The sequence below is a fragment of the Haliotis rufescens genome, unplaced genomic scaffold, assembly GCF_023055435.1.
Source record: "Haliotis rufescens isolate VD_foot unplaced genomic scaffold, xgHalRufe1.0.p SCAF_103, whole genome shotgun sequence".
NCBI lineage: Eukaryota > Metazoa > Mollusca > Gastropoda > Lepetellida > Haliotidae > Haliotis > Haliotis rufescens.
Genome location: NW_025963784.1, coordinates 972,402 through 1,025,956, shown reverse-complemented (window position 1 = coordinate 1,025,956; position 53,555 = coordinate 972,402). Strand labels below are relative to the sequence as shown.

The window sequence follows — 53,555 nt, the reverse complement described above, 5'->3', positions numbered from 1 at the left end:
TCCAAAGATTGTAGTCATGTGAACTAAAAATGTTTGTTTTGAGGAAAAAGGTCATTTGAAGCAACTCCAGGTTAAACTATCCAATGATTGAATCTTATTTCTCCTGAATTAAAATAATTCTGCTAAATATTACTGCAGAAAAAAATTCGGCCAGAAATTTCTGTAGAAAAAAAAAAATTCGGCCAGAAATTTCTGTAGAAAAAAAAAATACTGCCAGAAATTTCTGCAGAAAAAAAAAATTCGGCCAGAAATTTCTGCAGTAATGCATTTTCTGAGCCAATTTTTGAGCTTGTGAACATGGGAACACACTGGGACACACATTATTTGGATTCGACTCATTGAGAGCTTTCCAATGATATAAAACATGTTTTTGTAGCTCGCTTCCTTCTGTGTGGTCAAGTTCGGACTCCTGGCCATTCCTAAGTTGTCCCGCCCTGCCTTGTTTGTTGTTCAGTGTGTGGCTTGCGGGGAAAAATAAAGCGAGTCTGCCCAGAGAGCGGAACATAGGTGGTTCGAACCCCGGCCGCGTTTTACCAAACGACGTTAATTGATGATATTTGTTATTACCCTGCATTATTTCTGCAGTACACTGTGTGACCATATTTCAAGATTGAAGATTGTACATGTCCGAGTAACAATCAAAAAAAGCGTCAGTCTTCGTGATCAGGTGAATCCACTTAATATACATACTTTGTTGTGGTCAACTTGTTTTCAAATCAGGTCCTGATCAGAATATAACAAAGTATTACAAATTACAATATTGTTGTCTGGCGAAATGAGTAGGGAAATGTTACTCAGTTAGAAACCTATTGTTTTCAAAGGTTTCTGATATTGTAACAATGACCTCTGTTGATCTTTATTGCCTGGTTCAACCTATGCTCACTGAGAGAATGAGTGAGTGAGTATGGTTTTACTCCGCTTTTAGCAATATTCCAGCAATATCACGGTGGGGGACACCTGAAATGAGATTCACACGTTGTACCCTTGTCAGGAATAGAACCCGGGTCTTCGGCTTGACGAGCGAACGCTTTTACCATTAGGCTACCCGACCGCCCCCTGACAGAATGAACTCCACGTCACCGAGGATTGTTTTTTTTCAATTTTCATAATCACCTGTACCCCAACTTACACAGATAATTATACTTTATAATAATGTCTTCCTCCATTGAAGAATCCCAGCATTGTCTTTGTTCTAATGTTGAAATTTGGTTGATATGAGTTTGCTTACTTGAAAAACATTGTATCAACATTGTTTCAACTCCGTTCGATATAGATATATTCAATAACAATTTCGGCTTAGAAATTGAAATCGGATTTTAGGATTATGGATTTCAAGTGTGATCAGTTCAAATACTGCTCTTCGTTTTCATCGTATACCTATGTCAATGTCATAGACACACTGATATATACATCGCCAGTATTGCTGAAGTAAATTATATATATCTGGCGATGTAGATCCTATCAGCCACATATATGATACATAAACAGCTTTTCAAATGGTGTTTATTGTTCGGATTATCCTGATATTAATATTATCCTAATATCAATAATGTCTTTTGAGTATTTAAGTTTTTACTTAGTTTCTGTTCATAACATTATTTTCATTGGAATAACACATGTATCTTTAATCATTACCTTGAAATAAATGTGATAGAATGGTTTTATATAATATCAGCACAGTTTGGGATGATGGGAAATGAGAACGACAGGCACACCTCATGATCTGATGAAGGCTTACGTGTACATGCTTCTCAAATACATCATGTAGCTAAGCGGATCTATTATTACTGGAGGACGTGAAATTGTACCCATGAAATTTAAAGGAGACAGCTCATGTTTGCTTGTGTGTGTTCAGCATGGTTCCAGGTCACATCGGGATCAGATTTGGGTGTGTCAGGATCGAAAGTTTGGTAATCGAGGAAGGAACAGTTGTGCATCCATGTTCAGAATACATGCAGATTGTACAGGTCTTTACGAAGTTGAGTGAGAAGAGTCTCGTCCTCATCAATGCACTGTGAAGACGTAGTGTACGATTAACCGGGTGGACATCCTCAACATTCTCTAGGGACAACGCATATTGTTGTGTAGCCAAGTATCTACGTAGTTTACTCTTGGGAAACTCTAAAACGTTGAAATAGCGAGTGACGATACTGGATTCAATGAGTTTCCTGGACATAATATGCAGCAGTAGTATCTCAGATGAACCGTAAACAGTATTGCAATCAATTATGTTCTTGTGGATGTTTACTTCTTTTGTCAGCTGTTGTTTGTCATTTTCACCTTCCCACACACAATGACATGCAGCCCTAAACACTCTAAGGATATTTTCGCCCACTGAAATGATATTATGAAATAAATTAAATGCCATGTGCAGTACCTGTTAATCTTGTCAGTTACACCTCCCCGGGAAGGATACTGCATGCACACTGCTGTCACATACATTAACCAAACAACATAGCTGCCGGAAAGGTTCAGCTTAATATTGTCCACATATGACGCCTTTACATTGTGTATGGCTTCGCAGGCCCCGTTTTCCTGAGCGATCTTAGCGCTCCGACTGTCGTAGGTCTATGCTAAAGTGTGTGAGTTACGGTCGCCCTGGTCCTGGTGCTACGATCGCTTTGTATGAATGACAGGTGCTACCGGTAGGACAGGACATGTGCACCCTTTCCTCGAACACCTGGTGTCATCATTGATTTTCAGTGGCACATTCATATATTTATTTATTCTCGTGCATTGACAATTATATATTGTGGAACGGCGTCCTACCTTCGATGTTAACCTCAATCGGTGTCATAGTGTACGAAAACCACTTGCGCGTGACATCATAACTCCAACGAACCTTTTGCCAGTCACTGCTACAATGTATATACGCCGGTATGTGCATCCATGTAGTGACATATATTTATAGCCTTGCAAGGTTGACGTTTGTCGCATTTTCGGACCTAGATCGGTTCAAACACTGTACCGTGGTTGTCAAAGGGGCATGTGCAGTTCGTGATCAGGTGTTACGTATTAGTTTCATTAAGGAACGGCTATAAGCCAAATCCTTAATAGAGCTTTGACTGCTCCAAATTAACTACCGACTGTTTGAGTATGTTTGCATTGAAAAAAAGCACCTTATTTATTCTGTATTAGAATAGTATCGTTATGCGTACGGGTGTGTTTTTCCTCATTATCTTATTTGATACATTTGCATCATAAATTTATTCCTGATTTCAAATACAAACTTTTGAAAAATGTGCCATGGCCTGTAATGTAATCCCCACTTAACTTCCTTTACATGAAGGGCGATAACACAGCAAGACACCATACACTGGGCTCGTATATATCTATTACACAGCGCTAGGCTGGCTAGACATCACCACAAGCTCTGATGACTCTTACATCATTTGAGGCCTACATTCTGTGTATTGGAAAATCGAATTTGACACTATGTTTACACTATTGGTTCGATCGTATTAGTTGTGCGACAGGGACAATCCCTATTTATGGGCCGCTATTTATAGACAGGCGGACGATATCTCTCCTGGCGAAGTCAAGTGTGTAGTGAATGAATATGTCAATACCTGGCACACGTTCTGTCGGATTTTTCGGATGATAAGAAACGTGTGCTGAGAACAACAGGCAAATGTTTTCATGAGTTGATGAAAGCAACACGCTCAAAGTAAACAAATAGATCATTTAATAAAACAGATATATTATTAATGATAGAAATTAAGTGTCAATATCATTACATATCCGGATGCCCCTTTACCTACACGTACACTCTATAACCGCTTGGCTACCCACCGCCCCAGTATCAATGCACACGATGTGCATACTGATGATTCAACTCAAACCAACCAGTCGTTTAATGCACCTGGACTAGAAAGCTGGCCCAGTGAGTGAAACAGGTACTTACACCGTCACTGCTATTTCACCCACACACACCCCCCAAGATTGAAATGGCTTATGAAATCCGAAAATCCGCAGTCCGAGAGCCGGAACAAGATTGTCACATCTGGTCGCTGTCCCTCAGCGCCTACTACAATTCTCGCCTTGCAAGTAGGGGGAATCCCCTTTCCCTATTCATAGGTGTTAAAAGTAGTTGTACACAGTTGTCGCGGCGACTGAGGGATACACATGTGTGTTTCATTTTCTCACTAGACGTCGTAGATATATGCAGCATGGGTAATATTGTTTCATACTGGTCCAGATTCAGATATCAGGTAGGTGAAGATTCCCTTCACGTTATTTCCCTAAAATTAATGAATGTCAGCGTGACACTGTTCATCAGTGTTTATGCGCGTCCTCGTGTGTACACGTGCAATTGCGACTTTATGTTTTTTTATGTATACTTGTGTATGTAACATTACCCTACTTCTTGTGATGCTACAGTTCTCAATCGTGGTTTAAAACAGGCATAAAGTTTACAATATGCGGGATCCAAGCGTCACCAGGAATATGCCTCATTGTGTTTATTTTGATTCCAGAAAATGTCCAAGACAGACGACCACATAACCTGCTATTACAACCATCAGCTTGAACTGAGAGGTACGTTCAGTCGCATTAATCGTTTTACTAAATGTAAGATATGGATTGTGTGTCACGTTATGCTTTATCAGATGCAAGCTTGACATTATTCCCATTGTCTGTGCATCCACCCAAACGTTTTCTTTTACGTTGTGGTACATTAACAATATCTCTTTGGTTTTTGAGTGAATTTAATCTTAAGATTAGTTAAAATAACGTTGAATATTGATAGGGAATTTAAAAATCGACAGTCAATTTACAACACGCACACACACACACGCACACACACACACATGCATTCATGCACTCACACACACACACACACATACATACACAAACACACACACACACATACACACACACAAACACACACACATACATTCATACATACATACATACATACATACATACATACATACATACATACACACAACACAAACACAAACACAAACACACTTACACACACACACACACACACACACACACACACACATGCATTCATGCACACACACATACACATGTGAACAACATGCTTATTGTGAGATGATTCTTGTAGGTACAACACCCTGGAACCAAGCATATGCTGTGAATGAAGAGAGGCTGAAAATCCCTGTATCTGAAAGAGATCTCAGCCTTGTTGCAAGTCACATTGGGATCGGGTTTGAGTGTGTCGGCATCGAACTTAGACTTACTCTCGTGGTTATCGAACAAGTCTCGTTTGCACATCTATGTTCACTGTACATGCAGGTTGTACGCATGCTTACGAAGTGGAAGGAGAAGAATGGAAGATCTGCCACCAGCCTGATCCTCGTCAGAGCATTGTGGAGATGCAACGAGAAATGTACGATTCAGTTGGAAGACTTTCTGAACATTCTTCAGGGACCGTCCACTATGTCAGGTTAATAAAGTGCTGCTCTGAACAACCTTCTCAAGTACAGTTATCACTGATTTATTGATTGGGAGGATATTCTCAACATCCTTTAGGGACTAACATCTATTTCTGCATAGCCATACACCTGCATGTATGAATCACATTTAGAGGAAACAATCACTTTGAAATATCGAGTCGCGATATTAGATTCACTGAGGTTTCTGTGCACAATTTGGGATCATGACTGAATTGAATGATTTTTTTCCTCGTGCAAGTTGCGCACTTAAACACTTCATCATATGTACAGTTATCATTTTATTTCCGTATATAATATATTGTGGTTGTATTTGCATGTTAATAAACGGCTATGATGTCCTTTGTAAGAACTGGTCATTCCGCCTCTTGTGATATTCGCGGAACAGTGACTGAGGGATGAAAAGCTGTGCCCGAAACGTCATCCGAAAAGCCGGAAACACAATTGCCTCTCACATAACAAATGTCCCGGCTGTAAAAAGGTGAACATTCTAAATATTCATGCCTATTTTCTTCTTCGCAAATCTAACAAATAAAAAGAAAAGCGATAACATTATCATGTATTTTTTAATTACTATCACATATTTATGATACCAGGTGTCAGCGAAAAGGTGAGCGTGTCCTGTCCCACTGGTTGTACCGTCTTAAACACATTCAAGCGAAAAGCCAGTGTAAGATGTGACTGTTCTCTCATCTCTACACTACAGAAACACAGTGGGTCCAACAATTCAATTTTATGTGTATAATATTCAACAATAACCCTTCTTACATTTTATAACTTTCATAGGACTAAGTATTTCAAGTAAGGTTGAACTATCAAAGGCCTGTTCAAGTCATTTCAAAGATTTTGTGGAAGACATTCAGAGGATTTTATCAATCATAACACGCTGCTTGTCAACATCATGCGTGAGGCTTTCCCTTGCCATGGCATTACAGGGACGTTTCACTCCTCCTAACTTAATGGCACTCATTTGAATCGTCGTGGCAGGAACATTGCACACTTACTTTAGTAAATTTGTGGGAGTGTCGGGCCTCCCAAGTAGAGCAGGACATGCTCAACATTTTCACGAAAACCTGCTGTCATCATTGTTTTTCAGTGATCCATTCATATTATTACACTGCATCGAGACAATCGCATAATCTTTTATATCGATTTTGAAAATCCGAAAATTCGAAGATCCTTGCTGGAAGCGAACATGAACGATAGAGAAGTAGCAGTTTCAAATTGTGGTGGGGATTCCCCAATTTGCTCACGTGAAGCTGCCAGTTCTCGATTCAGTCAGATAATTTCAGGTTAGCGTGAGATACAGATATCATTCTGTCGTGCACCTCAGGAATTCAATATCAGGTACGTCTAAACAATTTTCTAGTATATATTATAAATGTACAATTTGTAATACTTGAACAGCACTCGACCCTCAGAGTATAGCATTCTAAATGCATCATACTGGGTGTTATTTTACCGTGATTGACCAAAATCTGTTAATATTATCATTGACTATGTCAGTGATAGTCAGCAGCTCAGTGATGTGTTTACACAGTCATCATTTTAATGTCAACATGACTTTGCAGATTATTTATCATTCCGTACGAATGAAATTATCAAGTGGAGCATGGTGAAAGATTAATGTTCTCTTTGACCATGAGGGTGCATGGGTGGCCCAGTTGTCTGAGGCGCCGCGATTCGCTGTGCAGAATTGCGTCCCTTTGGCACGCCAGAAACCTATGATTGTGGGTTCGAATCCCGGGTTCGCCCCGATTATGTTTCTAGGTTTGTTAGCACCATACTCGTCCTCGTGGGTTTCACCGAAGTGGTCAACGTCTTAAACCTCATTCACTTCGGGCTTTCCTCCCACATTAAGCTGACACGCCGTGATATAACTGGAATACTCTTAAAAGCGGCTTTAAACCAAACTTACTCACTCACTCTTTGAAATGAAATTATCAAGTGGAGCATGGTTAAAGTTTCATGTTTTCTTTGACTATGAAGTAAAATGCACTTCGTGTCAAGAAATGATTCAGCGTGTGAGCTTAACACTGTTAGTGTGTACTTTCTATTGCAGAGGCTGACAAACAACGAACTGACCTGTCTTTGTATTCAGCAGATCGTAAAGAAAGGTTTGTTTTACTCATTCCTCATAATATCTGTTTTGAAGATTGTATGAATGCATTTTCTTCTGAAATTTTCTGGTTTTTCTTTTTTTAGCTGTTTAATAATATAGTTCGGTAACTGAGTTAGGTTAATTCAAAACATATGATATATCAATAAAATGAAAATCAGAAGTCAAACCAACTCGTTCAAACTCCCTCAGCTGAGAATCCCTGGGTAACAACATCTCTGTTCTGGCTGAATGCGTTTGTTTGTGAGGCCATCGGGTCTGGAGTTGCCTTTCAAATGATTTGCGAAACGTTGAAACATATATAGATTTCTGCAGGCTTCTTTGGAATTGGTCAGGCTCCATATAGAAATGCTCTATATGTAAAGCTGATTCATGATTGTCCCCTGTGGTTTCCTGTATTTCTCTTTAACTGTTTTACTGTACTATGTTTTAGCTTCCCATGCACATGTTATCATTTCAGTTATTTTTTCTCTTTTCAATGTTTTGTCGGAATAACAGCTCTCGGGAACTAATATTATAATCTTACATCTAATTACAGCCGTTAAATAACATTTTGTGCATCTTGTATTTGTCATATAGGTTCAGCACACTGTGTTAACGGAAAACTCAAGACTCCAGTGACGAGACGAGATCTCGGACTTGTTGCGAGACATATCATGATGGGATTTGAGCATGTCGGGATTGAACTTGGGCTATCCAACAGGGTAGAGTTGCACACCCATGTTCAATGTATATGCAGATCTTGATTATGCTCACTAAATGGAAGCAGTGGAATGGCAGTTCGGCCACCTATCTGGACCTGGTCAAAGCACTATGGACATGTAAAGAGAGATGCACGATCGAATGGGAGGACATTCTCAACATCCTGCAGTGGCGGCCCTCCTTGTCAGTGTAATTGCACCTCGGTCGGAGAAATATTACAAGAAATGAAACTTTGTTTTTATCATTTCGAACATGACTATCGTCATGCCTTTTAACCTTCTTCAGAGATATTGTAATCTCACCTCTACTTTACAGCGATCAGTAAACAGGGGGCATATCATCAGTCATCATGTTTGGGAAATAAATATATTTATCAAAGAGGGATGCACGATCGAATGGGAGGACATTCTCAACATCCTGCAGTCACTGTAATCTCAGAAATAATAAACATTCAATAAAGCATCAACTGATTTTGTGGTGGAATCATGATATTTTGATATTGATATCACCACTCCTGTACAATGATCAGATGTGTCGAGGTAAAAGTGGCTATGTGATTTGCCTTCATGTATGGCAAATATATATAGTTATCACACCTATCGGGGGATTTTTCCGCTCCCTGTCTGGCCTGTGTAATAGTATGAAATACTAAATTCAGAATGCTTTGGATTCCATTTGATCTGTGAAATATTGCTCAGAAATATACAAAGAATAATGAAAGATCGTAGTCTTGTGTTTTATCTTATTTCAGTTAACTTCAATTGGAAGGAACATACACTACATTGATGAGCTCGGTAATGCGAACAACAATGATTTGTCACATATCCGACATTTCCACGGCTCAAGGTGGTGTCTTAGTAGTCTGATGCGTTGCAGATAGCTGTACATAATCAGCGCGACGAAATCCTATGATTGTAAGTTCGAATCCCAGATTTGTGCTGATTATGATTGTTTGTTAGAAACATACCCATGATCGGAGGTTCTGCCAAAGTGTTAAACGTGAATGATCTGCGCTACAGTTTTCCTCCAAGTTAAGTTGACACTGCAAAAAAATAACACATACTTATGGTAAAGTCAGATTCGAAAAATCTGCTTTACGTTTGGCAGATATTTCTAATTATTATCTGTTCTGTTCCATCATATCTCCATTTCAGAATGTTGATATATGTGTTTTACGTGATCTTGATAAAATACTATGCATTCTGCCTGGATGGAACATAAATGTCTCAGCGGGAGAATAATCGCTTATACCCCGCCACGAAGAAGACAGGCATCACGTGATCCCTGATCGGGAGAATGAATCCCTTCAACCTCGCTTCGAAGCAAAAAGCCGCATGCATTTTTCCGAGTCAGAGAAAGTCGCGTGACATAGCACAAGTTATCCTCAGCTCAATCGAACATCTGTTTTCTATCACTTTGATTTTGCTTCAATTCTTTAACAAGTGCAACGTGTCAGTAAGATAAATTCGTTTTAGCAGTACCACGAGGGGTTCATGTGGTTTAATGCGTCCCGCCCTATGTTAAATACCACGAGCCGGAGGCTTATAATACTTCCACCTCACAGTGATAGCAATGATAAAAAAATATTCAAGTGTTTGTAAACAGTACTCAGAACATGTTCGTAACGACATGCATTTCTTTTCAGTAAGCCTTTTCACGACAGTCCGAAAATCCGAAAGTCCTGAAACGTCGTACCGCCCGCTTTACTTTTTACGCACAATTTAACTTTAACAGAGTACCACATACTACAGGTGATGCATAATTCTCACACGAAACAGAATAATAAAAGTAACCACTATTTTGTATGCAGTCGTTATATCAAGGTTTTTAACATTTTAAATATTATGTCCACATACCACAAGTGCATCAAACTTGTCATAAACGTTATTGTAATGTTGAGAATCGAACCCGACGTAGTCGATCGTCAAGCCATTCAAGTAAGCCTGTGTCCGGGTACACGAGAAGGTAAATATATTTTCTTTGTAAATGGAAAATTTCACTTCATTGGTCCAAAAACCTGTCCCATGTGTTTTGTGCACACTTATATGATGAGACATGTGAATGTAGAAAACATGTTATATCATTTCCTCCATACCCCAATCCACATCACTGCTCATATTTCCCCTCATTTCTTCTTCATATTTTCAAGCCCATTTAGCACGTAAAATCGTATACACCCCCTACTGACACTGCCGCGAACTCATAGTATGTCATTTCCTTATCAGCACAGCAACATAACTGTTCCTATGTACTGTGATCAACTGGAGAATGTCATCATATATCCAACCAATCTTCCCGCAAAACACAGACACAATGTACACATTCCGGTATGTACAGCTCCTCTAGCGACATGTTTTTGCATGTATAACATTTTGTCGGATTTTCGGATAATTGATTTTAGTGTGGTACATCGGTTTGATCTAATTGATCATATTACGGCGTAAGCTTCCAACACTATGTATATACATATCATGTTCCTTGGTAATATTGCTTTGAGACACATATATCATATGCAAAAGTTTTTGTTTGAACATCCTTGCCAAAATACATAGACTGAAGACAGAATTATTTATAATCGTAACATCAAAAGAAATGTGATGAAATGGTTTTAATGGTTCTTGTCTCAATCAGTTTCTGCATACCGTGTATTGATGATAAGAAAAATGAGAACACGCGTATCTACAGATGATCTGATGAAAGCCAACATGAACAATTTAACTGAATAAACTTAAAGAAGTGTATTATTTACTGCACCTGAACAAGACAGAGAAGACAAGTATCGATATGACTTGCGTGCAAGTATGATCCAAACACACGTGAAACTCGTATGGATCACAACTTCTCTATTGTTTGTAACAACATTTCAGGGCTACTTCGTCTCCCTTCACCTGCATCGTCACACGATGAACGGGCAAGAAGTTGTCATCCAAACAACTTTATTTTTTTCACATTCTTCCAACTTCTAAATGGCTTTAAAGACACGTCTGAAGCAAGTGTTTATAATACCGGCACAAGTATTTTACCCATGCCTGTCAGCCTGATATGGCGAATGAAATCCTAAAATCCGAACTCTGCGAACTGCGATCCGAAAACAGGTTGTAAGTTGCCTGTGACTGACAATTACCTACAAAAGTAGGGGAATCCCCTTACGCTACTCTCATATATAAAGATTTTCAGAATAGTCGACAATATCAGACTTTGTCAGCTGACTGTGGGATACACATGTGTGAAGAAGAGGCATAAATACTCACAGCATGGGTAATAATGTTTCATGCTGGTCAAGATTCCGATATCAGGTGGGTCAAGATTGTATATATACAGCCACAGGCTTATTTCACGTTCTTTCCCGATTCGAACGTTAACGTATCAATTTTTATAATGCGCGCCGGCGTGTGTACACGTGCATTTGTTATTGCATTGTATTGTTTAGTTTAGTTTATGAAAGATGATCCTTATTGTTTTATTGATATGATAGTGTAGCTATCAATCGTGTTTAAAACTGTGTTTATTCGATTCCAGAGACTGACCACCACAGAGAACTCGATAAATTGCCATTATAAACGCGACCCGGCTGAGAGAGGTACGTTTGAACACATTGTTTAAATTTTTTAGTTTCATTGAATTGAAACGATCTGTTTGTCTTATACTATTTGAGGAAGTATAGCTCTATGAGTACCACAATGATTTTTTTTCACACTACTATATGGATGAGTGGATGAATTGATGGACGGATCGTATTTTTTTGTTTTGTTTAGTGAGGCTAATTTAGAATAATGAAAGCGAAATGAGTGTTGTTACATCTATCAGACAAAATGTACACAAGTAAATAGGTAGTTTATTGTGAGTTTAATGTTGTAGGGCCAAGACACCTGAACCTAGCATATTCTGTAAATGACGAGATGCTGGATACTCCTGTGTCGGGACGAGATCTCAGCCTTGTTGCAAGTCACATCGGGATCGGGTTCGAGTCTGTTGGCATCGAACTTGGACTTACTCTCGTGGTTATCGAACAAGTGACTTTCGCACATCCATGTTCACTATACATGCAAGTTGTATACATGCTTACAAAGTGGAAGGAGAAGAACAGGAGAACTGCAACCAGCCTGGTCCTTGTCAGAGCACTGTGGAGATGCAATGACAGGTGTACCATTGAGTGGGAGGACATTCTCAACGTCCTTCAGGGACCGTCCACTGTGTCTGTGTAATCAAGTCGGAGAGCTGAATGCTCCTGACGCTGTCTTGCTTTACGCTGTGAATACATGAGTGGGTATATAAGAAATGCTTCACTGAGTTTCCCCGACCACATACAGAGAAATCATGCCTACATTTATGTTATCTCATATACTAGCGCTGCACTGAACACTCTTCTCATGTACAGTTATCATTGATTGATTGGGTTCCCGCTTTGAAATATCGAGTCGAGATGCTAGGTTCACTGAGGCTTTTGTATATAAATTGGGATCCTGACTGATCTGATTGATTTTCTGTATCCTCAAGTTGCACACTGAACACTCTTCATTTGAACATTATTTTATTTTCCGTTTGTAATACATTGTGATTCTATGTGTATGTGTTGAGAATAAATGCTTTTGATAAATTGCTGTGATGCCTTTTGTAACAAATTGTCTTTCTGTTTCTTGTGATATTTGAGGAAGAACTAGCAAGGGATGATTACATGTTCCCTAAACGTCATCCGTAATCCGAAAATCCGGAGACATAATTGCGTCTCACATAATGATTTGACTCCGGTCACGATTGAACAGTCAAATTATTTGTGTTATGCTGTTCCAAGTGTACTGTTTATCTGTTGTCTCTTATTTTGAACAATTTCACAAGGGTTTGCCGGTCGTAGAATCTTGCTGATTGATTATGGACGACAATTTGTGTTTTACTTTCTACTGTAGTTGTTTTCTATTTGTAAGAATATTTCCTGGTTGGAAGTTTGCAAATACTGGTCATGGGCTGTAGTGGTTCTCAGGTATGAAACCAAATAGAGATGATACCAGAAGTTCGCGAAAAGGTATCCTGTCCCACTGTTGGCACCCGTCACAGACAAGGAAATGATTATCCTATCCAGTCCTCTACACTTTTACCATAAAACATTTGGACACTTAGTGACTGCACTCATATCTATGTACCATTGCAACAGATTTGAAGGGGTGAAAAATCTAGTTGTTTCGAAAATCCGATTTTATGTATTCAATAATATACTCTCTTACATTCTACAAATAGCTTGATAAAGAATTCGAATGACACAATTACAAGTAATGTTCTCAATTATAGAGAAGCCTGACATACTGTCACTTTCTTTATGCATGGAAAAGATCAAAATAGTGATGAGACGTATATGAATGGATCACTGAAAATCAGTGATGACACCAGGTATTCCACAGAATGATTAGCATGTAATGCTCTACCAGTAGCACCCGCCACTCTCATAAATTTCATATAAAATGTAAGCTGTTTGTTGATGCCAAATGCTGCTCTCAGCAATACTCGAGTCTCGACCAAAGAATCCAGGGATCACTATCATGAACAGTGATCGGGTTACTACGCCACGCTGTCAACCAAGTCACCAAGCATGACCACCCGATCCATTAAGTAAGTGAGTAAGGAGGTGTGAAATCTCCCTGTAAAGGTTATAGTAATTATAAGGGATAGAATTGCAAATCACTTTGACAGGTAGCATGTCATATTAAATAAAATAATTACCTAATTTCCTATTTCTGGGATGACTTGATCAGGCCTGTGATGCCAAACCTTGATTGAATTTAAGCTAAGTTGTAAGAAAAATGTGTCTTTCCAGGAAATTTGATATGTACATGCGTTTAAGTACATAAGCAACAGGAAAATACAGATGACATAAGTTGAAGCTGAAGGCATATTGGTCCACGTGACATTCACCTTGAAACATTACTAGAAGGAGATGTTTGTATAGTTTGTACTATTTCTACACTAATGAACTTCACATAATACTAACATTATATCCAGGAACACTGACGTGGATGTAAAGTGCTTTTTACCCCTTGGGTCAATAACACTGTCAAAAGCGGGAGTTTAAAATTTTACTTCATGTAAAATACCTGCAATATAACTATGAAAACCACGGAAATGAAATACTATTTACGCTTCAGAGTATAAGACAGGCGTAGTCGATCGCCAAGTCATTCAAGAGACGACAAGAACGTTTACTTGTCTTGTGACTTAGCTAGTCCGAAAATCCAAAACAGTCAATCAGAGGTTCTCCGTTCCAACTGGATTTATTCACGTCACAACTCCATTCAAAAATATTAATGCAATTCAAAATAGTTATTCAATTGTCAGTTATTAAAGATCCTTTTGCGAAGGAAACATTCTGCAGAAAAATCTTCATGAAAATTTAATGTTTGAAGTTGTTGTTGGTCATTTGTACGTTCACACACACACACACACACACACACACACACACACACACACACACACACGCACGCACGCACGCACCCCCCCCCCCCCCCCCCAACACACACACACACACGAACACACACACAGAGAAAACAAAACACACACACACACAAAAACAACAACAAAACAACAACACACACACACAGCCTAAAGACGCTTCCGCCAACTAGTTGACATTGTGAAGTGAATGTACAACCAGTCGGATTTTCGGATTTATGATGTATAGCATGCATTACCTCTCAGTCTTCTTAGTTGCTACACCCTGGGAAAGATATTGCATGCATAATACTGTTGTTTTGCCCTGGTCTAATCACTTCGAAACGAGCTAACTATGCCCAAAACAGGAGAATGCGGGATCGCGTGAACGCGAGATTTGGCAAACGCGAGATTGCAACATTGGTCAAGTGTCGCGATCTCGCGTTCTCGCGCTTTTGAAAATAGTGACATATAACTGTATAGGCAATTGACATAAATTCCCGAGAACGTGACATTGTTCAAGTGTATAACATGAGGTCCGTATCCTACCTAGAACTAACTGCTTGTCTCAACCAAAGTGTTATGAACTGATTTTGACAAATAAACGAAACGCCATAGGCCATGTCGGATTGTCGAATTGTCCTGTTCACATCTTGCATGAACTCCCTGCGATATGCCCGAACTGTGTTTCGTTTCGTTTTATTGCGTAGAGCGCAACCCCCGTTTCAGACAAACCATAGTCCTAGTCTGATAGATTATTATCTGCAGTGAGAGTATGCCAGTTGCTTAACAAAATTTGGGTCATATTTTCGAATGAAATTGAAACGCTCATTCACTCCGGAAACGACAGGAGCACATCTGACAATCTAACACTAATATCACCATTATTACTGGAGAAAGTGGGGGAAGTGCAGGAAGCCTGCATACGTGTCAGTTTGCCTGTCAACTTTACCGGTTTCCCATGATAGGGGACAATTAATTGATACACCATAACTTATATTGATTGATATACTGTTCAACATCAACATATTGTGTGTTATCCCACACGAATTTACGCTTTTCGAGTAAAATAAAACCTCATCACATATATATACAAAAGAAACAAATCATATATACGAGTTTTATTGGTAATAATATGGCGTCTCTCGTCTCAATACTATGATCACTTGTGATTAAAACGTACCTCCTTTTTCTACAACTTGATCTTCATCACACGGCTATCAAACACGCTTTTACGGCCTCTGAAGTAGACAGCTTACTCCATGAGGTGTTGACATTGAGAAGATTTGATGAGCAGCCTATAACCACTGAGTAAGAATGAAAACATATCCCCCTTGTTGTGACAACTATGTACATAACTGAATGACATGTCGATTCATAGCCGAAAATCTGAAAATCCGAAAATCCGAATTCCGTGATATCGAGAAATGACAGTAATTTGTTGGTTACATACGTCTGAGATTTACAGTGTGCCGGTAAATTGTACAAGGGAGTCCCCTCCCATCAGTCATGCATGTATAAACTTGGCTGGCTACGTTGCGTTAACTGTGTCACAATATCACACGCTGCGGATTCGTAGATAGGATAATGATCATGGGGAATATTAGGTGATGCTTGTCAGGATTTCGATATCGGGTAGGTCTTCTATATTAACTGCAGTGCATGAAAAAGAGACGGCCATCACTGTGTGACACATATAAGGGTCATACTTCGTGTCATGCATGTTAAGTGTCGTTGGACACACAAGGAACTATCATATATAAAGACAGTAGTGTCTGAAATACAATGTTTGGTGACCTACGTGTAGCATGCTGATAATACAGGCATAAGGTAAGGATGTGCTGGGATCAGAGAGGGACGTCAGGGGTTGCATCATATGTTTCCAGTGCATGAATGTGTTCGAATGTGTGCACATGTACATGTGAATGCACGACTTTCTCATTATTGTTGGTGTTTGTACATATGAAAGACTCGTAAAGATGCGATTACTGTTATATATTAACGGCTATCAAAAATGTTTACAAGTATACAACCTTTGAGTTCCACACACCAAGGAATGTGTTTGAGTCTTTTGCTCTTTCCCGAGAATTGGCAGGAAAGATAACCCATCTTTCATATTAACCACCAGTGACCGGCACAGAGCGGTACAATGATTTCATTTGTGTTCAGCGTTTTCTTTTGCTTTCATTGAAGTTGAACACATTGAGCACATGCTTATGACATGCGTTTAGTCGAGATCTATTCCAATTACAGAAAGGGTTTTATTTAAAGATGACGTAATTGAAGAATTGTATTCCATGAGGTCAAGTACGTGTGTTTCCAAATGTCATTCCTTTACAATGCCAAACACCAACTGATGATAAGCTGTCATATATAGTAACAGGATATATATATCGTTTCTTCATCTCGTGTGTGATATGATATGCGACGTTGACTGTAACCTACATGTAACAAATGTAGTAGAATTATAATTCTGTATAGCTGACGATGGGTGGGTGCTTAGTTTTGGTCTGTGCAACGAAATTTATCTTTTCTGCGCGACTGAATAATAACATCAGCGAATCGAAGATTACATTTTCTGCATACTACGTTTCACACTAATTATATAAGATACCGTCAGCATGCATGATTTACTGTCATCGCTGTAGTGCAGCTCTAGCTGGAGACCACATTATTACAATTATCATCCCAGAGAGACATTAAAGTTGAGCAACTGCTAATTATCCATCCGTCCTTCGAAACAACTAGTCACTCTGCCTCATATGTACACGGGGAAGAGAGAATGAGTGATGGTGTAATGTTTACGCAGCTTTTAGCAATATTTTAGCAATATCACGGCGGTGGGCACCAGAAATGGGCTTCACACATTGAACCCATGTGAGGATTCGGACCCGGGTCTTAGGCGTGACGAGCGAACACTGTAACCACTGGACTACCCTACCGCCCCTCACGGGGAAGAATGGGCAAGTGATAACTAATTGGGTTCTTCTGTCATTAGCCATCTGAAATTCCGGAAACTGAAATTGATGTAACGAACGAACTGTTGATAGAAATGTTGTTGATCATCACATTACCTGCGTTTGAAAGATGTTTTACAAGGCGTAGGAACAAAGAAAGTCAACGATTAGAATGTATGTGAAATTATTGTCAACAAAATTCATGATACGTGGACCTTGCAGTGGATATTTGGAAGAGGTATGATAGTGTGTCCGTCTGTCCGTGTGGACGACTTGACTACAGCTGAAGAAGATCCAATCATGATTATAGTCCAATCATGGACATTTTCGTATTGCTGACACGTCTAACATCAAGTTCTGATCCATTCTATGGTCATGATTTCTAGATACTTATTTAGATTGAGACCTATTATCCTTTTTAAAAGACTATTTTTGTGACAATATTCCCATGTCTATTGTCTTCGTTGCAAGACTAACATATAAGTCATGACACCTTGAAAGGGCTGGCTTGGTTATTGACTGAACAGGCTCTCTTATCTACATGTGTAAGAGGCATACTGAACCGCAGGTTGCGTTTGTGACCACACGTCAATTATCGACACTGCTGTGATGTTATTTCTTTATTATTGTTGGTCATAGTGTGTGACAACAAACTTTAAATGCACGATAAGAGGTATAACCCCCACATAGGTCTATTATAATCTCTTTCACATACACACCATTTTGCCAAACTCCGCCTTTATATCAGTTTTGAAATCCGAAATTCCTAAATCTTTGGTTGAAGCTATTGCGAGAGAGCGTGAGACGTTGTGTCCCCTCTCGTGCCTGGGCGTCCCGCTGTGCTCACATATAGCTTAGAGGTTTTGATTTAGTCATACCAGTTGGAACACACAGAGTGGTGTACGTCAGTGTCATATATGTATAAGCAGCATGGGGAACATTGCCTCGTGCTTCTCTGGACTTCAGTGGCAGGTACGTCTTGATAACGCCCTTTTTGATATGTTCATTAAGGTGCAATAATGGTAGTAATATATGTACACATCATTTAACACTACACGTGTGGCATTCTGTATATATGCTTAATAGTGGATATAAGGTAACGAACATACGGTTAAAAGTCTTTATATACTCACTCCTGTCCCGGCAGACATTGTCTCTGTTTATCATTCCATATTAAGTGTTATAGTGGAGAAGTTTGATCCCACCTGAAGAATAATACTGTATTTGAGTTCAACGCCTTTCAGGAAATACTACAGCATATCATCTCGACACACAACTGATAGTGTGTGTTTTTCGTTCTAGAGAATGCACCAGTCAAGCAAAGAGCTGATCGAGTATAACATCCAACAGATCATAAGCAGAGGTGCGTTTACTATAACTGCCCATTAAATTGATAATTTTGTGCGACATTCTTTATCATAATTTGAAGATTTCATTTCAGAAATTTGGTAATATATGCCATGTGTTCAGCATAACTTTCAACATATTTTAATCGTTATTATGATGACATATATGTATATGGGAGGATATGTGCAACTTCTTTTTCTGTCCATTTGTATTGCCTATTTCGAATATCGATGAGCATTGGAGATGAATAAAGGTTAATTCGATACCACATGTCAATCACACAAAACAGAAAGAAACCTGTTGATGTGAGCCTTTGTAGTAGAATTGGTGTTACATCAAGTAATACAGATTTCTGTGTAGGTTCAACACGCTGTGTGAATGAGAGACTGAAGAATCATGTAACTCCACGAGATCTCGGACTTGTTGCAAGACATATCGGGATGGGATTTGAGCACGTCGGGATTGAACTTGGGCTCAGCGTTGTGGCTATCCAACAGGGCAGAGTTGCACACCCATCTTCAATGTATATGCAGATCTTGATTATGCTCACTAAATGGAAGCAGTGGAATGGCAGTTCGGCCACCTATCTGGACCTGGTCAAAGCACTATGGACATGTAAAGAGAGATGCACGATCGAATGGGAGGACATTCTCAACATCCTGCAGTGGCGGCCCTCCTTGTCAGTGTAATTGCACCTCGGTCGGAGAAATATTACAAGAAATGAAACTTTGTTTTTATCATTTCGAACATGACTATCGTCATGCCTTTTAACCTTCTTCAGAGATATTGTAATCTCACCTCTACTTTACAGCGATCAGTAAACAGGGGGCATATCATCAGTCATCATGTTTGGGAAATAAATATATTTATCAAATCACAGTTTCTTTGTGTTTTCTGCATTTGCAAGTTTACCCTAAGAACACGTGGAGTCAGATTGTACCAATGGCGGCTCCTACACGTGGAGTCAGATTGTACCAATGGCGACTCCTACCGGTTGGGCAGGACATGCGTGCACTTTCACAAGACGTGGTGTCATCAGTGATTATCAGTTATCCATTCCTATAGTTTTCCCCCCTATTTTGCCTTTTACGCCCAATGGAATGTGTTTCGGTAGATAATCAAGACTGGTTATTCTCTGGCGTTGTATATTTATTAAGTTTAGAATGCTACGGATTGGGGCTTACATGGGAAATATCTCCCGGAAATAATGAAAGTTCATAGTGATGCTTTTAATAAAGTCAGAATCGTAAAATGGAGTCGGCTTACAACAGCGATTTCTCGTGATTATGCAAAGAGTTTTGTCGCTCTTATCCATACGAACATCTCTGACGAATTCAAATACCTCCACCTCACAGTGATAATGATAAATTACTCAGAAATTCACAAACTTTCTAAATTGAATTGAATAAAAAACTAATTATTCAAGTCAGTAATCAGAACATATTCGTAATTCGTAATTCGATCCCAGTGCTATACAACCTTCATATTGTACATCGTTTCAAATATTCAAACCGTCCCTCTTTTTATATCACTAGAAATAGCATAAGTAAGCATAAACGTTTTCTCTCCGTTTCACACAACCTGAACCATTGGTTACAGGTACAATGGTTGTGGTGATCAAAAGATCAAAGTTTCATGTACATGAGATAAAGAACAAATTTGCTTCAAGGTATGATTTAAAACAGGAAAATACTATTTCCATTTTGGAAAATGAGTTCAACACAAAACACAACATTTAAAGCCGTTTAAAAATCAGTGCACTTCATTTCATTATACCTTTCGTCATTATTACGTACATTTGCCACATTCAGAAAACAAAGTCATTTTAGCTCAGTACGAACAGCTACAGGTGATGCTTCTATTGACAATACGCCTGTAAGCATTTTACCCACAGCATCCAGGTCTCGTCAGGATCACTTCCGTATACGTACTTTTCAAATGCTAACATAATATCTGATAATAATATAATATAGGGAGTTGCCTCCCTTTGACCAGCTAACGTAAACGTGGTATGCATTATTCAACCTTTTCTATCCCTGACATTGTCTACAACTGACTTTGTTGACTTGATGCAAGACAGGATAATGTTTGTAACGGCGGTGGCGGTGCGGCTTGTGATAATATTTAATTGAAATGAAATCTTGATAATTTGAGATCGGCAAGGGACAATCACCATGTTTCGTCAATGTCGGGTGTGAGTGGGGCTGAATCAAATTTCCTTTCTAATTAATTCTCCAGAGTGTGTGAGTGAGTGAGTTAGGTTCAACGCCGCTTTTAACAGTATTCCAGTTATATCACGGCGTGACAGTTTAATGTGGGAGGAAGCCCGAAGTGATGCAGGTCTCAGACGTTTACCACTTCCGTGAAACCCAAGAGCATGGGTATGGTGCCCAAGGGACGCAACTCTGCACAGCAAACGGCGGCGCCTGAGACGACTGGGCCACTCGTACCCCGAAAATATTCAGACCTGACTTCACAAACAATATTCAGTATACGTTTGCCGAGCATAAATAAGCAGGCATTTTTTTTCTTCCCTTATTTGATTCATTCTCTGTAGAGGTGAGGCAAGGCAAAATGAGCTTTGAGGTTTAACGTTGCGTTCAAGAATATTGCACTTATATGAAATGACGTGCATGCACGCGTGTGTGTATATGTATGTGTGTCTGCTCATGTCGTTTTTACAGAACAAGCCACTGATACACCATACCGACGTTTTAACATGACTACCCCACTCTGACACAGTATACTGACCACAAATTGACCAGTCTTATCCCCTTAATGCTGAGCGCCAGGCGGGGTAACAAGACCACCACAATTAAACGTTACTGGGCAGATACTCTCTCCCTTTACGCAGATGCTTATCGAAGTTCAGGCGTGGTATACATACCCTCAATACACAATTATACAGACACTCCAAGGATAATGATGTTTTAACATCGATGTGTCCTTTCTGCAAATATAACCAAGAAAATGAATACCATGTTTTATTGATATGTCCAGTATATGAGGATATAAGGATCAAATACCTGCCTAACTACGTATCCATCACAAACATCATTTGTACAGTTAATGAACAGCAAAAATAGCCACTTTCTTCTCAGACTTGCAGTTTGTGTTTAAAAGATATTTGAAAGAAGGATAATACATTGAATATTAATAAAACTGTGTACACCATATTTAGCTACGATCTAATCAGTATACAAGTGGTGCTTCACGACGAATTGTTTTACAACAAAAGGTCAGTGTCCTATTGGCCTCATGGCCACACATACGAAATAAGTCTGTCTGCAACTCTACCCATACGACAATGGAGGCGGTCTAGCCCACTTTATTTCAGAGCAAGGTATTTACAAATGCAATGGTGTATGATGACAATGTATGATGATCATCACTCATGTAATGTGCTTGCAAAACATGATGCTTATTTATGCCATGTAACCTGGATAACTTCCTTCAATTGTTAGTTTGTTTTGGTTTGGTTTTGCGTATTCTCTTTATTTGAATATAATTAACAAAGACACTTATTTGTCTTTTTTTACAGGGAAAGTGTATATTTAGATCAGGATAGTGAATATAGTTCGTGGTTGGTTCTGATTATGATACACGCTGCACTGGTATGGCTCAGTCTGTTTGACTTCACTGCGGTTGGATAAGCACCTTTTTCTAACTGTATACATATTCAGATATATACTCATAAAGGAACAATCGGACCAATTGCCTCGAACTCCTGGGGACCAAAGAAATAGTTCGACTTCTCCGAAATATTTAAATTCGACCTGGATCTTGATTAGTTCTACCTTTTAACTTTGGGGACTATAAATTGAACTCAAAACACCCATGTCGAGCATTCAAGTAACAATAATAGAAAACGGTTCAAACTATATTGCTAAATCAGTAAATCAGCACAAAATACAAATGAATAAAAAACAACTTCTATTGTAAAACATAATTGTAGGTCTACAGTCACAAAGGGGTTATACAATGGGTCAACTATTGGCAATACATAACAGGCCATTTAACTAACGCATCACTAACAAGAGTAATATGATAATACAAGTATATTAATTACACCATGAATATTAGTAGAATAGTGCTTCCAACATCATTCGCTCCTTAGATACGTTTTCAGATACACAGTTTGTAATAAAAGCGATATCTTACGGGGATTCGTTCAGTGATCTATCACATACTTTTTTCACATTAGAATATGTCAGATATCATGGAAGAATGTAATACTGGTTGGTTTTCCCAATGGCTATATAGTCTGTATTTGTTCAAGGGACACAGCTCAAAGAATTCTATTTCATCTTAGCATTTTCATGTTTGCCAAGACATTATGGAAATCAATTGGATAAATTGCTTTGAAATAAAACAATCATCATATTCCTGAATATGAGGAACATACTTTAAAGTCTATATGGCATGTTCAACGGGTTACATGGCTTCGGGAGTGAGACTTCACAAGTCTGAATCTGGAAATGGTGCAGAAACAAATCAAAGTGACAATACTGACTATGATAGAAAGACACCCACGTGTTCCTGCAAGTACATATTTTACACAGTGACATGTAGCTGCAAACATTCATTGTGTACGTCAATCTGAACTCACTCCCACTAATTTCAACAAAACACTTTGCTTCAAGAAAGTTCGTAACACACTGAAATCTGCACATGTCCAGTTATAAACATTTGTAAGAAACTGTTATGTAATTTTCTAAACATTAAAGTTAGACATGAACCTAGAATTTGTAACGTACAATGGTTTTTTATGGAATCGAAATGCATACAGAAACGTCAAAACTACATCGACACAAATCACTCCCACTACTTTCAACATAAAACGGGGGTACGGGTGTCCCAGTCGCCTAAGGCGCCGCGATTCGCCGTGCAGAGTTGCGTACCTTGGGCACGCCAGAGACCTATGATTGTGGATTCGAATCCAGGTTCGCCTAGATTATGTTCCTAGGTTTGTCAGCACCATACCCGTGCTCTTTGGTTTCACTGAAGTGGTAAACGCCTGACACCGCCATCACTTCGGGCTTTCCTCCCACATTAAGCTGACACGCCGTGATATTACTGGAATACTGTTAAAAGCAGCGTTAAATCCAACTCACACACTCATCAATTCAACTTAAAACAATACAGGAAAGTTCGGTACACACTGAAATGAGCATATGTCCAGTTAGGAACATTTGAAAGACTCTATTATGTAATCCTCTAAGCAACATAAAGGATTTTTTCGTCATGAAGTTACCTTAGCCCTAGCATTTGTAGAGTAAAATGTTTTTTTTATGGAATTGATATGCTTACCGAAACATCAATGCTACATCGACACAAATGACAAATAACTCGTTATTTTCTGCAAACCAAATTCGGACGACTGACTCCGAATGGAGGTTGTAAAACTGTTTATGTAAACTGTAACACTGGACACCATAATAACAATGATAACTCCTTTCTAGACCACTTTTAGAGCTGCAGCAGCTCTATCTTTTCCCCAGACTCAGTGTAGTGAATGATGGTATTCTCAGAATTACTAGTGTTATCTGAACTAGGCACTGTGTCACCAACTACTAGAGCATGGACATATGTGTGAACATGACTTGAGATTCCATATATGGTTTCTGATCGTTGATTGGGTGAACATATCTCCAAGCGTGCAGGATCTGTAAGGAGGTCGTTAAGATTTCCGTCTATATGATATGGTTGGGATGACTGCAAGGCGATGTATCTCTCTTCCATAACTCTTTGTCTGTCTGTGGAAACTGCCTGTCCCAGGTGGCCCGGAACATACACCCCTGGCAATTCTACTGATGTCTGGTTCACGGGGCACGTTGATGTTAGTGGTGTGGATGTAAGCCAACCGCCATTGTTATAGCTTCCGTGTGGAATTGACGATGATTTCATAAGAAACTGGCCATCGGTTGTCACCCTGAAACAATATCACATGCACTTGACACGGTAATTCAGAGAAAATAGGACTTAATCAAAATAATGATGCTATTGTGACATATAATACAAAATCAAGATGTAAAAGCTCCCAGCGAAATCATTCAATAGTATACACAGTGAAGCCTAATTAAGTTCAAATATTGGTAAACATAATTTCATCGTTTTTGCAAAGTCCCCATTGACATATGTAGCCCATGGAAAATAAGGTTTCACTTGGAACAAATAGCAATAAAGTTCATCTCACCACAATGCATGTCTACAAGGTCCCCAAAACAACATACTTAAAGTCCCAAGCAATCCCAGTTTGGGAAATATGTCTAATTTACATAATCCAATATGGCAACCAACTGTCAATAGTATTTTCCACATTTCAGATGAGGTTCAGTGTTTTCATGAAAAACAGCATGTGTTCTGTTGCAAAATAGTCATATTATGGTTTTAAAATGATATTCACAACTATTGATCGTTTTCGACTATTGACAAATCTATAAAACATCAAGATGGCCGGCAATTTCAAGATGGCCGACACATTTCCTAAATATGAGTTTAGACTGTTGAAGCTTTTATATCTGAAACAGTGTGCTTGGACGTATGTGCATAAAACTTGTCACACTAACTGACTGGCCCAAAATTCCAAGATGACCTCCAAGACATGGACAGACATTCAATATCAATACACTGTTGGTCTCTCATGACATATTTGATTGATTGATTTGGGACTTTTAGTATGTTGTTTGGGGGGCCTTGTAGAAATGCTCTGTCTATATTCTTAGATAAATGATAGATATTTTGTAAATGTCTGATGGTACTGTCCTCTTCGAGGTCTCATATGGTTTCGTGGGGTTTCAAAACTGTTCTGCAAAACAGCGTATACAATATATGTGCTATGGTTGTCAACTAAAGCATCATTTCCACATTGCTCTTACCTATCTATAATTGTACCATGGTTGCTTGTCAGGTCATGTATATTTGTTGCCTCAGTTATAATCCTTGCAATATCATCGTGATGTTGTGCCTCTGCTTTTTGTAAAGCAGTTTCTTCTTTATCGTCTTTCTCATCCACATTTGCCTTGTTCTGTAATAACACCTCCACAACCTCCCTGTGTCCTTGCAAGGTTGCATCATGTAGAGGTGTGCAGCCTTCCTTATCTTTCTCATCCACATTTGCCTTGTTCTGTAATAACACCTCCACAACCTCCCTATGTCCCTGCCAGGCTGCATCATGTAGAGGTGTGCGGCCTTCCTTATCTTTCTCATCCACAATTGCCTTGTTCTGTAATAACACCTCCACAACCTCCCTGTGTCCCTGGGAGGCTGCATGATGTAGAGGTGTGCGGCCTTCCTTATCTTTCTCATCCATATTTGCCTTGTTCTGTAATAACACCTCCACAACCTCCCTATGTCCTTGCCAGGCTGCATCATGTAGAGGTGTGCGGCCTTCCTTATCTTTTTCATCCACATTTGCCTTGTTTTGTAATAACACCTCCACAACCTCCCTATGTCCCTGGTCGGCTGCAAGATGTAGAGGTGTGCTGCCGCCTTGATGTTTCTCATCCACCTTTGCCTTGTTCTGTAATAACATCTCCACAAGCTCCCTATGTCCATGGTAGGCTGCAAGATGTAGAGGTGTGTTGCCATCATTACGTTGTTCATCCACATTTGTCCTGTTCTGTAATAACACCTCCACAACCTCCCTATGACCGTGGTAGGCTGCAAGATGTAGAGATGTGTTGCCATCATTACTTTTTTCATCCACATTTGTCCTGTTCTGTAATAACACCTCCACAACCTCCCTATGTCCCTGCCAGGCTGCAAGATGTAGAGGTGTGTTGCCATCATTACGTTTTTCATCCACATTGGCCTTGTTCTGTAATAACACCTCAACAACCTCCCTCTGTCCATGGTAGGCTGCATCATGTAGAGGTGTGCTGCCATCATTACGTTTCTCATCCTTATTTGCCTTGTTCTGTAATAACACCTCCACAACCTTCCTATGTCCCTGGGAGGCTGCACGATGTAGAGGTGTGCGGCCTTTCTTATCTTTCTCATCCACATTTGTCTTGTTCTGTAATATAACCTCCACAACCTCCCTATGTCCCTGGTAGGCAGCGTCATGTAGAGGTGTGCCGCCATCATTCTGTTTCCCATTAACATTTGCCTTGTTCTGTAATAACACCTCCACAACCTCCCTGTGTCCCTGCCAGGCTGCACGATGTAGAGGTGTGCCGCCATCATTACGTTTCTCATCCACATTTGCCTTGTTCTGTAATAACACCTCCACAACCTCCCTATGTCCCTGGTAGGCTGCATTATGTAGAGGTGTGCCGCCATCATTCTGTTTCTCATTCACATTTGCCTTGTACTGTAATAACACCTCCACAACCTCCCTGTGTCTCTGCCAGGCTGCACGATGTAGAGGTGTGCCGTTATCATCACGTTTCTCATCCACATTTGCCTTGTTCTGTAATAACACCTCAACAACCTCCCTATGTCCCTGGGAGGCTGCATCATGTAGAGGTGTGTTGCCATCATTACGTTTCTCATTCACATTGGCCTTGTTCTGTAATAACACCTCCACAACCTCCCTATGTCCCTGCCAGGATGCAAGATGTAGAGGTGTGCAGCCATCATTATCTTTCAATTGAATTATTCCCTTGTTCTGTAATAACATTGTAACAACTTCTCTATTCCCATATATACATGCCAAATGAAGCCCAGTTTCACCCTTCTTGTTTTGCTTACCAATTTCCACTAGTTCCTTTAACAGATAGCTTACAATGCTAACATTTCCAACTGCACATGCGTAATGTAAAGGTGTTGATCCTTCAGGGCCTGTTATATTGACATTCAGTTTTCCCATTTTCGTAATTGTATCCATGGTATCTTTGCCCTTTAGGCACAAGGATGCAAAATGTACATATGTATTCTTTCTTGACTTGTTTTTCTTCTTGCTCGTCTTCATCAAATGTAACAGTCTGGAAGCCACTGCAGACAACCCACCCATACAGGCAATGTCCAAAAGTGAACATTTACCAAACTTTACTCCCAGATCATCTACAACTGCCAACTGCAGTTTAATGATAAGAGGTCTTGGGAGTTTGGGTAGTGTCATCCACAACTTATCCAACTTCCAGTTTTTATTGGAAAACAGGTAATCGAAGTTGGCTAAACTATTCCCAAAGCAACTTCCAAACAAAGCTTCCTTTCTGTTCTCTGCATTCAATTGAACACTGAACAATGCTCTCCTCAACAAATGTGAGTTGTCTGTGATGCTCGCCCAAAACAGAAAGGAATATCCATGTACAATGTCATTATTTGACAATACTTTCAACAGTACACAACTGTCCTTGTTCATATTATGCAACAATTTCTCCCAAACCATATCAACAAATGTCTCTACCTTGAATAGGGAATGCATGCACACAAAGGCAAACTTTCTGCCGTGTAAAGCTGTAGCAAACCGCTTCGCTACAATATGCAGATCATCATGTTTCAATTCGAGGTTGAAAGACACATTTACTTGTTCCTCTTCAGTTGGATCATCTCTAAATGTCACATAACGAAATATGAACTCGATATCCATCCTTTCAACCAACTGCCTAACATCACGTAGCAGTATTTCTCTTAGCTTTATTGCTACTTTATGATTTCTTATTCGATATGAGCCTGCTTTATGATGGAGACAGCATCCCGTTAATTGGGATAAAATAGGTTTCATCACATTTTCAGTGTATTCTTCTTCATTGATGTCAAAAGCCTTAAGTGCCCAAACAATATATTTTTTGTAGGTTTCTCTTTCCACGCGAGTCCCTGTGTCAGACCCTGCCCATAGCATCCTCTCCTCCAGGTTATTCTCCGCCAAAGCAACCACTAACAAGCACGCCATCTCCTGCTTATGCAACAGGTGCTGATCCAAACATGGATAGTCCTCTGTATCTGTGAAAACAAATAGCGTTTGTTAGAAAGCAGTGTACAACATTGAACATGTAGATCTAAAATATAATACCTTGCGTAACGACTTACAATTACGTAACATAGTAATGATCTCCAGAATGCATACTTTCATCACTGGCCATAGCACAGTCGGGTCCTTCATGTGTTTCATGTCCATCCTCTTCATGAATAGTTGGACCTCCTTGTTCTGTTGTCATTGTACAGCTATTTTCCAGTACATCTCTTGTCTCCAGCGTTACAGTTTGAATTTCGTTTGTGACATTACCCTGTCCATCAACTGCCATCATGTGATTTCCTCCACCTTGCATATCTCCCTTGTCCTTGGCATACTGTAGTATCCTCTGAAGCACATACAGCCTGTTTTTCTCAACGTGACAGTTCCTCATGATGCCTGGAGACCTCTCCGACAAAATTGCATCAGCAGCCTGAGAATATGAAGGTTAGAAATGAAAAGGTATCTTTCATACGTGGTTATTGAGACACATGTTGCCTTTCATATCAAAAACATAGCTTCAAACCAACCTACCATCAGAACGAATATCCCACAGCTGTGTCCATCAGACTGTTCTATCACTGGGTACTGTTTCTTCATCCATGACTTGCTCCCTTCTTTAGACGTAGATTTCAAGTGGTTTACAAAGAGCCTGAGGAATACATGTATATTACTCGATGGCAATAAAGTCTTCAACTCATGTGGACTGGTGTTAAAGTAATGGTAGAACAGAAGGTAAATACAGCAGTGCCTAAAATATCCAGTCCTGGCATTTCTGATGTTCTCTCCTGCTTTGTCCATAATTAGGTTTTATGTTAGCAAATACAGATGTTATGGTTTAAATGAATGAGTGACATAACTGTATTTATGGCGTTTAAATCATTCCCACAGTGTACCCATTTGGGTAACCCTGTGAACAAGTTGTTCTATATCTTCTACCCAAAAGTAAAAGCTACAAATGTGGGTGTATCGAACATTTTTCGATGGATCTTATTTACATTCATGTTTGTTTTTGAGAAATCAACATTTCAACATTTCAAATTGGATAGCTTGGTTTTAACATTTATAATGTGCAGCCACACGTCCTCTTTTCTTTTTTTTATCTACCTCTAGTGTTGTACAAATGGGTGTTCTACACATAAGGCTGGTTTAGAATTGACCACGCCCACTGTTCTGTCCACCTACCTCCAGTGTTGTACAACCTTGTCCTCCACATCTAAGGAGGGTTTAGAATTAACCACGCCCACTGTTCCATCCTTGACATTAGCCACCAGTAGCACCCAATGTTGATTACGTGGCATGTTTACTGGCATTAAGATCCACGTGTAGTTTGTCAAATTTTCCTGAAAGTTCACAACAAATGCCTTTCCGGTGTACGATCAATATATCAAGAAACACGTGCTTCACATAAGATGGATATGATGCAGTAACAGAGATATTAGTGAATTGGTATCATGAACTTGGAACTTAGAACTTCTAAAGACCCCTCTCTGACAACCAGATTTTCACTTCGTAAAATAATATGTAGCAAGACGAATATGTTCATGTGCAATATCTGCTTTTGAAACTGCATATTGAAAACGAATAGCATTATGATCAATGGGGTTACTGGCTTTGACTCAATTGAAACCCATTGCAGCATATGGTCGCTTCGTGCGCACAATTGCAAGTGACAACTTCTAGCATACTGAATACGCAATCATGGCATAGACAAATCATATGTTATCACAAAAAATATACAATTACTGCAAAATATCTTTCGAGTCTTGCCCATGTTCATGGTAGGGTGGACATGCAATGGTACACTCGGAATGAAAGAATTATAAGAAATATAAAAATCTCACGTCACTCACATCTTTCCCCCTTATTCTGTCTGTGTACTGTCCTGCCTCCCACAGTAGGATTGTCTCTGTAGGCAGCACCAGACAGTGGAAGCTGACACGGGAACACCACTCTCCCTCCAGGAGGTGCAGGTATGTGTCCATGATCTGGACAGGAAAGAGTTCATTTATTCGAATGTTTATTATACTGTTTAATCGCCCAATGCGTTTGCTTCAAAAGGAACGCTTGTAATTTCAAATCAAAGCAGGATCCGCTGCACATCACATATTCATCATGAAGAGAATATATCGGCTGATAGCAATGACTGACAATTTGACTGGTGATGTACTAGATTTTGTGAACAATCCCCATTGCAGGTGAGTAGTGCCATCATTGCAGAATCGAGATGCATGGCAATGAGTTGATAATTAGCACCATTATATGAATTGATAGTTAACTAATACTGGTGTAAAAAGAAGAAACCGCCAAAAGTTGCTGTATTAATCTTAAGATGGGGTATCAGTGGTCCAAGGCGCCGCATTTCGATATGCAGATTCACCATGGGAATCAACAAAGTGGTTAACGTCAAAGATGTGCATTACTTTCTTCATAATTTAATCCAACGCACCATGACACTACTGTCAAAAAGAGGCGTTTAACCAAACTCAAGCTCTAGCTCGCCTACCTCAAGGCACTATCAATGAGTATTAGGTGACTGAACCACTCACCACCCTCACGCCCCCAGTTTATATCTAATACTAACATCATTTGATGAAATCGAAAGCCTCCCATGCTCTATGAAATGATTTTCTTGGATGGTTAACTAGGCATGTAGTTTTTTGTGATTGTGTAAATATTGCAGGTGGACTACTTACTTCATCTGTCAGCCACTCGTTGGTTTCCAGGCGAGACAGAACATCTCCTCTGATGGTGTAGCAGCCAACTGTGTATGTACAGCCACGTGACAGGGGGACGTCCTCTTGTACATGCTGCAGGTGTGAAGGAGGATCCTTCAGTGTTTTCACAAAGTCCTGTACTTCAGTCCTGGTATGGCATGCTCCAACAAGTACTGCTGCGATGAGGTTTATGTAAACTGACTGGTCTTGGTTCAAGCTCAGCACGTCAGTATTTACAGAACATTTAACCCAGTTCCTTGCTTTAATTGCATCTAGATTCCAGTTCTTGTCGACCTCTTCAATGAGTGACAAGCACGGATTGCCTTTGTTGGTACAGTCCTTGTTCCAGAACCTAGAAAATGCTAGGACTTGTCGCAGGACCCTTATCACATCCCGATTCCTTTCTACATCTTCTAGAAATGTGTACAGATAAGCATAGTGTGTGTTTGTGACACAGGTTACAATTGTGTTGTCATTTTCAAGTTGAGGCTGCCAACGGGGTTTCTTGACAGGGGAGCCTGACGTTGTACCCAAATATTCAATGTCATCATCACCTCTATGATCACCTGTCCTGCAGCGTTTTTGATTTGTGTCGTGATCATTCTTTGTTTCAGTCTCTGACACCTTTGCTTCATTCAATGTTACACCTAGAATAGTGTTTGATGTACCGTTGTCTTCCAATTCTGTCGGTGATGAATGATCTTCAGGGTCCAGGTTGGAGTTAGTGTTCTCCGTGACACCTGACTGCACAGCTCCACCAGTTGATTCTACTTTCCTACATTTACTGTCACCTGGGGAATGAAGTGTCTGTTGACCACGCTTCTTTCGTTGAGGAGCAGGCTGTGCTTGTGTGTGGTCCCCGATATATTGCACTAGAACGTGTTTCAGAGGCTGGTTGTACAGATACGAAGCTTCTCTGACAAAGGCCCTTGTTGTCGTCTTGTCCTCGGTGTAAGCCTTGTGGTACTGCTTCACTATGACTGGACTTGAGCCAGGCTGCTTCCGGGTTCCATCACTTCGGAAGTGATATTTGTCATCCTTCCAGATATCTGCAAATATAAATTAACATCATAACACTGCAAACAATGTTGTAATCCTGAAGATGAACTATCCCTCAAAAAGCTGTATGTGTTAGTGTGTCACCTGTGATGTTGATTAATTAATAAAACTGTGAACAGTCAATAGTGTAACATAACTCTAAAATCAACCCACCTTAATGCCAAATCAGCTGTTAGGTCATGCATAAACATATTGTATCAGAGGTTGTGATGATAAATACCATGTCCTTTTTTCCTTCCCTGAGATGCAACACGATACTTGATTCTTGTTTAGCCCATATTGATTAATCCAACAATGGATTTTCTACAAGTTGACATCAAACAATGTTCATTATTTAAGTACACAATTGTTGTAAAGGGGATGGAAAGAGTGAAAAGAAAAACATAAATAGAACATGTTGCGAAAGAAGTCGTTTTGATAATGATACAGACACATAAACATAATTATTGTAGTCACTCATTGCACGACAATCACTTGTCAACAATATTAGCGAACATAAAACCGGTTATCACAGGGCTGTACAAGGAAGCTGATACCAGGGCAGGGTGACCCCGACGTCATGCAGACTATTACTAATAACGTACATGTATATGAATGTGGCTTTGAGGACATTGATCATGTGTGCTTAACAACCCCAATGAATTCAAATTGTGTAATAAATAATATCAGCTTTCCATGAAATATTAACATTCTTCATATGTATTAATCCCTGACTCATGGTAATATTAAGCCTGAACACAACTGCCTCACCTTCTCTCATTCCCGAGGTAATCTTATAGAGGTACACCTCCCCTCCCTGGGGTGTGGCGGGGGCAGTCTGGATGGTCTTGCTCTCATCTGGACTCCTCAGAATGTTAACAATTTCCTCCACTTTAAGGGCTGAGGTTCTCCCTGTCAGGTAAGGCTCGGGTGGTTTCGGATTAGGCGCCATTTTGTAAAGTTATTAATAGTCACATGAGTCACACAGGCGTGATAAATAATCGGTTGTTCACTTGAACCTGTAGATGACAAAAGGTTATATGCTGAACTACACCCAAGCATGAATATTCATTATGTACCCTGTATTTGTCTACGTATCAGTGTTGGTCTTGTTATAACGCCTCAGGGCTTCATAAACGTCTCTCCTTGTACCCCAGGGGACTTCCTGTTATTGGTTTGTTTTTCTGTGTGTGGCTTGCGGGGAAAAATAAAGCGAGTCTGCCCAGAGAGCGGAAAATAGGTGGTTCGAACCCCGGCCGCGTTTTACCAAACGACGTTAAATGATGATATTTGTTATTACCCTGCATTATTTCTGCAGTACACTGTGTGACCATATTTCAAGATGAGCATTGTACATGTGCGAGTTACAATCCAAAAAAGCGTCAGTCTTCGTGATCAGGTGAATCCACCTTATATACATACTTTATTGTGGTTTCAAATCAAGTCTTGATCAAAATATAACAAAATATTACAAATTACAATATTGTTGTCTAGCGACATGTGTAAATAAATGTTACTGAGTTAGAAACCTTTATTGCCTGGTTCAACCTATGCTCACTGAGAGAATGAGTGAGAGAGAATGGTTTTACGCCGCTTTTAGACATATTCCAGCAATATCACGGCGGGGGACACCAGAAATGCGCTTCACACATTGTTCCCATGTCAGGAATCGAACCCGGGTCTTCGGCGTGACGAGCGAACGCTTTTACCACTAGGCAACCCGACCGCCCCCTGACAAAATCCACGTCATCGAGGATGTGTTTTTACAATTTTCATAATCACCTGTACCCCAACTTACACAGATATTCATACTTTATAATAATGTCTACCTCCACTGAAGTATCCCAGCATTGTCCTTGTTCTAATGTTAAAATTTGGTTGATCTGAGTTGGCTTACTTGAAAAACATTGTATCAACATTGTTTCAGCTCCGTTCTATATTGAAATTGTTTCAATCTGACTTTCATAAATGAAAAGTAAACACCTGGCCATGGTGTCATCATTGATTTTCAGTGGTACATTCATACATAAAATTATTTATTATTGTGCATTGACAACTATATATTGTGGAACGGAACCCTACCTTTAATCTTAACCTCAATCGGTGTCACTGTCATAGTGTACGAAAACCACTTGAGTGTGACATCATAACTCCAACGAACCTTTTGCCAGTCACTGCTACAATGTATATACGCCGGTATGTGCATCCATCTAGCTACATATATTTGTAGCCCTGCAAGGTTGACGTTTGTCGGATGTTCGGACGTAGATCGATTCAAAGGGACATGTGCAGTTCGTGATCAGGTGTTACGTATTAGTTCATCAAGGAACGGCTGTAAGCCAAATCCTCACCTGCACCGGAGTCATGTGAGATACGAAAACGCTCTCCCAACTTATGATGACTATTAGGTATGCGGAAGCCATCAACTCCTAAATTAATTGTTGGGTTGCAGATACAAACATCTGGAACAGACAGACAGACAATGTCCTTTCCTCTATAGCCTAGGCGGGGCGGTCGGGTAGCCTAGTGGTTAAAGCGTTCGCTCGTCACGCCGAAGACCTGGGTTCGAATCCCGACATGGGTACAATGTGTGAAGCCCATTTCTGGTGTCTACCGCCGTGATATTGCTGGAATATTGCTAAAAGCGGCGTAAAACCATACTCACTCACTCACTCACTCACTATAGCCTAGGCTGTTATATGCCTTTAATAGAGCTTTGACTGCTCCAAATTAACTATCGCTTGTTGAGTATGTTTGCATTGAAAAAAACACCTCATTTATTCTGTATTAGAATGGTATTTTAATGCGTACGGGGGTGTTTTTCCTCGTTATCTTATATGAAACACTTGCATCATCAATTTATTCCTGATTTCAAATACAAACTTTTGACAAAATTTGCCATAGCCTTCATACAATGTAATCCCAACTAAACTCCCTTTACATGTAGGGCGATAACACAGCAAGACACCATACACTGGGCTCGTATATATCTATTACACAGCGCTAGGCTGGCTAGACTGCCAGGTCACATCACCACAATCTCTGATGACTCTTACATCATTTGAGGCCTACATTCTGTGTAGTGGAAACTCGAGTTTGACACTATGTGTACACTATTGGTTCGATCGTATTAGTTGTGCGACAGGGAAAATCCCTATTTATAGACAGGCGGACGATATCTCTCCTGGCGAAGTCAAGTGTGTAGTGAATGAATATGTCAATTCCTGACACACGATTTTTCGGGGGATAAAGAACGTGTGCTGAGAACAACAGGCAAATGTTTTCATGAGTTGATGAAAGCAACACGCTCAAAGTAAACAAATAGATCATTTAATAAAACAGATATATTATTAATTATAGAAATTAAGTGCCAATATCATTACATATCCGGATGCCCCTTTACCTACACGTACACTCTATAACCGCTTGGCTACCCACCGCCCCAGTATCAATGCACACGATGTGCATACTGATGATTCAATTCAAACCAACCAGTCGTTTAATGCACCTGGACTAGAAAGCAGGCCCAGTGAATGAAACACTTATTTACACCGTCATTGCTATTTAACCCCCACACACCCCAAGATTGAAATGGTTTATGAAATCCGAAAACCTGCGGTCCGAGAGCTGGAACAAGATTGTCACCTGTGCCTCACAGGTCCTACAACAATTCCCGTACAGCAAGCAGGGGGAATCCCCTTTCCCTATTCATATGTGTTTAATGTAGTTGTGTTAAGTTGTCATATTGTCGCGGCGACTGAGGGATACACATGTATGTTTCATTTTCTCACTAGACGTCGTAGATACAGGCAGCATGGGTAATATTGTTTCATACTGGTCAAGATTCAGATATCAGGTAATATTCCCTTCACGTATTTTCTTAACAATTAATGAATATGTACACGTGCAATTGCGACTTTATGTTTATTTATGCATACTAGTGAATGTAACATTACCCTACTTCTTGTGACGCTACAGTTCTCAATCGTGGTTTAAAACTGGATTAAAGTTTACAATATGCGGGATCCAAGCGTCACCAGGAATATGCCTCATTGTGTTCATTTTGATTCCAGAAAATGTTCAAGACAGACGACCACATGACCTGCTATTATAACCATCAGCTCGAACTGAGAGGTACGTTCAGTCGCATTTATCCATTTACTAAATGTAAGATATGGATTGTGTGTCACGTTATGCTTTATCAAATGCAAGCTTGACATTATTCCCATTGTCTGTGCATCCACCCAAATGTTTTCTTTACACGTTGTGGTACATTAACAATATGTTTTTCTCTTTGGTTTTTGAGTGAATTTAATCTTAAGATCAGTTAAAATAATGTAGAATATTGATAGGGAATTTAAAAATTGACAATAAATATACAACACACATACACACACACACACACACACACACACACACACACACACACACACACACACACACACACACACACACACACACACAAACACACAAACACACACACAAACACACACACAAACACACATACACACACAAACACACACACAAATACACAAACACACATACACACACACACACACACACACACACACACACACACACACATGCATTCATGCACACACACATACACATGTGGAGAACATGCTTATTGTGAGATGATTCTTGTAGGTACAACACCCTGGAACCAAGCATATGCTGTGAATGAAGAGAGGCTGAATATCCCTGTATCTGAAAGAGATCTCAGCCTTGTTGCAAGTCACATTGGGATAGGGTTTGAGTGTGTCGGCATCGAACTTGGACTTACTCTCGTGGTTATCGAACAAGTCACGTTTGCACATCCATGTTCACTGTACATGCAGGTTGTACACATGCTTACGAAGTGGAAGGAGAAGAATGGAAGATCTGCCACCAGCCTGGTCCTCGTCAGAGCATTGTGGAGATGCAACGAGAAATGTACGATTGAGCGGGAAGACATTCTAAACATTCTTCAGGGATCGTCCACTGTGTCAGGTTAATAAAGTGCTGCTCTGTACACCCTTCTCAAGTACAGTTATCACTGATTTATTGATTGGGAGGATATTCTCAACACCCTTCGGGGACTAACATCTATTTCTGCGTAGCCATGCACCTGCATGTACGAATCACATTTAGAGGAAACATCCGCTTTGAAATATCGAGTCGCAATACTAAATTCACTGAGGTTTCTGTGCACAATTTGGGATCATGACTGAACTGAATGATTTTTGCTTCCTCGTGCAAGTTGCGCACTGAACACTCATCATATGTACAGTTATCATTAATTTGCCGTATATAATACATTGTGATTGTATTTGTATGTTAATAAACTGCTATGATGTCCTTTGTAAGAACTGGTCATTCTGCCTCTTGTGATATTCGCGGAACAGTGACCGAGGGATAACAAGCTGTGCTCTAAACGTCATCCGTGGTCCGAAAATCCGGAAACATAATTGCCTCTCACATAACAAATGTCCCGACTGTATTAAGGATTGAAAATTCTAAATATTTTTAGAATGTAATTTCAAGGGTACTGTCTATCTGTTTATTCTGATTTTGAACATTATTATAAGGTTTGCCGGTTGTAGAATCGTTTTTGAATCATTAAGGACGCCATTTGTTTCTGACTTTATATATTAGCTCTATTCTACTTGTAAGGTCATGAGCTATATTAGTTTTCAGGAATGATGACAGGTTATGACAGGTCACCTTGTACTGCAACTGGGGTGTGATCACATCTATAGAGAGATGCGCATCATCAATGCAGCATGGGCTGAGATATATATAGACATAAACATTTTCCTTAAAACATGCTTCCTATGTATATGAACCAGTACCCCATAGTAATGTCTAAACAACGCCGAAATATAGCCTGGTAAATAACAATATGCAAAATTTTCTATTGATCTTATGGCTTAATAAACAATAAATATTTTTTTAGATATATGAACAATTATTGATTATGCATATGTTTGCTGGTGCTTGTTTAGATTGATAACAAATGACAACTGTTGTCATGTTTTCTTCAGTCGTTATAATGCACAAATCTTATATCACAGAAGCAGGTACTTTTGTTACAAAACATTGCCTCGGACATACAATTTATATTATATTTTGTTATTTCAGTCGAACGGTCATTATTGAACAAATTGTCATGCCTATTTTCTTCTTCGCAAATCTAACAAATAAAAAGAAAAGCGATAACATTATCACTTATTTTGTAATTACTATCACATAGTTATGATACCGAGTGTTAGCGTAAAGATGAACGTGTCCTGTCCCACTGGTTGCACCGTCTTAAACACATGGAAGCGAAAAGCCAGTGTTATTCAGTGCGAACAAACACGGGCTATATAGTCCAAATCGGAAACTGCATCGCACGTCATTTTGCCACTGATGCTTCCAATTTGGAAATGTCCTCTTCACCTACCGTAAAACGTAAAACACTTTTGCTTGTAGACTGAGAAGGATTAACGGAAGAGATTGGCGTCTAGACGAAGTATGTGTTGATACAGTTGTGACTGTTCTCTCATCTCTACACTACAGAAACAGATTTGTATTGGTGATAAAACTAGTGGCTGCAGCAATTCGATTTTATGTGTACAATATTCAACAATATAACCTCTTACATTTTATAACTTTCATAGGACTAAGTATTTCAAGTAAGGTTGAACCATCATAGGCCTGTTCAAGTCATTTCCACCATTTTATGGTAGACATTCAGAGGATTTTATCAAACATAACACGCTGCTTGTCAACATCATGCGCGAGGCTTTCCCTTGCCATGACATTACAGGGACGTTTCAATCCTCCTAATAGGACTCATTTAAATTGATGGGATGGTCACGATTGCTCATGATAATGATCACTGGTCTAGAAACGATTATGTTCAGGCCAACGTCGTGGCAGGAACATTGCACACTTACTTCAGTAAATTTCTGGGAGTAGCGGGCCTCCCAAGTAGATCTAGAGCAGGACATGCTCAACATTTTCACGGAAACCTGCTGAAAGCAGATCGTTAAGAAAGGTTTGTTTTACTCATTCTTCATTATATATCTTTCGCAGATTGTATGAATACATTTTCTTCTGAAATTGTCTGGTAGTTTGTAAGCTGTTTAATAATATAGTTTGGTAACTGAGTTAGGTTAATTCAAAACATATTCTATGTCAATGAAATCAGAAGTCAAACCAACTCCTTCAAACTCCCTCAGCTGAGAATCCCCGGGTAACAACATCTATGTTCTGGCTGAATGCGTTTGTTTGTGAGGCCATCGGGTCTGGAATTGCCTTTCAAATGATTTGCGAAACGTTGAATCATATATAGGTTTCTGCAGGCTTCTTTTGGATTGGTCAGGCTCCATATAGAAATGCTCTATATGTAAAGCTGATACATGCTTGTCCACTGTGGTTTCCTGTATTTCTCTTAAACTGTTTTACTGTGATATGTTTTAGCTTCCCATGCACATGTTATCATTTCAGTTATTTTTTCTCTTAAACTGTTTTGTCGGAATAACAGCTCTCCGGAACTAATATTATATTCTTACATCTAATTACAGCGGTTAAATAACATTTTGTGTCTCTTGTATTTGTCATATAGGTCCAGCACACTGTGATGACGGAAAACTCAAGACTTCAGTGACTAGATCTCGGCCTTGTTGCGAGACATATCGGGATCGGCTTTGAGTATGTCGAGATTGAATTCGGGCTCAGCGTTGTGGCTATTCAACAGGGCAGAGTTGCACACCCGTGTTCAATGTATATGCAGATCTTGATTATGCTCACGAAATGGAAGCAGTGGAATGGCAGTTCGGCCACCTATCTGGTCCTGGTCAAAGCACTCTGGACATGTAAAGAGAGATGCACGATTGAATGGGAAGACATTCTCAACATCCTGCAGTCACTGTAATCTCAGTAATAATACACATTCAATAAATGGTGGAATCATGATATTTTAATATCGATATCACCCCACATGTACAGCGATCAGATGTGTCGAGGTAAAAGTGGCTATGTGATTTGCCTTCATGTATAGCAAATATATATAGTTATCACACCTATCGGGGGATTTTTCCGCTCCCTGTCTGGCCTGTGTAATAATATGAAATACTAAATTCGGAATGCTTTGGATTCCATTTGATCTTTGAAATATCGCTCAGAAATATACAAAGAATATTGAAAGATGGTAGTCTTGTGTTTTATCATATTTCAGTTAACTTGAATCGGAAGGAACATACACTACATTGATGAGCTCGGTAATGCGAACAACAATGATTTGTCACATATCCAACACTTCATTTCCACGACTCAAGGTGGTGTCTTAGTAGCCTGATGCGTTGCAGATAGCTGTACATAATCGGCGTGATGAAATCCTATGATTTTGAGTTCGAATCCCAGATTTGTGCTGATTATGATTGTTGGTTTGTAAGAAACATACCCATGATCGGAGGTTCTGCCATAGTGGTAAACGTGAATGATATGCGCTACAGTTTTCCTCCGAGTTAAGTTGACACTGCATAAAATAACACATACTTATGATAAAGTCAGATTCGAAAAATCTGCTTTACGTTTGGCAGATATTTCTAATTATTCTCTGTTCTGTTCCATCATATCTCCATTTCAGAATGTTGATATATGATTAGTTCACGTGATCTTGATAAAGTACTATGCATTCTGCCTGGGTGGAACATAAATGTCTCAGCGGGAGAATAATCGCTTATACCCCGCCACGAAGAAGACGGGCATCACGTGATCATTGAGCGGGAGAATGAATCCCTTCAACCCCGCTTCGAAGCAAAAAGCCGCACGCTTTTTCCGAGTCAGTGAAAGTCGCGTGACATAGCACAGGTTATCCTCAGCTCAATCGAACATCTGTTTTCTATCAATTTTGATTTGCTTCAATTCTTTAACAAGTGTAACATGTCAGTAAGATAAATTGGTTTCAGCAGTACCACGAGGGGTTCATGTGGTTTAATGCGTCCGGCCCTATGTTAAATACCGGGCGGTCGGGTAGCCTAGTGGTTAAAGCGTTCGCTCGTCACGCCAAAGACCCGGGTTCGATTCCCGACATGGGTACAATGTGTGAAGCCCATTTCTGGTGTCCCCCGCCGTGATATTGCTGGAATATTGCTAAAAGCGGCGTAAAACCGTACTCACTCACTCACTCACTCACTCACTATGTTAAATACCACGAGCCGCAGGCTTATAATACTTCCACCTCACAGTGATAGCAATGACCAAAAATTATTCAAGTGTTTGTAAACAGTAATCAGAACATATTCGTAACGACATGCATTTCTTTTCAATAAGCCTTTTCACGACAGTCCGAAAATCCGAAAGTCCTGAAACGTCGTACCGCCCGCTTTACTATTTACACACAATTTAACTTTAACAGAGTACCACAAACTACAGGTGATGCATAATTCTCACACGAAACAGAATAATAAAAGTAACCACTATTTTGTATGCAGTCGTGATACCAAGGTTTTTAACATTTTAATTTATTATGTCCACATACCACAAGCGCATCAAACTTGTCATAAACGTTATTGTCATGTTGAGAATCGAACCCGACATAGTCGATCGTCAAGCCATTGAAGTAAGCCTGTGTCCGGGTACACGAGAAGGTAAAATATTTTCTTTGTAAATGGAAAATTTCACTTCATTGGTCCAAAAACCTGTCCCATGTATAGTTCAAATGTATAATTTATTCAATCACCAATTACTTAATATCTGACAATTGTTCTGTGTAACGTGGGTACGATATATTAACCATAAAATATTGAGTTTATCTGGGATAATCGTACATTGTTGTATACTATAACCATTCTGCATATTCCTCTTCAGCTGACGAAGATTAGGTTTTAGCAGATATTCCTTTTATAATAATGAACATAATTATAACTACAGATTATCCCTCAGTCTTCGCGGGATATATCGGGAGTAGATGCGAGGTGACTGAACTGCTTCCCATGCACATCGACATCAATCAAACAGTGGAACGTTCCACTAGACAATTAGTTCAAAGGAGGTTCTTCGTTATGCACTCATGTCACAGTGAGACATCATTATATCTGTTCTGGCGGAAGTCAATTTTACACTACGTATTGGTCACTGCCTGGTTATCTTATGCACTATTGACAACTACACAAGTTCAAGTGTTTTGTGCACACTTATATGATGCACACTTATATGATGAGACATGTGAATGTAGACAACATGTTATATCATTTCCTCAATATACCAAACCACATCACTGCTCATATTTCCCCTCATTTCTTCTTCATATTTTCAAGCCCATTCAGCACGTAAAATCGTATACACCCCCTACTGACACTACCCGCGAACTCATATCCTTATCCGCACAGCAACATAACTGTTCCTATGTACACATTCCGGTATGTACAGCTTCTCTAGCGACATGTATTTACATGTATAACATTTTGTCGGATTTTCGGATCGATGATTTTAGTGTGGTACATCGGTTTGATCTAATTGATCATATTACGGCGTAAGCTTCCAACACTTACCGATGTATATACGTATCATGTTCCTTGGTAATATTGCTTTGAGACACATATATCATATGCAAAAGTTTTTGTTTGAACATCCTTGCCAAAATACATAGACTGAAGACAGAATCATTTATAATCGTAACATCAAAAGAAATGTGATGAAATGGTTTTAATGGTTCCTGTCTTGATCAGTTTCTGCATACCGTGTATTGCTGATAAAGAAAATGAGAACACGCGTATCTACAGATGATCTGATGAAAGCCAAAATGAACAATTTAACTGAATAAACTTAAAGAAGTGTATTATTTACTGCACCTGAACAAGACAGATGGCCCAGAGAACACAAGTATCGGTATGACTTGCGCGCAAGTATGATCCAAACACACGTGAAACTCTTATGGATCACAACTTCTCTATTGTTTGTTACGACATTTGAGGGCTACTTCGTCTTTCCTTCACCTGCATCGTCACACGATGAACGGGCAAGAAGTTGTCATCCAAACACGTTTCATTTTTTCACATTCTTCCAACTTCTAAAAGGCTATAAACACACGACTGACGCAAGTGTTTATACTACCAGCACAAGTATTTTACCCATGCCTATCATCCTGATATGGCAAATGAAATCCTAAAATCCGAACTGCGATCCCAAAACCGGTTGTAAGTTGCCTGTGACTGACAATTCCCTACCAAAGGCAGGGGAATCCCCTTACGCTACTACCATATATAAAGATTGTCAGAACCGTCGACAGTATCAGACTGTGTCAGCTGGCTGTGGGATACACGTGTGTGAAGTAGAAGCATAGATACTCACAGCATGGGTAATAATGTTTCATGCTGGTCAAGATTCCGATATCAGGTGGGTATATATACAGCCACAGGCTTATTTCACGTTCTTTCCCGATTCGAACGTTAACGTATCAATGTTTATAATGCGCGTCGGCGTGTGTACACGTGCATTTGTTATTGCATTGTTTTGTTTAGTTTAGTTTATGTAAGATGATCTATTGCTATGATAGTGTAGCTATCAATCGTGTTTAAAACTGTGTTTATTCGATTCCAGAGACTGACCACCACAGGGAACTCGATAAAATGCCATTATAAACGCGACCCGGCTGAGAGAGGTACGTTGGAACACATTGTTTCAATTTTTTAGTTTCATTGAATTGAAACGATCTGTTTGTCTTATAATATTTGAGGAAGTATAGCTCTATGAGTACCACAATGATTTTTTTTCACACTACTATATGGATGAGTGGATGAATTGATGGACGTGTCGTATTTTTTGTTTTTGTTTAGTGAGGCTAATTTAGAATAATGAAAGCGAACTGAGTGTTGTTACATCCATCAAACGCAATGTACACAAGTAAATAGGTAGTTTATTGTGAGTTTAATGTTGTAGGGCCAAGACACCTGAACCAAGCATATGCTGTAAATGACGAGATGTTGGATACTCCTGTGTCTGGACGAGATCTCAGCCTTGTTGCAAGTCACATCGGGATCGGGTTCGAGTCTGTTGGCATCGAACTTGGACTTACTCTCGTGGTTATCGAACAAGTCCCGTTTGCACATCCATGTTCACTGTTCATGCAGGTTGTACACATGCTTACCAAGTGGAAGGAGAAGAACGGAAGATCTGCCACCGGACTGGTCCTTGTCAGAGCATTGTGGAGATGCAATGACAGCTGTACCATTGAGTGGGAGGACATTCTTAACATCCTGCTGTCACCAGCATCTACGTCTGGGTAATCAGGACGGAATATTACTGTGGAGTACACCCTCTGGCTTTATTGCTGTGAACACGCGAGTGGGGATATAAGTATGTTTCACTGAGTTTCCGCTACAACATGTAGTAAAATCATGCCTTATTTTGTGTTTCCTCGTGCCAGTGCTGCACTGAACACTCAACCATGCTTCATGGACTACCATCTGTTTCTGTATAGAACTGAACACTCGTCATATGTACAGTTATATATTTTCCGTATATGATACATTGTGATTGTATTTGTCTTTAGGATGTTGTAAATAAACTGCTGCGATGCCCTTTATAACAACTTGTCTTTCTGCCTCTTGTGATATTAGCGGAAAATTGAGCGAGTTGTGAAGAGATTTGCCCTAAACGTAATCCGTAATCCGAAAATCCGGAAACTGAAACTAACGTAACGAAAGAACTGCCTCTCACAAAACGCTAACATTCACACCCACTCAGTGCAACACTTAATTACCGAATCCCTTCATCTCGACCCTAAATATTGAGCTGACAGGAACCTACTGCCATTGAAACAGCTGTATGCTATTTGGTAGTTTATTTCCTGGTTGGAATCGTGCAATCGACTCTGATTGATTTTAACAGACATTTTCTAGTGAATTTGGAAAGGGTTTTGTCGCTTGATTCTATTCAAATACTTATCAAGTAGTAGTTCGCAGGCATAATGGATGACAGCTTGCGACAGATCTGGTAATGCAGCAAGTGTGATCACCTTTACAGAGCCAGTGCACATCTTTAATGCATGGATTGACATATTCTTCTAAAACTTTTAGGACCACAAATTTCGGGTTCTTCCTTACCTATATACGACTCAAGAGGAGTATATATGTAGACATAAACATATCCCTTCAAAAAAGCTTTCTATTTATATGAGCCAGTATTAAACATTAACAACGCCAACGCATGTCCTACATTTGACGCACTTCACAAAGAGTACCATAGGTCTTAGATACAATATCTATTTTTTATTTTTTACTTGCCCTACCAAAGACATTCTGTTTAATAACTACATTTTGTACGGTTATTTCAAGATTTATAGTGCAATCAAACACCGTTGTGTCGAACTTTGGTGTGTCGAACTTACGTTTGTCTCGAAGTAAAACATTGGTCCCTGCGTATTTATCTTTATTTATTTTCAGTTGTGTCAAACCTCGGATAACTCTTAGTATTTACGTATTTACAAACGATGTTTGACTATCTATATTAATATCTTCAAAGATGCTACTTATTTATAATATGTGTTCAAAGCTTACATGAAAGAGATACACTGTACCACAATACATTCTCAAAATATCCATTTTGTTTATTTCAATTGAGACCATATCCCCATGTCTTTTTTCTTTGTCGCAAAATGAACATGTCAGGCATGTGTCCTGGAAAGGGAGGAATCGAGTACTGACTGAACAGCTGAGCTTAGTGGAGAAAGAATTGAAGTGAAGTGACTGCTCCCTCATATGTTCACTTCAGCCAAAGACTAAATTGCCGAATGAACTCCTAACTCCGAAAATCCGACTTTTTGTGTCCCATATTCAGCAAATTACCATCCTTCTTTCTATCAACAGCTTCGTATTTGATTTCCAAAGTTGACGAACATTATCTCAGTATCAAATAAATATGATTTTTTTTTTCACTTACCTTTTCACTATTAATACCAATACACGTTAGCCAATCTCAAATGTCGTGAAATAGCAGCTTTTACACTGTTTGAAAAGAGAATATTGCATCCTAAATTTCTTCACTGATCCTGTGATATTGGGGGTTATCTTATCCCTCAGCTTTATAACGGCATTCCAACCTTGTGGTTTTATTTTCCAACACTATTGTCGTGTGGATTCTTTATGAAGGTTGTTCACAGTCTCTCACACCACACTTAACACACATGACAAGCAGTATGCCTCTGATATAGGGCTTCTGTAATCTGGTTCTCATTACAGATCAGTTTGACGCACGCCGTTAGTGTAAATCCGAAAATCCGTAAATCCGAAATCCTTGATGGAAGCCTTGACTGTATTGATTTTTCCATTACAAGGGATAAGTATTTCAAAGTTTCGTCCATCAAGGATCTTTTTAGTATCAGTGCTCATTTACTCATCGGTTTTTTAAAAGAAATAGAATTAATAGATAAATTTTGATTATAATATGTATAGTATATAGAAAGTGATTTTAATTTGGTAAATTGAATTCATGACTTGGATTGTTAGTGGCTGTATCTTCACAGGGGGTTGAAGTATCGTAAAACAATTGTCCCCCTGGGAAGGTACGTAAGTCCGGTATCATTCAAAGTATCTTTTCATTTTGCTGTGATTTTAATCGTAGCATTTTTGTTGATTTTAACTGTTTGGCTAATATTTCTGATCATCGCCAGTAGCCCGAGGGATGGTGTAAATCCTGCTGGGGACCATGTAGGTAGCAGAAGTACCGTAAGTCCCCATGGTCCCTAGTATGGTGGCCTAGCTTCGGTTGCTGGCGATCTACAGCCCGTTTTTATACTGTGTCGTCTGATTTAATTTGATCGTTTTATTGCTCTAAAATTAGTTTTTAAAATTATAATCTGTGATATATTGCTAATTGTTGTACTGTCCTTCGGCGACAGGTTTTTATATATAATATAAATGTTTAACTTGTTCAAGTCGCGATATGGCTGAAATAGTGCCGATGTGACTTTAAATATTAACTCACTCACTCACTCACTTGATGGAAGCCTTGGATCGAGAGAGAAGTTGCGTCCAACCTGGTACAGGGTATTCCCCTATTTCTCACATGTAGCTGAGAGGTCTTGATTCAGTCAGGTAGGATCAACAAACAGAGTAGTGCACTTCGGCGTCATATAAAGTTAGATACAGACAACATGGGGAATCTAGTCTCGTGCTTCTCAGGACTTCAGTATCGGGTACGTCTTAATAACTTTCTTCTATGAAGATATTTATACACTTAAGCTAGCAGTAATATAACATGTACACAACATTCAATCCTCAGCTTAGTGCATTGTGTGTGGTTAATAGTGGATATACGGTAACAGAATTATTGACCAACGTGATATTGTGTGCTTTTCGTTCTAGAGAATGCACCAGTCGAACAACGAGCTGATCGAGTATTGCATCCATCAGAACATAGGGAGAGGTGCGTTAAATTCCCATTTGAAAAAGATAATTGTGTAAGACGTTGTACGTCTCAACTTGAAAAAAAATGATTTCAGAAATTTGGTTATATATCCCATTTGTTCAGTATTACTATCAACTTTGTGGTCATTATTTGACGACATATACGTATATCAGAGGATATACACAGTTTCATTTTGTAATGATGATTATCGATCAGTATTTGAGATACGTTAATTCGATATCACATATCAATCACACAATAAACAGAACCTGTTTATATGTGATGATTTTGGCGTTACGTCACGTAATACACATTTGTGTGTAGGTTCAACACGTCGTGTGAACGAGAGACTGAAGACTCCTGTAACTCCACGAGATCTCGGACTTGTTGCGAGACATATCGGGATCGGCTTTGAGCATGTCGGGATTTAACTTGGGCTCAGCATTGTGGCTATCCAACAGGGTAGAGTTGCACACCCATGTTCAATGTATATGCAGATCTTGATTATGCTCACTAAATGGAAGCAGAGGAATGGCAGTTCGGCCACCTATCTGGACCTGGTCAAAGCACTATGGACATGTAAAGAGAGATGCACGATCGAATGGGAGAACATTCTCAACATCCTGCAGTGACGGCCCTCCTTGACAGTGTAATTGCACCTCGGTCGGAGAAATATTACAAGAAATGAAACTTTGTTTTTATCATTTCGAACATGACTATCGTCATACCTTTTTACCTTGTTTAGAGATATTGTAGTCTCACCTCTACTTTACAGCGATCAGTAAATATATTTATCAAATCACTGTTTCTTTGTGTTTTCTGCATTTGCAAGTTTACCCCAAGAACACGTGAAGTCAGATTGTACCAATGGCGGCTCTTACACGTGGAGTCAGATTGTACCAATGGCGGCTCCTACCGGTTGGGCAGGACATGCGTGCACTTTCACAAGACGTGGTGTCGTCAGTGATTTTCCGTAATCCATTCCTATAGTTTTCCCAGCTATTTTGCCTTTTACGCCCAATGGAATCTGTTTTGGTGGATATCCAAGACTGGTTATTCTCTGGCGCTGACATTTTATATTTATTGAATTTAGAATGCTACGGATTCGATTTTACATGTGAAATATCTCCCGTAAATAATGACAGTTCATAGTGATGCTTTTAATAAAGTCATGATCGTAAAATGGCGTCTGCTTACCACATATATTTCTTGTGATTATGCAAAGGGTTTTGTCGCTCTTATCCATACAAACATCTCTGACGAATTCAAATACCTCCACTTTCTAAATTAAATTGAATAAAAAACTGATTATTCAAGTCAGTAATCAGAACATATTCGTAATTCGTAGTTCGATCACAGTGCTATACAACCTTCATATTGTACATCGTTTCAAATATTCAAACCGTCCCTCTGTTTATATCACTAGAAATAGCATAAGTAAGCGTATATGTTTTCTCTCCCTTTCTCACAACCTGAACAATAGGTAACAGGTACAATGGTTGTGGTGATCAAAAGATCAAAATTGCATGTACATGAGGTGAAGAACAAATTTGCTTCATGGTATGATTTAAAACAGGAAAATACTATTTCAATTCTGGAAAATGAGTTCAACACAAAACAGAACATTTAAAGCCGTTCAAACATCAGTGCACTTCATTTCATTATACCTTTCGTCATTATTACGTACATTTGCCACATTCAGACACAAAGTCATTTAAGCCCAGTACGAACAACTACAGCTGATGCCTCTATTGACAATACGCCTGTCAGCTTTTTACCCACAGTATCCAGGTTTCGTCAGGATAACTTCCGTATCAAATGCTAACATAATATCTGAAAACAGAGTTGCCTCCCTTTGACCAGCTACCGTAAACGTGGTATGCATTATTCAACCTTTTCTATCCCTGGCATTGTCTACAACTGACTTTGTTGACTGGATACAAGACAGGATAATGTTTATAACGGCGGTGGCAGTACGGCTTACGATAGTATTCCAGTTATATCACGGCGTGACAGCTTAATGTGAGAGGAAAGCCCAAGTGATGAATGTATCAGACGTTTACCACTTCGGTGAAACCCAAGAGCACGGGTATGGTGCTGACAAACCTATAAAAACATCAACTGGGCGAACATGGATTCGAACCCACAATTAAAGGTCTCTGGCGTGCCCAAGGGACGCAACTCTGCACAGCGAATCACGGCGCCTTAGACGGCTGGGCCATTCGTACCCCGAAAATCTTCAGACCTGACTTCACAAACAATATTCAGTATACGTTTGCCGAGCATAAATAAGGAGGCATTTTTTTATTTTTTCCCTCATTTGATTCATTCTCTGTAGAGGTGAGGCAAGGCAAAAAGAGGTTTGAGGTTAAACGTTGCGTTCAAGAATATTGCACTTATATGAAGTGACGTGCATGCACGCGTGTGTGTATATGTGTGTGTGTCTGCTCATGTCGTTTTTACAGAACAAGCCACTGATACACCATGCCGAAGTTTTAACATGACTACCCCACTCTGACACAGTATACTGACCACAAATTGACCAGTCTTATCCCCTTAATGCTGAGCGCCAGGCGGGGTAACAAGACCACCATATTTTAACGTTACTGGGCAGATACTCTTCCTTTACGCAGATGCTTAAGGATGTTCAGGCGTGGTGTACATACCCTCACTTTACAATTATACAGACATTCCAAAGATAATGATGCTTTAACATCGATGTGTCCTTTCTGCAAATATAACCAAGAAAATGAATACCATGTTTTATTGATATGTCCAGTAAGAATCAAATACCTGCCCAACTATTATTATACGTGTCCATCACAAAGAACATTTGTACAGTTAATGAACAGCAAAAATAGCAACATTCTTCTCAGACTTGCAGTTTGTGTTTATAAGATATTTGAAAGAGGGCTAATACATTGAATATAAATAAAACTGCGTACACCATATTTAGCTACAATCTAATCAATATACAAGTGGTGCTTCACGACGAATTGTTTTACAATAAAATGTCATTGTGCTATTGGCCTCATGGCCACACATACGAAATAAGTCTGTCTGATACTCTACACATACGACAATGGAGGCGGTCTAGCCCACCTCATTTCAGAGCAAGGTATTTACAAATGCAATGGTGTATGATGACAATTCTAGCAGGCTTGATCATCACACATGTATTGTGCTTGCAAAACATGCTGCTTATTTATGCCATGTAACCTGGATAACTTCATTCAATTGTCAGTTTGTTTTGGTTTGGTTTTGCGTATTTTCTTTATTTGATTATAATAAACAAAGACACTTATTTGTCTTTTTCGTAGGGAAAGTGTTTATTTAGATCAGTATAGTAAATATAGTTTGTGATTGGTTCTGATTATGATACACGCTGCACTGGTATGGCTCAATCTGTTTGACTTCACTGCGTTTGGAAAAGCATCTTTTTCTACCTGTATACATATTCAGATATATACACATAAAGGAACAATCGGACCCAATTGCCTCGAACTCCTGGGGACCAAAGAAATAGTTCGATTTCTCCGAAATATTTAAATTCGACCTGGATCTTGATTAGTTCTACCTTTTAACTTTGGGGACTATAAATTGAACTCAAAACACCCATTTCGAGCATTCAGGTAACAATAATAGAAAACGGTTCAAACTATATTGCCAAATCAGTAAATCAGCACAAAATACAAATAAATAAAAAACAACTTCTATTGTAAAACGTAATTGTAGGTCTACAGTCACAAAGGGGTTATACAATGGGTCAACTATGGGCAATACATAACAGGCCATTTAACTAATGCAGCACTAACAAGAGTTATCTGATGATAAAAGTATATAAATTACACCATGAATGTTAGTACAATAGTGCTTCCAACATCATTCGCTCCTTAGATAACGTTTTCAGATACAATGTTTGTAATAAAAGCGATATCTTACGGGGATTCGTTCAGTGATCTATCACATAATATGTCACATAAGAATATGTCAGATATCATGGAAGAATGTAATACTGGTTGGTTTTGCCCATGACTATATAGTCTGTATTTGTTCAAGGGACACAGCTCAAAGAATTCTATTTGATCTTAGCATTTTCATGTTTGCCAAGACATCATGGAAATTAATAGGATAAATTGCTTTGAAATACAACAATCATTATATACCTGAATATGAAGTCACCGTGAACATACTTTAAAGTCTATATTGCATGTACAACAGGTTACATGGCTTCGTATTGGGGGTGAGACTTCACAACTCTGACACTGGAAATGGTGCAGAAACAAATCAAAGTGGCAATACCGTTCATTGTGTACGTCAATCTGAACTCACTCCGAATAATTTCAACAAAACACTTTGCTTTAAGAAAGTTCGGAACACACTGAAATCTGCATATGTCCAGTTATAAACATTTGTAAGAAACTGTCATGTAATCTTCTAAACATTAAAGTTAGGCATGAGCCTAGAATTTGTGAAGTACAATGGGGTTTTTATGGAATCGAGATGCATACCGAAACGTCAAAACTACATCGACACAAATCACTCCACTACTTTCAACATAACACGGGGGTACGCGTGGCCCAGTCGTCTAAGGCGCCGCGATTCGCTGTGCAGAGTTGCGTCCCTAGGGCACGCTAGAGACCTATGATTGTCATCGACACAAATGACAAATAACTTTCTGCAAACCAAATTCGGACGGCTGACTCCTAAAGGAGGTTGTAAAAATGTACATGTATACTGTAACACTGGACACCATAATAACAATGATAACTCCTTTCTAGACCACTTTTAGAACTGCTGCAGCTCTATCTTTTCCCCAGACTCAGTGTAGTGAATGATGACATTCTCAGAATTACTAGTGGTATCTGAACTAGGCAATGTGTCACCAACTACTGGAGCATGGACACAGGTGGGAACATGACTTGAGTTTCCATATATGGCTTTTGATCTTTGATTGGGTGAACGTATCTCCATGCGTGCATGATCTGTATGGAGGTTGTTAAGATTTCCGTCTATATGATATGGTTGGGATGACTGCAAGGCGACGTATCTCTCTTCCATAACACTTTGTCTGTCTGTGGAAACTGCTTGTCCTAGTTGATTCGGAACATAAACCCCTGGCAATTCTACTCATGTGTGGTTCACGGGGCACGTTGATGTTAGTGGTGTGGATGTAAGCAAACCGCCATTGTTATAGCTTCCGTGTGGAATTGACGATGATTTCATAAGAAACTGGCCATCGGTTGTCACCCTGTAACAATATCACATGCACTTGACATAACATTTCAGATAAAATAGGACTTAATCAAAATAGTGATGCTATTGTGACATATAATACAAAATCAAGATGTAAAAGCCTCCAGCGCTTACGAATTCGTATCTAATGAAAAAGACTCCAAACTAAATGGAAGCCCCATATACTCATGAACGTAAACCACTGAATCATTCAATATTATACACAGTGAAGCCTAATTAAGTTCAAATATTGGTTAACATAATTTCAGTGTTTTGGCAAAGTCCCCATTGACATATGTAGCCCATGGAAAATAAGTTTTCACTTGGAAC

General features: G+C 39.4%; 2 protein-coding genes across 3 annotated transcripts; both read right to left on the bottom strand.

The window, feature by feature from the left end:
* Window positions 1-24,254: 24,254 nt before the first annotated feature.
* LOC125377889 lies at window positions 24,255-33,598 on the bottom strand. 2 transcript variants are annotated; one of them, XM_048391966.1, is made up of 8 exons: window positions 33,387-33,598; window positions 31,557-32,626; window positions 30,714-30,848; window positions 30,046-30,203; window positions 29,395-29,512; window positions 29,129-29,293; window positions 28,938-28,948; window positions 24,255-24,894 (listed from the first exon to the last, which is right to left on the bottom strand). In XM_048391966.1, the coding sequence occupies exons 1-7, from the start codon at window positions 33,565-33,567 to the stop codon at window positions 28,940-28,942; spliced, it is 1,836 nt and encodes a 611-aa protein (XP_048247923.1). In that variant the 5' UTR covers window positions 33,568-33,598; the 3' UTR covers window positions 24,255-24,894; window positions 28,938-28,939. The 2 variants fall into 2 exon arrangements, with proteins under 2 accessions (XP_048247923.1, XP_048247924.1); XM_048391967.1 differs by lacking the exon at window positions 24,255-24,894 and adding an exon at window positions 28,761-28,850.
* On the bottom strand, window positions 24,835-28,800 carry LOC125377906 (alpha-latrocrustotoxin-Lt1a-like). The gene is made up of 4 exons (XM_048391991.1): window positions 28,636-28,800; window positions 26,757-26,880; window positions 26,473-26,624; window positions 24,835-24,894 (listed from the first exon to the last, which is right to left on the bottom strand). Exons 1-4 carry the CDS (start codon window positions 28,798-28,800, stop codon window positions 24,835-24,837), a joined length of 501 nt encoding a protein of 166 aa, XP_048247948.1.
* Window positions 33,599-53,555: the final 19,957 nt, after the last annotated feature.

Bases quoted from the DNA above. Each gene is read 5' to 3' on its own strand.
- LOC125377906 (XM_048391991.1), bottom strand. From the start codon at position 28,800: ATGGCGTGCTTGTTAGTGGTTGCTTTGGCGGAGAATAACCTGGAGGAG. The intron at 26,881-28,635 runs GTGATGAAACCT...GTGTTATTACAG, and splicing joins AAGAAGAATACACTGAAAAT to AACAAGGCAAATAAGGATGA. The intron at 24,895-26,472 runs GTGGATGAGAAA...ATATTGTTTCAG, and splicing joins TATTACAGAACAAGGCAAAG to GGTGACAACCGATGGCCAGT.
- LOC125377889 (XM_048391966.1), bottom strand. From the start codon at position 33,567: ATGGCGCCTAATCCGAAACCACCCGAGCCTTACCTGACAGGGAGAACC. The intron at 29,513-30,045 runs GTAGGTGGACAG...TGTATTCCTCAG, and splicing joins AAGGTTGTACAACACTGGAG to GCTCTTTGTAAACCACTTGA. The intron at 29,294-29,394 runs GTAGGTTGGTTT...TCATATTCTCAG, and splicing joins GTGGGATATTCGTTCTGATG to GCTGCTGATGCAATTTTGTC.